This window comes from Rhododendron vialii, chromosome 8a, assembly GCF_030253575.1.
Source record: "Rhododendron vialii isolate Sample 1 chromosome 8a, ASM3025357v1".
NCBI classification, from domain to species: domain Eukaryota; kingdom Viridiplantae; phylum Streptophyta; class Magnoliopsida; order Ericales; family Ericaceae; genus Rhododendron; species Rhododendron vialii.
In genome coordinates this window covers 1,369,352-1,438,015 of record NC_080564.1, presented here as the reverse complement: position 1 = coordinate 1,438,015, position 68,664 = coordinate 1,369,352, and the positions used below count along the sequence as shown (strand labels likewise).

General features: G+C 38.9%; 9 protein-coding genes across 16 annotated transcripts in view; 5 read left to right on the top strand and 4 right to left on the bottom strand.

The window, feature by feature from the left end:
• Positions 1 to 280, top strand: part of LOC131298233 (serine/threonine-protein kinase SAPK1-like) — a 3,246-nt gene extending 2,966 nt beyond the window's left edge. Inside the window, exon 9 of the mRNA XM_058323588.1 lies at positions 1 to 280. This exon is cut by the window's left edge and continues 216 nt beyond it. Within this exon, the coding sequence (XP_058179571.1) occupies positions 1 to 63 (63 nt within the window). The 3' untranslated portion in view covers positions 64 to 280.
• A 6,548-nt stretch (positions 281 to 6,828) lies between these two features.
• On the bottom strand, positions 6,829 to 11,445 carry LOC131298231 (phospho-2-dehydro-3-deoxyheptonate aldolase 2, chloroplastic-like). Its single transcript, XM_058323587.1, has 5 exons — positions 11,035 to 11,445; positions 9,113 to 9,390; positions 8,592 to 8,868; positions 7,928 to 8,173; positions 6,829 to 7,209 (listed from the first exon to the last, which is right to left on the bottom strand). The coding sequence occupies exons 1-5, from the start codon at positions 11,413 to 11,415 to the stop codon at positions 6,955 to 6,957; spliced, it is 1,437 nt and encodes a 478-aa protein (XP_058179570.1). The 5' UTR covers positions 11,416 to 11,445; the 3' UTR covers positions 6,829 to 6,954.
• A 3,064-nt stretch (positions 11,446 to 14,509) lies between these two features.
• Positions 14,510 to 19,447, bottom strand: LOC131298230 (phospho-2-dehydro-3-deoxyheptonate aldolase 2, chloroplastic-like). Its single transcript, XM_058323586.1, has 5 exons — positions 18,876 to 19,447; positions 17,941 to 18,218; positions 17,318 to 17,594; positions 15,934 to 16,179; positions 14,510 to 15,158 (listed from the first exon to the last, which is right to left on the bottom strand). The coding sequence occupies exons 1-5, from the start codon at positions 19,389 to 19,391 to the stop codon at positions 14,895 to 14,897; spliced, it is 1,581 nt and encodes a 526-aa protein (XP_058179569.1). The 5' UTR covers positions 19,392 to 19,447; the 3' UTR covers positions 14,510 to 14,894.
• Positions 19,448 to 21,840: 2,393 nt separating this feature from the next.
• LOC131298229 (uncharacterized) lies at positions 21,841 to 25,771 on the top strand. The gene is made up of 3 exons (XM_058323585.1): positions 21,841 to 22,662; positions 24,489 to 24,599; positions 25,162 to 25,771. Exons 1-3 carry the CDS (start codon positions 22,048 to 22,050, stop codon positions 25,357 to 25,359), a joined length of 924 nt encoding a protein of 307 aa, XP_058179568.1. The 5' UTR covers positions 21,841 to 22,047; the 3' UTR covers positions 25,360 to 25,771.
• A 1,180-nt stretch (positions 25,772 to 26,951) lies between these two features.
• On the top strand, positions 26,952 to 34,437 carry LOC131298228 (uncharacterized). 5 transcript variants are annotated; one of them, XR_009190473.1, is made up of 15 exons: positions 26,952 to 27,499; positions 28,103 to 28,168; positions 28,255 to 28,303; positions 28,621 to 28,730; positions 29,967 to 30,068; positions 30,482 to 30,556; positions 30,636 to 30,739; positions 30,837 to 30,918; positions 32,090 to 32,182; positions 32,605 to 32,680; positions 33,081 to 33,093; positions 33,200 to 33,280; positions 33,365 to 33,403; positions 33,825 to 33,933; positions 34,053 to 34,099. XR_009190473.1 is itself a non-coding variant. In XM_058323584.1 (14 exons), the coding sequence occupies exons 1-13, from the start codon at positions 27,362 to 27,364 to the stop codon at positions 33,377 to 33,379; spliced, it is 993 nt and encodes a 330-aa protein (XP_058179567.1). In that variant the 5' UTR covers positions 26,962 to 27,361; the 3' UTR covers positions 33,380 to 33,403; positions 33,825 to 33,934. The 5 variants fall into 5 exon arrangements, 3 of the variants coding, with proteins under 3 accessions (XP_058179567.1, XP_058179566.1, XP_058179565.1); XM_058323584.1 differs by lacking the exon at positions 34,053 to 34,099 and having other exon boundaries at positions 26,962 to 27,499; positions 32,616 to 32,680; positions 33,825 to 33,934; XR_009190474.1 differs by lacking the exon at positions 33,365 to 33,403 and having other exon boundaries at positions 26,967 to 27,499.
• Positions 34,438 to 44,982: 10,545 nt separating this feature from the next.
• On the top strand, positions 44,983 to 47,523 carry LOC131298227 (EPIDERMAL PATTERNING FACTOR-like protein 1). Its single transcript, XM_058323581.1, has 2 exons — positions 44,983 to 45,521; positions 46,819 to 47,523. The coding sequence occupies exons 1-2, from the start codon at positions 45,378 to 45,380 to the stop codon at positions 47,071 to 47,073; spliced, it is 399 nt and encodes a 132-aa protein (XP_058179564.1). The 5' UTR covers positions 44,983 to 45,377; the 3' UTR covers positions 47,074 to 47,523.
• A 2,701-nt stretch (positions 47,524 to 50,224) lies between these two features.
• On the top strand, positions 50,225 to 58,037 carry LOC131298226 (haloacid dehalogenase-like hydrolase domain-containing protein At4g39970). Of its 3 annotated transcripts, none has more exons than XR_009190472.1 (12): positions 50,225 to 50,640; positions 51,268 to 51,361; positions 51,769 to 51,813; positions 51,930 to 51,980; positions 52,168 to 52,242; positions 52,328 to 52,361; positions 53,185 to 53,240; positions 53,331 to 53,390; positions 54,293 to 54,352; positions 54,439 to 54,485; positions 54,576 to 54,692; positions 57,152 to 58,037. XR_009190472.1 is itself a non-coding variant. In XM_058323579.1 (11 exons), exons 1-11 carry the CDS (start codon positions 50,291 to 50,293, stop codon positions 54,622 to 54,624), a joined length of 921 nt encoding a protein of 306 aa, XP_058179562.1. In that variant the 5' UTR covers positions 50,225 to 50,290; the 3' UTR covers positions 54,625 to 54,904. The 3 variants fall into 3 exon arrangements, 1 of the variants encoding a protein (XP_058179562.1); XR_009190471.1 differs by lacking the exon at positions 57,152 to 58,037 and adding an exon at positions 56,689 to 57,093; XM_058323579.1 differs by lacking the exon at positions 57,152 to 58,037 and having other exon boundaries at positions 54,576 to 54,904.
• On the bottom strand, positions 55,182 to 57,726 carry LOC131298225 (7-deoxyloganetin glucosyltransferase-like). 2 transcript variants are annotated; one of them, XM_058323577.1, is made up of 4 exons: positions 57,216 to 57,726; positions 56,685 to 56,936; positions 55,400 to 56,084; positions 55,182 to 55,334 (listed from the first exon to the last, which is right to left on the bottom strand). In XM_058323577.1, exons 1-3 carry the CDS (start codon positions 57,724 to 57,726, stop codon positions 55,405 to 55,407), a joined length of 1,443 nt encoding a protein of 480 aa, XP_058179560.1. In that variant the 3' UTR covers positions 55,182 to 55,334; positions 55,400 to 55,404. The 2 variants fall into 2 exon arrangements, with proteins under 2 accessions (XP_058179560.1, XP_058179561.1); XM_058323578.1 differs by lacking the exon at positions 56,685 to 56,936.
• Positions 58,038 to 59,006: 969 nt separating the features above from the next.
• On the bottom strand, positions 59,007 to 61,753 carry LOC131298222 (linamarin synthase 2-like). Its single transcript, XM_058323575.1, has 2 exons — positions 61,073 to 61,753; positions 59,007 to 60,221 (listed from the first exon to the last, which is right to left on the bottom strand). Exons 1-2 carry the CDS (start codon positions 61,575 to 61,577, stop codon positions 59,290 to 59,292), a joined length of 1,437 nt encoding a protein of 478 aa, XP_058179558.1. The 5' UTR covers positions 61,578 to 61,753; the 3' UTR covers positions 59,007 to 59,289.
• Between the last annotated feature and the right edge of the window lie 6,911 nt (positions 61,754 to 68,664).

Below are 68,664 nucleotides of genomic sequence, written 5' to 3'. Positions count from 1 at the left end.
GATTTCGATGATATAATTGACGACGATACCGAGACAAGCGGAGACTTTGTTTCTGCATTGTGATTCCGGCCAAAAAACCAACCTGTATTATTAGCTCTGAAAAGTTCCACATTGTTTGTTTTAGTTTGCACACTGTGTGTTTTGCTGGTAAGCAAATGAGGAATATGCAGTCTTCTGCACTTTTTGATTGTGTAATTTTTTTTTGTAGAATTTACAACAATAGAGCAGTTAGATAAATCAAGTTGCTCGAGCTTGACCCGGGGATGCTTGTTGGCGCTTATCCATTTGAAGCTTGGATGATTTTTTTTGACCTTGTTGATCGAGTGTGCAATGTGAACGATCCACTACTAAGCTCGGCTCAACAACAATTTTACGTATACATAACTAAATAAAGTCATAAACATATTCCGAAGTACCAAAAAAAGAGTCATAAATACATATCCAAACACATACTACTTCCAAGCGAATGCGGTGAGTCCCATAAAAGAGCTGTGGGATTCACCTAGGCCTTTTGTACACTTTCTCTTTTCTCAAATAATAAAATGATGGGAAGTTGGATAATCATGCGACGTTTTATAATCCACCGTCTTGCTATTATATATATGATGACACCACGTATTCCATGCAATTACGTAGATTGCTATTGCAGTGGTTGGATATTAATTTGAAATTATTTAAACATGCAGAGTTAGGGATTTGGATCTTTGCATTAGTCCTCATGGACGACGTATATTTTACATTAATCCCATAGTAATGTCAAGCATAAATAGATATCCTCTTAATTAGTGGACGTACGGCTTTGAATATAATCCAAAGCATCCAATCTCTAATCTCCTTGTTGGGTAATTTCTCTTGCATGTGTTCCAATACTAACTAGTTTTCCACTTTCAATTTCTTTAACACCTTAATTCCCAAGTGTGTATGTTAGGCCATGGGAAGAGATTTTTCGAGTTTTCCCTTCTTTTTTCTCCTCCTAACTAGCGTGACAATGGATTTGGGCGTTTGCTAGTTGATAGTGGAATTGGTTTCCTAGGATTAATCGAGGTGCGCGTAATCTTTCCCGAACACTTGATTCATAAAATAGAAAAGAAAAGAAAAACATTATAGAATAGAAGTAAATATTGTTGATGATCTGTTCAGCAATAATACGGTAGTACTTGCTCGCCGAATATGATTAGACATCCCTAGCCTCTCGTTAATTAGCTTGAAAGTATTGGCTGAAACATGTCACATGTATATATATCCTCACCTCTCATGATGGAGTAGTAGTCTTTGTTGCAGTAGAGTTCCACACTGCATTGCGAGAGGAGACGAATACATACTGCAGGTTCCGTGTGATATCTCTCCTAATTAGTATCATGAACTAATTTGCATACGCAGCAGCAGCGTGTGGGTGGGTGTCTTGTACTTCGAAATCTGTCTTATAGATACGAGGTGTATACATAATCATATACGGAGCACTACATAGTTGACATGCATAGTAAGAGAGAGGAAGAGGGATGGGGACTAATACTAAATTTCTATTACTTGGGATTAACTACATTATTTATGACAGATTCTTTAGAATTAATATGTCTTCATGGATATATAGTGAATGATGATATTGTGAACTTAATTATAAAATGTTATCAAAGTACGTACGTAGAAGAGGAGAATTAACAATATGAAATGTTATCATGGGGTTGTTACAACTTACAATAATGGAGAGTGTGTTGTATCAATTGATGAAAGCTTCCAAATTTGGTGTCGTAGAAGGTGTCGAGTCCATATTTGACATGAACAAGTCCATCCATTGTCGTTTGGGATGTCAAAATTGTAATTTGGTAATTTTTAGGCAAAATTTAAGTCTGCTACTTTATATATATATTGAAAAAGTCAATTCATTTCATCATCCGAAGGGAAAGATTTTATCACAAATACAAGGAAAGAACCAAAAACTACCAAATTGCTACTTGATATTGAAATATGACAATTCTATCTTTGATATCACAGATGTGCACATCTTGACTATTTTCTCTCCGGTCCGATCAAAGGTAGATCATCTACACCAAGTTTAAGAAATTCACAAAAAATTACTTTCTTATAGCCTAACCCAAGAAAGTACATTTAAATTGGACGATGGAAAAAATTTCAAAACGTAAGCCAGCCCTGTTGAAGATGGTTAAACAGTATCAGGCCAAAAAGGCCAGATAAACAAAGGGAAAATGACTGCCAATGACGTGTTTTGATAATTAATACCTGCCAAGGTCATGCTGAGAAAATGTCATTGGTGGGTATTAATTATCATAACACGTCTTGGACTGCCATTTTCCCATAAACGGAAGAAGCCTAAGCCCAAGATCATTGAGGATCAAAACAAAAAAGCCCAAGATGGTCCAATCACAAACGACATCTTTTTTGGATTTTCCCGGGACAACAATCGATTTGCAACTTTGCATAGGGGTGCTGCAAATTTGCTATATGTAGCTAATTCATAAAAGGAAATTTTTGAATTCCTCCTTATAAATTGACTACATTTAATAAATTTACAGTTTCGACCCCGGTAACAAAGAAGAAATCCATAAAAACTGTATTTAGCTGGGCCTTGCATAGAGAGCACTCAGAGCAGATCAAAAAAAGGAACTTTGCATCGAGAGAGAAAACAGGGGGCAGGGGAGGGAAAAAGACAGGAGAGAGAGAAAGTGGTGGCAGAATAGGAACACTCGGTGTACGGAAGAGGAGTCCCGCGGACGAAGGTGTGGAAATGGAAGACACCCAAAAGGTTCTCTCTCTCTCTCTCTCTCTCTCTCTACGTATATGTAAACGGACACATATTTATCTACGTTTTGAACTTTGAAGTGTAGAATGTAGATAAATGTATATGTGGATGGAAGAGATAAAACACGCTGGAGGATAACGATTTGAAAAAGCTTAATATTTCGGAAATGGGATTATTGCAGGAACTTCGTGAGCTGAAGAAACGGTTGGATAGGATGGAAGACAAAGCCGCTGCTCAAGGTTTGAAGTGCTTGTTTTTTGGCCCTCTTCTATTTCGTTCCTTGAGTGATCTCTTGCACTTCTTATGGCTTCAGGCGTTGAACATTTTTGTAGGCTTGGGTTTTAATGTTGCTGACGTGAAAACAAACCATGTGGGTTTTCCCGTTTTTTGTCCATAAACCCTCTTGAGGGCAGTGGGGGACTCCTTAATCTTTCTATGGAGACGTGCATGATAGATTATCACCATCGTGTTACAAAACTATGAACTTAGGAGTACTACGGGATGGCTTTTTTATTTTTATTTTTATTATTATTCCACCTTGAAAGATGCAATGCAAATATAGTTCCTCATTTTGGGTAATATAGTTCCTCACCTATTCTACAACTTCCATTCGAGATTCCCACTCTATGTTGTAAAAATCCGCTAAAAGGGCTTCCATCCCGATCCAAAATGAAGCCTTTTCCTAATGGTTCTGTGTGCAGTTGTTAAGGGCGAGAGGCACACCGAGGCGGTGAGGTGCAAAGTTCTATTGGGTCTAGGCGCAAGGCAAGGTGCAGGTCTTTTTGAACCGGGGCGCACTAAGTTGAAAAAAATAGCAAAATAGTATACACCGATACTTCAAATAGTACACTAAGCCAATGAATTTTAGAAAGCGTACCCTCCAAAGGGTTGATAAAGAAGGAGAAAATCACAAAACAAAAGAAGAAAACTAGAAAAACAGTAGAGAAATAAGTATTAAAGAAAAAGGAGGAGGAGGAGAAGTCCGTTGATTGCTAGGGTTTCGTCTACCTAAAACCACCACGATTCCAATTGTAGGCGGCAATACTCTAAGGGTCCTACAACCCATCAAGTAATCAACCAATTGGGTAAGCAATGACTAGGCTCACCGGCAAAGAACAAGTTTGCCAATCAACCAAATGCAAGCAACACCCCAAGCTTGCAAACTAGCACACAAGAGGCGTAAAAATTTACTTTCGATTCATCAGATTTCTTTTAATCCATCTAAGCAATGATTGTCTCCAAACTATTCTCTAATCAGAAATTGTCTTTTCAACCAATAATAATACATGGCATTTGAACAACTAAGAAAAAGAATCATTTTAATCTATTATGAAGATTGTTCTCTCTCATCATTTCAATCAGATATCATTTCAATTCATTGCTTAACCAATCAAACTTACTCACACTAGCTGCCTGAAACTGAGCAAAATTCACTATATTTACCTAGTCTACTGATTAGGCTATTGTGTCTGTCGTTCAATAATTCCATCTTACACAGGACATGTAAGTAGGCGCACTCCACTTAGTTAAACTATGTTATGCTGCATAAACTGAGTACCATTCATAAGGAAAAATGCAATAATCCTAAGCTATGTCAATTAAGATATTATTTGCGCAATTTAAATGGTTGGGGTGTTACAGAGCATGTGGAGCAGCGGGCTGCTCTATGGGGCGTTCTCTATGGCGCTGGGTGGTGTGCTGCTTTGAAATCAGCCAATGTTCCTGCTAACTCTCCTCTTTTCATAAATAATATCAAATACCCGTGGAGAGAGTCTGCTGTTGCTGCTGTCCAGAACCAGCTTCCTGGGGTCTATCTTCTTTCTGGAAGACCATGCCCGCTAGATGGTGCGAGGCTGGAAAAATTAGGTCAAACGATCAAGGACGTGAAAATTAGGTCAAATAGTGTTGTATGTACAGAACATCATGCTAAAAATTTTGTTGCTAGTTTGAAGGATCGGCTGGGGCAGGAATTGAGTACAGATTGTTTTGGTATTCGAGTCTGTAAAAATAATTTTTCCTGCCTGATTTACCTGAAATGGTTTAAGGAAACTGCAGATTAATGAATTCGGCAGGAATTATTTTTGCGAATTAGTTGCTCACAAAAAGCATTAAAATAAACCTCCTGAAATTACAGGAAGTTTGAGGTTAAGGTCTTGCAATTACACCTTTATCACTGTTGGTGTCAAGCGCTTTTCTCCCTATATAGTTAATTGGTGTCTGCCCTACCTGATGCTAAGACTTGTGTAACCGTTTCAGAGACCTCGATTTGTACATAAACATATGTTATCCACTGTACACTTCTTTATTTTTTTTCAGGATTTCTGACCATGTGTGCTGTGAGTATAATAGGCTTGATGAGTTTCAAGCATTGGCACAGTGATTAACTTTGTGTTTAACCTTGTTCAGATATTTAAGATGGATTTTTTCTTCTTTTGTGATTTACCTGGGGTGTGGTTGCGATACTTCTTATCCACAAGTCAGATGGTTTTTTTTTATGCCTTACTATGGTCGCAGGGTAGCTGGAATGGTAACATGTACCTCGAATGAGGAAGGAAGTTGTTCTGGTTTCAAATAAGTCCTCGTTTAGATAGAGGAAATATGTAACCTTTGTTTGAGACTCAGAGGGAAAAATGGATTTTGATTTGACCTCGCTGAACATGTTTTAAATTTCTTAGAAAACATGATCATTTGCCAACTGGATTGTTTTGCGATTGCTTGGCATATTGCAGGTTGAAAAAAAAAAATGCACCCCTGAGAAGTTCAGCAACATTTCCACTCATGTTGCTGAATCTACGGGTTTGCCAACATTATTTCAAGAACGTATCAAAATTGCCATATCGAACTTTTGAACCGATGTTTCCATGAAGCGATGTGTCCATAGCATCTTTGTTGGAGGCGCGGTGGCCCAGAATCCATCTCTGCAATGAAAGGTAGACATGCGCCCAACGCTCATTGCGGCTTGAAGTTCAACACTGAAAGTTGGTTCCTGTCTTACCCACATCTAAAACTAGAAGAACGTGGCCCACTAACTGTTCTGCTGTGCTCATTATTCTTGTATCCGTGTTGGTTGGCCCATTAAGGACCTGCTTGTCCGAAAATGACACATTTTTTCGTAGTAGACCAACAATATGGGTTGGATTGAGTGCTAAAGATCACGATAATCCACCTGCTGTAGCATTCTGGATTGTGTAGTGCGTTCTAAAGTTCCGCACGTTAAATTGCAGATTTCCACATGATCATTCATACCAGAAATGGAGGGGATTCAAATCGGTTAATGGGTTTTGAGCTGTGAACTAACCTGTCATAATCAGTTACATGAGCTTCCAACTTGACATACAACTTGAACTCGTATTACATCAAGTTGCAATATTGCCTGATTGAGTGGATCTATGGCCAGTTCAAGTAGTGACAGAACAGGACCACCTACTCGTCCAATTCCACTTAACCTAATGCTACTGAAAATGGTTTGTTCTTTTTGCAAAGAATTCAACTCTAACATACAAAATCCAGTCTCTCCTGAAAAGATGACGGTAAGATTGTCTCCCAACTGCTTATTTTGAGACACAACCCAATGGAGTCTTGTGTGCACTAGTTACTGTATTTATATGTTAGACGAGTTTCTTTTGAGCTCTTGGCATGGCTGAAAATGTTAAAGAGTACCTGACACTTATACAACTACATGATTCCCGAACTAATAACCATACTCAAGTTATCCCCACTTGCTACGAACAAGGACCGGAGAAGATACAAGACAGACTTAACTTCTGAAAATATATGCACGAAGTGGTTGGTCTCAAAAAGTTTGACCGCTAGCCCCCTTCACCTTCGAAAGCGAACATTATGCTCTGCCAACAGCCAATTGGAAGTGGAACCCAAAAAGCCTTATGGGTAGATTTTCTAGTTTTTACCATGTTTGAAGACGACAAAACCCAGAAAGGGAAAGAGGGAGGTAGGCTATAAGAATACCCCATACCATACCATGTCAGAGCAATATCTACCTCTGAATTATTATCCCTAAGAAGCAGAAGTGACATGCCTCCAGAAAAATCTGAATGGGTCCAAAAAATCAATGCGAATTTCGAACAGGTTGTGAGCAAATTAATTGCAGCGGCAGAGTAGGTAATCAGAAATAGTCTTTTCAACCAATAAACAATACATGGCATTTGAACAATTAAGAAAAAGAATCATTTCTCAATCTAACTAAGCTTGTGTTGAGTTCCAATCCTCCTTTTTCTTAGCCGCTCAGCAACAATATAAGCCAGCTCAAGAGAGTGAGAAGCATTGAGCCTTGGGTCGCAATGGGTATGATAGCGTGAGCTGAGATCGTCAAAAGTCACAGTTCGGGAGCCACCAATGCATTCTGTCACATTCTGCCCTGTCATCTCAAGATGAATTCCTCCGGGGTGGCTCCCTTCTTGCTCGTGCACATCAAAGAAGGCTCTAACCTCAGCCTGCCAATATAGGTATTACAAAGACGATCCTATAAACATTTGAACTCATGCATCAAAGAGGACGAGAGACTCTTTAACTTCTCCATCCTAATGGACCGCCAACTACACGAACGACATACTCGTTTGATTTTGAACAGTTTCTTACTCACAGAGACCTTGATTTTTACTTTCAAACAAATTCAATGTGAAATACATGCGCCATTTACCAGAACTATGCAGGCAGTGCACACGATTGGATTGGCATCTTAAAGGCCAATGTCTGACCACTTATTCAATGATTCAGCTTTTTACCCTCATCTGAAATGTCAATTTCTGGTCCTAACTAAGCTTGTTCACCTGCCTAAACATGTTGGTTGGAGAATTCAGTCAAAATAAGTAAGAAATTTTGAACCATATGAAAACAAACTTCACCCATTGTGCCCAAGAAATAGTTTTCAACATCATTTCATTGCAATTCTCCCTCTTTTACCTATATGCGCATCAATTCAAAATTTAATTCGTACTAAATATTAATGACTTTATCCTACCTTGGGATATAGTTTAATTTCTTGCTTGGTGATTCCATTAACATTCCAACAATAGTTGATCCCATAACATAGGTATCATAAATGAAAAGTTTCGTTTCACATGGTTGCTGGATAAGTTAAAATTGCAACGAGGCAGGCTATTGTTAGGTTAAAGCACATCAAGGAAGTTGATATGAGTGACAGAATTGTACCAAGATTGCATCAAAAGGCCGTGTTTTGAGTCCACAAGGTGCCTTTATGGTGTTTCCATGCATTGGATCACAAACCCAAGTCACAATTTGTCCCGCACTACGAACAGCCCTAACCAAATGCGGCAGCTTGATTCTCATGTTCTCAGCACCCATTCTTGCAATTATAGTTATTCTTCCTGGCTTGTTAACTGGATTTAGGATGTCAATGAGATTAACTAGCTGATTGGGATCCATCTTATCGCTCACCTGCATCATAACATATACTTTAGCGACCACATACCGGCCACTAGAGGTATAAGATACCACCAACATGCAATTGGCAGTTCTGCTTCCAGTGCCAGAAGAGTACGTAGGGTGGGATATAAGGGTAGTTTCAGAGTTCGAGATGTATTAATGGACATCAAATAGAAGGGAGAAAAAATGCATATACTGTCACCACATCTTGGTCATTGTGACAATCCAGAATCTTAAAGATTGTCCAAAACTCATACATGAATAGTTTGCCAATACCTTACACACTAATTTGAGCGGTTGCATATATTGCTGCCTTAGTCAAGTTCTCCTATGAAGTCATAGATTAATTGAACAAAATATACTTAGTATACAAGCCTATATCACCGATGGGTTACGCACAAACTAAAAGATAGTGACCCATTGCACATACCTTGATGCCAAGGGGATTGCCAACTCCTCTTAGAAACTCGACATGGGCGCCGTCCAACTGTCGGGTGCGCTCCCCAACCCATACGAAGTGAGCAGAGCAATCATAGAAAAGGCCAGAGGTCGAATCCTGTCTGGTAAGTGCTTGTTCATAAGGTAAAAGCATACACTCATGAGATGTCCAGAACTCAGTTGTGGTCATGATAGGATGCTCAACTGTGAGTCCTGCTGCAGCCATGAATCCTAAGGCCTCATCAACCCTATGAGCTAGTTCCTGATACCTGTTGAAGCATCAAAAATATTCCAACCATTACAGGTAAAAGAACAAACAATAATAAAAGAAATCAAAATGTGTTAGAATTGATAAAACCAAATCAAACGAGAAGAGTAGATTTTCCAAATAATCCAACAGAAAGAACGCCTAGGAAGTACTTGAACATGGGTAGGGAAATGCCCGAGTAAAATTTAGCTACATTGTCAAATTGAAATGTGGCCACATTATGAAATCTCAGAAAAGGTATATACCTATCTCCTTGCTCGCTATTCTGCGCAAAGTCAAGATTCCAGTGGGTAATCCTCTGCATTGCAGCATACCCTCCTGTTGCAAAAGCTCTAAGAAGGTTCAGGGTCGCGGTAGATTGGCAATAAGCCCTTATCATCCTCTCTGGATCTGGAATTCTCGACTTCTCATTGAAAGCATGACCATTTATGATGTCCCCTTTGTAAATTGGCAACTTCACACCATTTATCTCCTCATATTGTGTAGATCTTGGTTTTGCAAATTGACCAGCTATTCTGCCCACCTACATTGCAAATTCCAGGATACCAAATCAATTAAATCAGTTCCAAAATATAATTATTCAGATTATTAACAAATCACGCCCGCAATCTTTGTTGGAAATGAGAGTTTGATTGCTAGGAATCCTATAGCTGGTACTCAAGTAGTACAGTCCTTACATAATCAAAGTCAACTATTTGCATAACTCCTAAATCATATGCAGGAAAACTGTCATACAATATCCTTTTTTGAATGGATTGGATCAAGAATGTATGAGTGTCATGGATAGGGTGGGATTCAATTCCTCCATTACTCTCAAGATTCCTCCAGTTATGCAAAACGAGCAAATTTTATCATTATGGAATAAGAAATCACTTGAGGGACCTCTCCACTACTTGTTATCAATTGGTTTTGGCTTGGACATAAAGTTTTTAAAGTTCCAAACAGTATCAAAGTGGCGGGCTCATTCCATCCCAAATTAAAATTGAAAAAGCCTACACTCCACAATGAAAAAAAATAAAAATAAAACATGTCAGACCATAATGTAGATGCACGTGACGGGCGTTAGAGAATTGTCCCACTATGCTTTGGGCATGGCAATGGGGCAGATCGGATGCGGATATTGACATATCTGAATCCGAATCCGAACCTTCCACCCGACCTCTAAATCTGCTCCGATCGGATATATTTTCGGTCCTCCATCCCCGCCCCGAACGGACAACGGAGATCCGATCGGAGATTTGGATATCCAAATTTGAAAATAAAAAACCAGATTTTTTATCAGAAAGAGTGTTTGAGGACAGATCGGAGGCGGATTTTTGATAAAAATAAATAGATTTTCGGATATTCGGGGATGGAGATCAAATTCGGGGCGGGGACAAACTTACCTCCGAATCCGATCCGATCTCTGAATTTTTTTTGAAAAATAAATCCGAATCCGCCCCGATATCCGGAAAATCCGATCCGTTTGAAACAGATAACGGATCTGGTATAGACGGATCGGCCGAGATGGCCATCCCTAGGCTTTGGGTATGAAATGGTAGATCAAGTTATAACATGAGGGACCTCTCCACTTATTTTCTATTAGTTTTGGGTTAGCTATAAAGTTTACACATGCACATCATTCAAAATAATTGAATTGCACTACATAAAAAAACAAAAAACAAACCATCTATTCTATATTTTAAAGGGTGAGCAACTTTTGGTGTGTACAAAGAATTGAGGCTGGCTCACATTTTCACCTTCACAAATTGGACAAACTAAATTCTTAAATTCATGAACTCTATCACAGCCCATTAAATAACCGTATGTCTAATTTAGGTTTTAAAAAAAAAAAACTAACTTTATAACTTCCACCCTCGTTCCCCTTCTTTGCTCTCTCTCTCTGGTCCCCCCTCTCTTCAAGTATGTACAAGTACTTTGTTTGAAAATACTCCTACTCATTTTCCATTTGGAGCTGATTCATGTTTTATTGTTTTATTTGATCACAAAATAAAGACATATTTTCCAGAATCCAGTGATGAGTGAATGTGATGAGAGAAAATTGAATAGCTTTGAAAGGAGTTAAGTTGAAATTGTTCTTAGGTTTCTTACTCATCACTTGCACACGCATTGCGTCTGTTCAAAGGCTAGTAACTTAATAAGCACAATGAGACTTGAAGTTTGTCACCTTGATCACAGGCATTTGGCCACCAAACATGAGAACAATCCCCATCTGAAGCAAAACCATGAAAGTATCCCTTATGTTATTAGCACTAAACTCCTTGAAACTCTCAGCGCAATCACCTCCTTGCAAAAGAAAAGCTTTCCCCATTGCCGCCTCTGCTAGCCGCTCCTCCAACGTCCTCGCCTCTCCGGCGAACACAATAGGAGGAAACAACTCGATGGTTTTGAGCACCGTTTCAAGATCATCTTCATTTGGGTACTCTGGAAGTTGCAAGGCCTTCTTCGATTTCCAGCTGTCTGGGCTCCACCGCCCTGGTGCCGCCATGGACGGCGGAGATGGAATTGGAGTGGTGGCGACGAGGGTTTTGGATATTGATAGAGCCATTGTTGGTTGAGAGAGAGAGAGAGAGAGAGTGTGTGTGTGTGTGTGTGTGACTGTGTGTGTGTTTGGTACGGTCAATTGAAATGGTGGTTTGAGAGAGAGAGAGAGAGAGAGAGAGAGAGAGAGAGAGAGAGAGAGATTGGTACGGTCAACTGAAATGGTGGTTGACGACTTGACGGGCGGTTCGGAAGACAGGGGGAGGGGCATTTGCATAAGTTGGATATGCAGCAGGGTTAGTTTGGGACCCATAAACATGCATTTTACGTTCTTTTTCCGTCTTACCTTCGGACCGCTACTGGCGGCGCTCGCGTCACCTTGTCTGGCACCTTCCATATGGTTGACGGTGGTGAGGTTACAAATTGCTTTGCTGGCTTTCGGTTGGAGTTCAAATCTTTTTGTACACGATGACACGGTTTGGACCGCCCTCGATATTATGATCTGCAAGCAAGAGCTAAGATACGTGTTGGCGCCAATGAACAGTACTTGATACTTAAGTCAGTTGAATTGCAGGTATGAATTGTCGAAAGAACTCTAGCAGGGGTTTAGCAAGAGTCAGCTGGTACTTGTAAAGGCATTATGGAGTGTGTTTATACTGGCAAAAGATATAGAATCCCAGATTTATGCAGTGTGTTTATATAGACACGAGATATAATTCCATTATGATTAGGTCCGTGGGTTGTGTTGGCATTCAAAGTGCCCAATGACCTTATTGCTTTAGGGTTCCTAATTATCCACATAGGGATTTGAGGTGGTGCAAGAGAGTCCTCACATGCCTTAACTTTTTCGGGACGCTGGGCCCATCACCTGTTATGAATCCCTGCTCGGCCATGTATAGGTCCGAGCAGGTACTTGTCTGAGTAGAGTGTACTTGTCTGTTGTCGATTCTTCACCTATCAGTATCAAAATTATCATTTGACTACGTATCTCACATTTGGCCCCACCTTACGTGCCCGACTGGCCCCGACGCTCATTGTGGCCTGAAGTTCAACACTGAAAGTTGGTTCCCATCTAAACCACCTCTAACTCTAGCGTGGCCCACTAACTGTTCTGCATCGCAATTGGCTGCCATGCTCTCCAATAAAAATTTCCCTATGGCCATGCATGTCTACCTCTTGTTCTTGACAGAGAAATGAGTAGTGATATTGGGAGCTTTTGCATGATTAGTTCACTGCAGTTTAGTGGAGTAATTTAGTGTTCCGAGTCTCACAAGGGAATGAGACTCGTGCTCATTATTCCCGTATCCCTATGTCACCTGGCCCCTTTAGAACCCGCTTCTCCAGAAATTACACGTCTTTTGCTAGTGGACCAACAATATTAGTCGGATAGAGTGCTAAAGATCACGATAACCCACCTGTAGTAGCATTCTGGATTGTGTTTTGCGTTCGAAAGTTGCGCACGTTGAATTGCAGATTTCACATGGTCATTCATGCCAGAAATGGAGGCGATTCAAATCGGTTAATGGGTTTTGAGCTGTGAAATAGTTACCAGTCATAATCAGTTAGATGAGCTTCCAACTTGACATACAACTTGAACTCGTATTATGTCAAGTTGCAATTCATATGAAGGTTCTAGGGGTTCTTTCAAGCCGATACTATTTTGTCACTACCAAACCGTCCAAGCCTATCGCGTGTCAAGCCCATCCCGCATAAGTCCCATTTTAAGTAAACTGTCGAAAATACCCCGTCTCATCCACAATCTTGGTGTGAATTCTTGGGAGCATGAATTCTGTGGGTATGAATTCTGCAAAAGGGTGTGAAATCTTGGAGGTGTGAATTCTGCAAAGAGGTGTAGTGGGACCGAATTCACTCCCAAGAATTCACACCCCCAAAAATTCTGCAAAAGAGCAAATTAGTAAAAGCATCTTTGAAAAAGAAGTTGCACGGAATAGGGTGACAAAAGAAAGTTTGCATGGAACCCCAAGCAAAAAATTGGGACTGGCTAGGAATTTCTTCGAAGGTTCCACCGTTATACGGAGTAACACATGCACGCCTGATTGAGTGGACCTATGCAATGGATTCACCATGTGACTGTTGTCTGTGTCTGTCCACTTCAAGTAGTGAGAGAACAGGACCACCTGCTAGTCCAATTCCACTTAAGGTAATGCTACTGAAAATGGTTTGTTTTTTTCTTTTTTGCGAAGAATTCAACTCGAATGGACAAGTTTGACCTTGAGCTTTGCAAATTTACGGAAACGTTAGATTACACGAATTTAGAGGCCGATGTGAGGCATGGTTTACAAGTTCGAGTCGCATGAATCAACCTGCCTACTCGCTACTGAGAAAACCCGGCGCCATTCCATTTCGAGTTAAAAAATTCAGTCTCTCTTCAAAAGACGACGGTAAGGTTTGTCTCCCAACTATTTTTTTTCAAACACAACTTGATGGAGCCTGGTGTGCACTAGTTACTGCATTTATATGTTAGACGAGTTTCTTTTGAGCTCTTGGCAAGGCCGAAAATTTTAAAGAGTACCCGACACTTATACAACTACACGATTCATGAACTAATTGTATCACCAATAACCATACTCAAGTAATCCCCACTCGCTACGAACATGGACCAGAAGAAGATTCAAGACAGACTTAACCTTTGAAAATATATACACGAAATGGTTGATTTCAAAAAGTTTGACCGCTGTCCCCCAACAACTTCGAAAGCGAACATTATGCTCTACCAGCAACCAATTGGAAGTGGAACCCAACAAGCCTTATGGTAGATTTTCTATTTTTACCATGTTTGAAGACAACAAAACCAAGAAAGGGAAAGAGGGAGGTTGGCTATAAGGATACCCCATACCATACCCTGTCAGAGCTATAATCTACCTCTGAATTATTATCCCTAAGAAGCAGAAGTGACATCCAAAAAAATCTGAATGGATCCACAAAATCAATGCGAATATTCCAACAGGTTTTGTAGCTTGATTTTATGACCTCATCAAGCTACAAATCCTACTTTTCCGGCTTAAGTTTTTGAGTTGGATATATAACTTCTACAAAAACGGGAAAAAAATAATGAAAGATGTTGATTTCCAATAGGAACAATTCACATCAACGTTTGAGAATGCTGTGTTGGTGTTTGGTTCAAATATTGAAGCCAGGACTATCTTGAATGACATGCATACTTAGGTTCATAAATATTAACTTCCAATCCACAAAACCAATAGAACATTATTACAAGGCAATCCATATTGTCCAGCTATTTGCAGCTTACAGTCATACACTACAATATTAAGGATTCAAATCATGGTAGGGCACATCCGCTCCATGCTCAAAAGATAACCTGAACACTAAAGAATAACTTACCATTAACAGCTTCACACGGCTTCAAAGTCGAAATTGGGGGTTTTCGCCAGAGTTTCCTTCGCCCAATAAAAAGCAATCCGTATTCATGCAGTACCCTGGAACCTGGTACCCGCAAAGGAAGCTCTGGTGGATGGCTTGAATTTAAGGCACAAACTAGAGAAATTGAAGGACTTGCGAATACATCTAAAGACTCAAAGAAAGCTTGTGTTGAGTTCCAATCCTCCTTTTTCTTAGCCGCTCGGCAATAATAAAAGCCAGCTCAAGAGATTGAGAAGCATTGAGCCTTGGGTCGCAATGGGTATGATAGCGTGAGCTGAGATCGTCAAAAGTCACAGTTCGGGAGCCACCAATGCATTCTGTCACATTCTGCCCTGTCATCTCAAGATGAATACCTCCGGGGTGGCTCCCTTCTTGCTCGTGCACATCAAAGAAGGCTCTAACCTCAGCCTGCCAATATAGGTAGTACAAAGACGATGCTTTAAAGATTTGAACTCATGCATGAATGAGGACGAGAAACTCCTTAACTTCTACATCCTAACGGACCACCAACTACCCAAATGATGTACTCGTCTGATTTTGAACAGTTTCTTACTCACAGAGATCTTGATTTTTACTTTCAAACAAATTTCAGCCAATGTGAAATACATGCGCCATTTACCAGAACTATGCGAGCAGTGCACACGATTGAATTGGCATCTCAAAGGCCAATGTCTGACCACTTATTCAATGATTCAACTTTTTACCGTCATCTGAAATGTCAATTTTTGGTCCTAACTAAGCTTGTTCCCCTGCCTAAACATGTTGGTTGGAGAATTCAGTCCAAATAAGTAAGAGATTTTGAACCACATGAAAACAAACTTCACCCATTTTACCTATCAAAAAAAAAAAAAAAAAATCACCCATTTTGCCCAAGAAATAGTTTTCAACATCATTTCATTGCAATTCTCCGTCTTTTACCTATATGTGCATCACTTCAAAATTCAATTCGTATTAAATATTAAGGACTCTATCCTACCTTGGGATATAGTTTAATTTCTTTCTTAGTGATTCCATTTACCTTCCAACAATAGTTGATCCCATCACATATGTATCATAAATGAAAATTTTCGTTTCACATGGTTGCTGGATGAATTAAAATTGCAACGAGGCAGGATATTGTTAGGTTAAAGCAAATCAAGGAAGTTGATAAAAAAAAAAAAAAACATGGGTGACAGAATTGTACCAAGATTGCATCAAAAGGCCGTGTTTTGAGTCCACAAGGTGCCTTTATAGTGTTTCCATGCATTGGATCACAAACCCAAGTCACAATATGTCCCGCACTACGAACAGCCCTAATCAGATGCGGCAGCTTGATTCGCATGTTCTCAGCACCCATTCTTGCAATTATAGTTATTCTTCCTGGCTTGTTAACGGGATTTAGGATGTCAATGAGATTAACTAGCTGATTGGGATCCATCTTATCGCTCACCTGCATCATTACATATACTTTAGCCACCACATACCAGCCACTAGAGGTATAAGATACCACCCAACATGCACTTAGCATAGTAAAGAGAAAAGCAAAATGTTTTGTAGATGAATTAAGTGCGATAAGTACTCAAAAGAAAGCAACTGCCATTAACAATAATCAACTCAAAGCTAGGATTAGCACATTCAGGGCTTGATCGTTTGGTATACCTTGCTTGTTTCGAAGCTACCGGAGTGCTTGTTGACGGTTAATGCAAGACAACAACTACAACAAGCAATTGGTAGCCATAACTTTTTGTTTATTCTGGAATTTTTGTCATCAGATATAGGCAGCAATAACCCATAAGCAAGTTACCTAAAGGGGCCCTTAGTGGAACACACAGGTAACAAGTACTGGACTATTTTCTAGTGAATGAGGGACTGACGTAGACGGGGTAACAAGTACTGGACAATTTTCTAGTGAATGAGGGACTGACGTAGACGGGGCACATGCGCAGGCACATGGAACGACCCAACCTGTTTTGTCTATTGGCAAAAAGAACAACCTTGCTTAATTCATCTGTTGACCTCTTACTACATTTGCAAAATGGAAACCAGTAAAACCTGATAAGATTTAAATAGAAAATATCTATTTTTTGATCTATTCTACTAATGAATATTTGTGAGGTTTCACAGGTCAGGAATATCACGAACAGTATGTGGCTTCTAAACAATTACTGGTAAAGATCTTTGGTCCAACCCATTCACTATCACCTACACCTAATTGTGAGCATGAAACAGATATGACCGTCTTCCTGTCCTGTCTATCTCCTTTGGTTTAGGCATTTCTGCTTCCAGTGGCTGAAGAGTTTCAAAGTTTGAGGTTTATTAGACATTAACCAGAAAGGAGAAAAAATGCATGTCACCACATCTTGGTGATAGGGACAATCCAGAATCTTAAAGATTGTCCAAATCTCATACATGAACAGCTTGCCAATACTTTACACACTAATTTGAGCGGTTGCATATATTGATGCCGTATCTACTAAAGTTCTCCTATGAAGTCATAGATTGATTGAACAAAATAAACTAAGTATACAAGCCTATATCACCGATGGGTGACGCAAAAACTAAAAGATAGAGTGACTCATTGCACATACCTTGATGCCAAGGGGATTGGCAACTCCTCGTAGAAACTCGACATGGGCACCGTCCAACTGTCGGGTACGCTCCCCAACCCATATGAAGTGAGCAGAGCAATCATAGAAAAGGCCAGAAGTCGAATCCTGTCTGGTAAGTGCTTGTTCATAAGGTAAAAGCAAGCATTCATGAGATGTCCAGAACTCAGTTGTGGTCATGATAGGGTGCTCAACTGTGAGTCCTGCTGCAGCCATGAATCCTAAGGCCTCATCAACCCTGTGAGCTAGTTCCTGATACCTGTTAAACCATAAAAAAATGTAAGATTGGTCGGAAAATGGGAAAAGACTTAAATTGAAGCTCCATCTAGCTTAATATGAGATTGAATGACCGCATAAGCCAACAAAAAAATATTCCAACCATTACAGCCTTTACAGGTAAAAGAACAAACAATAATCAAAGAAATCAAAATGGTTTAGAATTGATAAGACAAAATCAAATGAGACGAGTAAATATTCCAAATAATCCAACGGAAAGAACGCCTAGGAAGTTCTTGAACATGGGCAGGGAAATGCGAGAGTAAAATTTTGCTACATTGTCAAATTGAAATGTGGCCACATCATGAAAGCTCAGAAAAGGTATATACCTATCTCCTTGCTCGCTATTCTGTGCAAAGTCAAGATTCCAGTGGGTAACCCTCTGCATTGCAGCATACCCTCCGGTTGCAAAAGCTCTAAGAAGGTTTAGGGTCGCGGCAGATTGGCAATAAGCCCTTATCATCCTCTCTGGATCTGGAGTTCTCGACTTCTCATTGAAAGCATCACCATTTATGTTGTCCCCTTTGTAACTTGCCAACTTCACACCATTTATCTCCTCATATGGTGTAGATCTTGGTTTTGCAAATTGACCAGCCATTCTGCCCACCTACATTGCAAATTCCAGGATACCAAATCAATTAAATCAGTTCCAAAATATAATTATTCTGATTATTAACATATCACGCCTGTAATCTTTGGTGTTAGATACATGTCAGAACTTAATGTGGATGCACGTGACGGGTGTTAGAGAATTGTTCCACAATGGTAGATCACATTATAACATGAGGGATCTCTCCACTTATTTCCTATTGGTTTTGGATTAGATATAAAGTTTACACGTGCACATCATCTATTCTAATATATAAAGAGAGAGCATTCTTTGGTGTCACCCAATTTTGAGGCTGTGTGGACTTTTGAATAATCCAATACTACCCTCACCAAAATCACTTAATTCCATTTATCGGTCCTCTGTTTGATTTGTGGATTGTCTTTGACAAGTTCGATAAAATGCTTCAGTGAGTATGTTGACTACTAATGGACAACACTAGAGGTCGGGGCACACACGATTCCTGCGCAAGTCAGATTTGGACAATTAAAACTTGTGAAAAATCGATCAAACATTAAACGGGAAGCTATTGTGCAAATTTTGACAAAATCCGACTTGCACACGCGGCCCTGGCCTCTAGTTCAAAATAATTGAGTTGCACTACATAAATAAAACAACAATAACTTAATAAGCACAATGAGACTTGAAGTTTATCACCTTGATCACAGGCACTTGGCCACCAAACATAAGAACAACCCCCATCTGAAGCAAAACCCTGAAAGTATCCCTTATGTTATTAGCACTAAACTCCTTGAAACTCTCAGCGCAATCACCTCCTTGCAAAAGAAAAGCTTTCCCCATCGCCGCCTCCGCCAGCCGCTCCTCCAACGTCCTCGCCTCTCCGGCGAACACAATGGGAGGAAACGACTCGATGGTTTTGAGCACCGTTTCAAGATCATCTTCATTTGGGTACTCTGGAAGTTGCAAGGCCTTCTTCGATTTCCAGCTGTCTGGGCTCCACCGCCCTGGCGTCGCCATGGACGGCGGAGATGGAATTGGGGTGGTGGCGACAGGGGTTTTGGATGGCTGGTCGGCGTGGACTGCGGAGATGGGGTGGCGGGATTTTTTGGGGAGGAGACAGAAAGTGGGGTGGTGGGTTTGGGAAGAAGGGAAGGGTGGTTGGGATTGTAGGAGGGGTTTGGGAGAGAGTGATGTGGTGTTTGATAGAGCCATTGTTGGTTTTGAGAGAGAGAGAGAGAGGGTCTGGGTGAGGAGAAGAGTTATTAGATGGGTTTCTTTATATAAGCAAATTGGCCAGTAACGAAATTTCGAAACAGTGAAACACAACTTCGTACACAACTATAAACGGGATGGTTCATTGTATGTGAGGTTATATGCATCTAACGGTTATGAACACAATTGTATTATTGTGGGCGAGTGATGTGGTGTTTGATAGAGCCATTATTGGTTTTTTTTTGTGTGCATGAAAGAGAGTGAGGGAGACAGGGGAGGAGAAGAGTTACTCCTATCAAATGGGAACAATGATTGAGGAAAAAAGAACGTGCTTCATGCATAGAGAGAGAGTGAGAGAGTGAGAGTTGGATATTATGCCGCAGGGGTTAGTTTGGGACACAAAAACATGCATTTTCTTTTTCCGTCTCACCTACCAACCGTTACTGCTGGCGCTCGCGCCACCGTGTCTGGCACTTTCCATATGGTTGACGGTGGTGAGGTTGCAAATTGCTTTGCAAAAATTCACCCCTTTGTTCATTTTCGGTGAAAGTATACTCATTCCGTATCTCACTTTTATAATCGAAGCCGTTTAGTTTATCCAAATTCATTTTCTAAAAAACTCAGCTGAATCAAATATCGATAAGTGCTTCTTCATCTATGAATTTATTTATTTTCTTTAAAATTCTTGACCGAAAAATTGAAGTTTTAGATCAAACACTTACCAATCTCCTATTAAGATAAATTTTTGCATAGTCTCCTAACAAATGAATTTAGACAACATGAACGGTTCTGATTATGGTAGTGAAACACGGAATGAGCATACTCTCACGAGGGTAAACAAAATTGCTCTCGCTGGCTTTTGGTTGGAGTAATTATTCAATAATCTGAGAGTGCTGCCACATGATACTCTGAACCACTTTACAACCGCACGTTTCTGTGGGATCTACACATTTAATGGTAAACCCTACAAGAATGTGTGGTTATAAAATAATTCGGAGTAACAAATGGCAATTTTTCCCGAACTATTGTATAATTTTACAAACTAAACAACCAACATATCACGTGGCAATTTTTTGGGAAACTTCATTTCATTGTTTTCCTTATCATCTTTGGATATATTTGCCGCAATAAATGCACCTGCAATAATATCCTTTTAAATGAATCTCAGCAAAAAAAAAAACAGTTACCGTGAGGGAGGTGGTTATTTTATGCGGGCACAGAGGGTAGATACCGTTGATAAACAAGTTGAATGAGCCAGGCAATTGATTGTTGAAGTTTGGTTTAAAATTGTAAGGAGCTTCAAGAAAATATTCAAGATTAATTCGTTTACTAAAAATTCGATCTCAAACGAGCTCTAATTGAGCCAAACATAACCTCAATCTCGAGTTGTTTAAATTTTTTTATACATCATAAGTTGAACTAGCCGAGTAGTGATTCGTCCGAGCTTGATTGAAAAGGCAAACGAGTCTTAAGAAAATGTTAAAGGTTGATATACTTGTGCAATGAGCCGAATCAACCAATCTTGAATGATATTTTGACGAACGAACATGTACTCAAACTCGAGTGCTTGGTTTGTTTATCAGCGCCACAAAATCGTGGGTTGATGCGGACAAAACTTGAACCTATTCGAGGAAAAGGCTGGCTTCTACCAGTGGGCCGGATGGCCTCCGGTAGCAGTGGAGCCCAAAGTACTCAACACAACCTTTAATGGGCCTCGGCTCATCCTAATGGCAAAGACTAAGAACCCGTTCCAGAAAACAAATAAGAACTTATTTTTTGTTCAATAATAAGGATTGTTCCAAAAAAATAAGAAGGTGGTACTTATTTTTTCAGAATTTACATAGGTACCAATGGGCGCCGGGAAGGGAAATCATACCGACGGCCGCGCCAGGCCATCTCCGGCCATCGGACGGCCAATCCGAGCCGTCCAAAAATTCTAAAAAAAAAAATCGAGGGGGCCCTTCGCGGGAATTAACGACATCCAAGGTGTGTAGGATATTTGATCCGAGCACCCTTTTTCCGTGTAGGGTGCTTGATCATATATACACGAAAAAGGGATGCTCGGATCAAGCACCCTACACACCTCGGATGCCGTTGATTCCCGCGTTAGCCCCCTTGTTTGTTTTTTTTAGAATTTTTGGACTGCTCGGATCGGCCGTCCGGTGACCCGAGACGGCCCGGTGCGGCCGCCAGTACGATTTCCCTCCGCCGGCGCCCATTGAGATCATGTGTTTACGCAAATAATTTTCCTACTACTATGGATCTTATTTGATAGATCTCATTGAAATCTTTAATACGGTATTTTTCATTTACATTATTTTTGAGTTTGAAAATGTGAAAGGAATTTTTTATTTGAGTTTTGTGAAATGACCCTTCTTATTTTTAAATGAAAAATGACAAAATAAATACTTATTTTTTATTTAAGAAGATTTTCGGAACTGAGCCTAACATGCACAGGATATACCGTTGAACGGTTGAAGTATCCCTTGGAAGTATCGTATCTCTCTCTCTCTCTCCTAACTGCTCAGAACAAACCCAGTTGACCGTCCCTCTCCTGAGAAACAAAGAACCCTTAGAACCATGTCTTCAACACTGCGCATTCAAATCAAAACCCTAACCCACTGATTAAAACCACTTTCAATTTTCCAATTTGACAATGTCCCGCCTTTATTCCCACTTCATCTCTCTCAAATCCCCAAATTACCCCCTCTCATTACCCCCAAAACACTTCTCAAACCCTCTGCATTTCTGTGCCCTAAAACCCAAATCACCGAACCCTAGAAATTCCCTTTCTTGGAGTAATACCAGTAATACCCTCCATTGGCCTGTCAGAGCTTTCCAATCGGATATAACAGTACAGAAATCAGACGGTGCTGATAATGTTATAAATCTCGATTCTTTTCTCTCAATTGTTGAGATTCTATGCCTGGCTTCGTCGGCCGTGATTTCGGTTGGGTATGTTGTGGTTTCGAGCTCGAAAAAACTGATTTTCGAGTGGTTAGGGAATAGGGTTTTAGTGTGGCAATTTGTGCTGTTGGCGGGTGCGGTGGCGATTGGCGCGTCGATACGGAGGCGGCAGTGGAGGAGGGTGTGCGCGGGCGTGGCGAAGGTGGAGGGGGGTTCTGGTGTGGATTTTGTTGGGAGGATTGAGAAATTGGAGGAGGATCTTAGGAGTTCTGCTACTATCATTAGGGTTTTGTCGAGGCAGCTTGAGAAGTTGGGGATTCGATTTAGGGTTACAAGGAGGGCTTTGAAAGACCCTATTGCTGAGGTATTGTTGTCTTTTCCATTGTTCAGTCATTCTATTGTTGTTTTTCTTTGCATTATGTTGTAAAAAGGAACAATAAGAGATGAAAAACATCAACATTGATTAAGAACTCTGAGTGTTGGGAAATTAATTCTGTATTTGGCTGCAGGGATTAGAAATTGCATTGGAACAGTAAAACTTTGGAAGTGTAATTCCTGGGATTGGATTATCATAAAATCAAAAAACTACTCTTTGGTCCAGCTTCTGAATTCACGAGGGTTACGTGATGATTTCCCTCCCGAAACCCCTTTACTGTGATTAAGAACCATGCATGCCAGAATGGGCCTCCAATGCCAATCGCAAGCTTTTGAGCGGACTCTACATGTCCGTTTGGCATTTGGCAACACATTCCAGTTATTCCACCCATTGGTATTGGTAATTGAAGGCCACCTTAGTGGAAATTTGTCAAAATTGAGTTCTTGGGTCTTCGTGTTTGGGTTGTGTAATTCCTTGCTCAGTTGTTTGAGAAATTGGGAGCGCTAGCCTACGCTTGTTTGCATTCATCATCCATATGATGTCCTTGTCCTTGCCTGGTCTTCATACTGGTTAGGATTCTCTATCCTTCTCCTTGCCCTCATTGACTGCAATGAAGTTACAACCTCACTTCATAGATTTTCCGGGGATTATGAGATGGAATTTTCATGAGATTCATAATATTTTGCGACCCAATATGTTTGCAGTTTTGACTCGTACGTTTTGGAATTGATTGGTTTAGATTGTTCATATGGGTTAGTGCCTTTGGTGTAATGCAGCTAATACCCCTAGGATTGTCTGGGTCTGAGGGGCTTGGGTTAAAATTGAGCCGGAACCAATCAAGAAAGCAAAATCGACTGTTACAATCTCAGGGTTTGAGCCAAAGGGTCATGAAGTCACCAACACATTGGTTCTAATGCACGTTGTTGACGCAATGCCCAAGGAAATAGACTAGAAAGTACATACGGGCGTTTTAGCGTATGGAGCCCAGCTCATTATGTGACCTTATTGGAATTAAGGTCACACTTTGGTATCACTAAGTTCAAGGTATGAAGCCCTGCGGGTGAGACCAGCACTCGTGACCGATTGAGATGACTGCAAGTGAGCTAGATGGCTACAGCTCAGGGAGGGGTGGTAATTGGTATTGTAAGTTGAACATGTTTCATCAAATGGCCTTCCCAGGTTTATTAGCCCCCTCTCAACAAAAATAAGTATATGACTTACTTATGAATATAGTGGACTAAAAACAAAAATGAAAATAGGAAAAGATACACAACCATGTATATGGATTGACAATAACTTCCAAATGTTGGACATTCAGGCGTGAAGATAAACCATGTTCTAAGTTGGCTTATTGAATCCGGAAACCAAGAATTGAAGGAACAGTTCCTAAAGGCACGTTATATCTACTTATCAAAAAAGAAAAAAAGGGACATTAGATATACTTGTCAAGAAAGAAAAAGAGACCTTAGATATTGCTCCATTAGGTGATCAAACAAGAATGATGAGTAAGAGGACCTATATGTTACATGGAAGACTTGGACTTGAGATGATGTGACTTGTGGGTTAAAGGTACTTGTTGGAAATGACATGAGTATGGTTAGACTGCATTGAAGCTCCCATGATAAAAGGAAATGGAACTTTTAGCAGGTCGAGAAAATGGAGTTGGATTCTCATTGCTTTTTACATAACAATTGGGATCAGTCACTGTGCATGATTATTTAGGTGCGCTGACTTCGGGAAGAAGTTCTATTAGTTAGTACCTTATGTGCAAGTCTCTTGTTTTCTGTAGCTTCTAAAATTTTTCCCTTCTAAAGGCTGCAGCTTTGGCTCAAAAGAATTCAGAGGCCACTCGAGCATTAGCGGTGCAAGAAGACATTCTGGAAAAGGAGCTTTCTGAAATTCAAACGGTGCTGCTTGCAATGCAGGTAAATCTGACACCATGATTTTCGTTAGCTGTTCACTTCAGTTCATTCGTTTATTGTAGGAGCAAAATTATATTTTCTTAGCAGTTAGCACTGTTAAGTTGCAAAGAATTTCCTATTAGAGGTTCATGATAGAGGCACCAGTGTCAGACTAAGCTATGCCAACTTGCATTGCCAGAAATTATTGGAAGGTTTCAACAGTTTGGATTGAGCACTATGTCAGTCACCAGAATATGAGTGGGCGTTTAATACACAGGAAGACATTTGTTTGAATTAAGAAAAGAAAGAGAAATAGATGCTTCTATTATGACCTGACTTCGTAGTTTGTAGTTTGTAATTGTATAGTTGGGACAAGGGAGAATGTTATCCCTCTCTTGATCAATTTTTGAATTGGTTTGAGCTTTTCATTTCAAATGGTGGTGAATAGGGCCCTTTTGTTCTATGGCCTTTTTTTGTATATGGGCGGCATTCCCTTAATGGCTTCTTTCTAATATAATTATTTACTTAATCGGAAAAAAAAATGGACCTGACTTCAAATTTGTTTGTTCTCGAGTATTTTCTGTAGGAGCAGCAGCAAAAGCAGCTTGATCTGATTCTTGCAATTGCGAAGAGTGGAAATCTATTTGACAAAAAGCAGGTACCTGTTCAAAAGACGGAAGCAGTTGAAAAACGTCATTCAGCTGAGAAGGTGGTGAAACAGACGGGAACCCCCCAAATCCAAGCTTTGGCTTCACAAAAAGAAACCAACAAAGAAGCAGCATAGCCAGATCAAAAAATAAGGAAAAAGCATCAGCATATGATTTTGTTGTAGGGAATCCAAATGCTGTTTAATCATCTTCTTAGCTGCTGAAGGAAGAATAGTTGATCTTGTTTCATCTGAGGCGTTTGCATCTCAGCCATATTGTTGGAATCATCACCCCAGACGGATCAATACTTCTTTTGAGTCTCTGAAGTTTTCCTTATTATTGGGGCGAGTGTAAGACAGCGAAACGAAAAGAAAGGGAAGAGAGAATTTCAAAAGCTTTTTGTTGTCTCTGGCTATTGCTGAGAATTGTACCAATAAGAATGCCATTGTTGTTTGTAATTGTCGGTTTGTGGTACTTCTACATTAGTTGTACTGCAGAGGATTTGGCAGTGGTGAATTTGATGCAATGAGAGTGTGAGTTTGTGCAGCATTTTTAGGACTACAAAGCAGGGAACTAATTGGAAGGTCAATGAGCCTTGCAGTGGCATCATGGACTAATACCCTTTTTTTTTTTGGCACAAAAGGACTAATACCTGTCAATGATGAAGGGATAGAGCTGATCAAGCATTGTACACGCAATCATGTGTCTACCTGCAAATCTAGCTTTTCTTCCCTCTCTATTAAGGGATGCGCTTCGAGGACTCTTAACTTTCAAATCGTGCTTGCATCATGGACACTTATTTTCAGAATTGTGATTGCATCACAGAGTCTGTAAGTTTCAACAGGTACGAATTCTTTGTGAGCCACTATAAAACAGCCCAACCTTGCGGGTAAGGCTATATACCTCCATATTTCAGACTCTATGGGCGTGTTTGATAGGAGGTTTGGGAGGGGGGATTAGATTAATAATCCTATGGGGCTCCTAATATCTTGTTTGGTAAGGTTTTTGTGGATGGGACTAGTTATCCCATGGGATTGTTAATCCCCCCAAAATGGGGTATTAGCAATACCATAGGGGGTGTTACTACGAATCCCATCCCCATGGGGTTGAGCAAAATCAGTGTAAAAATTCACATCAATCTCAATTACAATTCTAATCCTAGCCAAAACAAACATGTTATTTACAATCCTACAATCGAATCCTGTGCAAAACAAACATGAATAAATGATTCATCCCCTCATTAATAATCTCACCTCATTCTCAATCCCAATTCTAATCCCACGTCATTACGAATCCCCCCAAAACAAAATCTACAATCAAACACGCCCTATAGTAGTAGGTGTTGCGTGCATTAGTGGTCTTTTACTTGATATGTGGTGTGGATGTGTTTGTATGCTTACAGTCTGTTTAGATTTTGATTTTCCTTAAATTGGTGCTAATCAATCAGTAGCCAGTAGGAGGTGACAAGGGGAAGTAAAAGCAGCAGGTGCGAAAGATCCTCTTTTCTTTTCTTTTCTTTTCTTTTCTTTTTTAATTGGAAAGATTAAACTTCACAGATAACTAGAACCCAGTACAATAATTCAAGAACCTTAAAACACAAGTAAATAAAGCTACAGAATATATACACTATAAAAGTAAGCAAGAGGAATACCCCAACAATCAGACCCCTTTAAAGCATATAAATTATGTGTTTGTTCACTTGAATGCGTACTTATAATTTTTGTGTTTGTATATTATCGCAAGGCTCAGTTTGGACGACAACAATTGAGAATCAGGAATGAATATTCAATTCCGAGCGATGTGATTTCCAGTGATTCATGAGTAATATCATTCAAGCGCGTTTTCCTTGTACTTACGTTGCTTGAATATTTGTCGACGATGGCAGACCTTCAAGGAAATCCTGGCCCAGGGTCGGACTTGTATTTGAATGTCACTGCCTAATAAGCCCAAAAATCTTACGGGCTGGCCATTGGTTGATTGGACTGGGCCATCTCTCGCTCGCTCGCTCGTTCTCTCTCTCTCTCTCCGGTAAAACAGAGATGCATTAATAATCTCTCCCTCTCTCTCTCTGAAAGGTGTGCATCGAAGTGTTGTGGTAAAAATACTCTTGGGCGTATACGTTCAACAAGCTGCGTAGAAATGGAAGGACTTAGAAAGCTCGAAGAAGTACAGAGGACTATACTACTGATGCAATCGGAAGGGTTTATGTCTTGTTCTAACAACAGCAGCAACGATCCCGACTCCGATCGCTTCCTCTCCAATTTCATCCTCCTTTTGGTACGAATCACTCGTCTTTCAACACAACTTAATGCTTTATCCGTTCAGTTTTTTTCAAATATATGAAAATGGGATTTTGAAAAACGTGTTTAAACAAGACGACAAAAGCTTAGAGTAACTTTAATGAAGAATCGGGGAATTAGCTCTTTATCCGTTCTAGACTTCTAGTTAGGGTGGGTTTAGACGAAATTAATTGTTCTATCAACTATTTGGTATAATTGCTATTTAGTGGATTATTTCAGCTTTTTGTTAATTTTTTGGAAATAATTATTCGTCATTATAGAAATTGAAAGAAAATAAAAATATAGAGCAAAGTTGTTTGAAGTTTTGAAAAACGGAAAATCAAAGTTTTGAACTTTTTCCCTCTAATAATTTTTTTTCCTTTTGATCATAATTGTGTACGTTTTAGACGAATGATTGATTCAAAATATTTGACGTGAATCTGAGTCCAACTAAAATTTAGAAGGACGACTGAAATGCACTGAGGCTCTTACCCATTTTCTATCTTTGTATGGGTGTTTTGGGAGTAAAATCTCTTCTATCTTGGAACTCCATTTCAGTTAACCTAGCTGATTCTTTCTGTTTTGATATGAAATGTTGAAGATACAACCATGTGGTGGACTTGATGTGGAGAAGAAGTGCCAATTGATATACGCGAACTTGCCCAAAGTAAGCATGACTTTTTTGTTTTGAAATTATTTCTCTAGGAATCAGATAAAGGAAAGTGTAGCTTATGTGGTTTGTTTGCTTGGCAGATATCGGCTGTGTTTGCTGAAGAAGCTATGCCCTGCCTTAATGAGGAAGGTAACTTTATGTTTATATTACAGCCCCTTTGGATTGAGTGATTAAAGGCATTGTTAAGGTAGCCATCATCATGTAATTCATCTTTTGGACATCTTGCTTCAGGTTGTCTGTGGTGAACTTTTATCTACCTATCCTTTTGCTTGTTGGTATGTATGCATGCAAGGGGCACTTCGTTGTGCTAAAAATAAAATAACACGATAGATACGCAGTCACTGGAGATGCTCTTAAACCATTGAGCTACCCTGGCAAGTGAGAAGACGTTATTTCAAATGCATTTCTCTACTCACTAATGTACACGTATCAACACTTTCTTTCAGGAAATTGTGAGAACAAATCGGATTTTGGTGCATTGCAGACTGATTATGAAGACATGGCTATGGTTGGGCTGGGAGCAATGCAAGATGCAAACTCTACACTAGAAGATTTCGTAAGCAATACTTCTCATTTACAGACAGATGTCACTATTTGATTGAATAGTGAATCTTAGAAGAAAGGGTAATACACTGATCATTACGTTTGTGGCCTAACATATTGCCACACTCTTGCATTTTTTAGTGTTCCTTTGTGAATTACTGGGAAAATTACTTTATACTTGAAGAGTGATAGTTGGCGGTATTTATGTTCAGAGTCACCTAATCAGACAGGTTCACTTGTTATGGAATTTGTTCTAGTTGATATCATCAGTTAGCTAATGTACAGGCATTTGTTAGAGAAATCTCACGTGAAAGCAGTTCTTTGAATCTTTGATCAACTGAAACTTCTATAGGCATATCTGCCCCGTGTGAAATTGTGGTGATTAATCAAACATTCTTCCAAAGAAGTTTGTCATCATCATTTTCCAAACATCTAACTGCACTTGTCTTTGTTCCTTTATGCATTTCCAAAGCAACACCATTTAACCAAACCAAACAAAACCGAGCTTGTGTCCCAATCAAATGGGGTCGGCTACATGAATCCTATTTTTCTATTGAGCTCTGTCTAGGCCCTAGGGCTACCTCTTCACTTAGATCTAGTAACCCCAAGTCCTTCCGTATCACGGTATCCAAAGTTAGTTTAGGTCTTCCTCTTCCCCTTGCCTGACTATCCACTACTATCATGTCATGTCACTCTTCTTGACTACTGCGTCTGCAGGTCTACGGTAAATATGTCCAAACCACCTTAATCTAGTTTCTCTCAACTTATCATTTATAGGTACAACTCCTACCGTCTCATGAATAGTTTCGTATCTAATTTTATCACTCCTAGTCTTACCACACATCCTCCTCAACATCCTCATTTCAGCTACACTCATCTTACTCACTTGTTGCTTCTTGATAGGCCAACATTCTATCCCGTATAACATCGCTGGTCGGATAGCAGTTCTGTAAAATTTCCCTTTTAATTTGTTAGGTATCCTTTGATCACATAATACACCAAAAGCGGCTCTCCACTTGAGCCACCCAACTTGGATCCTATGAGTTACATCGTCCGTAATCTCTCCATCCTTGCTAAAAATTGAACTTAAATACCTAAAATGCTCACTTTTTAGTATCTCCCGATCCTGAATCTTCCCTTGACTTCTATGATTGCTAAACTTATAGTGCATATACTCAGTTTTACTCCTACTTATCCTAAATCCTTTAGATTCCAATGCTTCTCTCTAACTTTTAGTGATTGTCAACAGTGCAGATCATATTTTATGTTCCACGACATGGATGTTAATAAACCACAATCAATCTTTAGATATTTACCAATGCTCTCATTCACAGAAAGCTACATTTATCAGGTGACAATCTCTTCAAGACTATCATTTTATGCTATCTTGTTCCTACCTTGATTGATTAAATTTTTTGAAGTCTGTTGGAGTCTCCAAAACAAAAACCTTGCAGGCTTTGGTTTGTCAATCGATGTTGCGGCATTCCATATCTGTGCTTCCATATTTTAGGATGTGTTGCCTTTTACATAATGAAATTGTCATGGCCAGACTATATTTCTCCACCATTCTTTCTTTGCTAACCTCGAGTAGAAGAAGGATCCATTCCTTGAGCAATCAAAAGAACTATGTAATCATGCTTCTGAGTCTATGCAATTGTGATTTGAGTGTTGCAACTTTCAGGGAATATGATATCATGGACCGTGTGGTGTTAGATCTATTTCTGGTTCCTAGCACTCAATATTCTGATGGTTTTGGTGATGCAGTTGGATCGGTTAAATGAGAAACTAGTCAAATTACCAACCGAAGGAGTTAAAGGTTTAGAACAAGGGTTTCATGTGGTAATCCTGAAACTTCTGTGCACAAGTTCCAATGTGGTTCATCAACTCTTACTTGTCCCCCTGATTCGACTGGATGCAGGGAGCTAATCAGAGCCGGGTTATTAAGTTCATAGAACTGTTCAAAACCAACCCATTAAAACCTCTTATTCTTCTACTTGAGCATCATGGACTTTTCACTGAGCGGTATGAGATTTTAGCTTACGTTTGAAATTTTATATAAGGAATCTGGTGGTGGGTTATGCATTGGGGACGTTTTTTATATTTTGCTTTGTATGTTCAGGATAAGAGAAGAGTTTAGGTGCGGAGAAGAATACTGGAGACTAGAAAGAAAGCTCTGTGGTGCGTTAACAAGCAACAAGAAGGTATGAAAGTGATGCACCAATACATGTCTAATTTTCTCTTTAAGGGAAAGGGACATGTCTATGTTGTTCTAAATTATCATTGGAAAGAACTTGGGAGATATCAGTAATAAATCTCCTCTTAGAGGTACAAATGTTAACGAGCTAAGAAATTAGCAAACAAAAGCATTCTTCCATGATTTCAAGTGTAACATCATTTTGTAGTTTAAACTTAAAGATCCGTATTGCTGTGGTACATAAATTTCCATAGAGAACCAGGGTCTGTGTTGGAGTCTTTTACAGTTTTCAGATGATGTTAAATAAGATTCCAACTTATCAACGTGATTGAAATAAACAAATGCCCAGCACTTCTGGAACCCTTGGTTGACAATCGATAGGAATACTTCTCGGATCATATATTGGCACTGAGCATCATCTAACACTCTTGGAATTCAGATGAGACTCATTGAAGTGTATGGACTTCGTAAACAGAGGAAAAACTTTACATGTAACTCTACTGCCACGATTCAAGCATGTCTTATAACAAGGAGAAGAGTAAAATGATGAACAAACGGTGTAATTAGTTGTCGGTAGTAGTTTGTGATGATGATGGAAAGTGGAAACTAAATTGTTGGGCTTAGTCATATCTTTACTGTGATATGAATATAAAACAAGAAAGATGGAGCTCAAAATGCAATATCAAGAGGCACAGAATCTACTTGCTGCCGTTCTGTTGATTTACTGGCAGTTAAAAAGAACTTGGGGGACCAGAGAAGAATATCAGTTTTACGCTTCTGCCAGTAACAGTGGGATGAATCCATGCGGTGAGTGTGGCACATAGGGGCCCTTCCACTGGGCCAACACTGACATTCGATAGAGAAATAGAGTTATGGTCAGAATCATGTAGAACTTGGAATGAGCTAGCAGAAATCTTCTCAAGGTTAAATCTGCATGCCCTTGTATTATTTTCTGAAGTTACAGTAAAGCTTGACTATGCAACTCAAGGGCATGTTGTATTCTTCAAAATCACTGTGATAGTTCTAATTTAGGGAAGGCATGAGCTAGTTGTTTTAAACCTGTCTTTTAGGAGTCTGGAGTCCTGTTCAGATTAAGATTCCTTTTCAGAACCATACGCATTGCACAAATGTGCTTTTGATATTGTGCTTTCCTGATTGTGGTGGAAGATGATATACAGATTGAAGTTGAAGATGTGATGAGGGCGGTTCATCTGAAATCATTTGATTATCGGGTGCTGAATCTTCTTTTGTACCAGTTACGAAGTGTAAAGGTATATTCCTCTGTCTACTTTGTTAATAGATTACATATGTTGTTTTTCATGTTGTGATCTCAGAGTTGTAGTTAAATCATCTTTCTTTTGGAGCTTTACTCAAAAGCATATTTGGTTGTTTTATGAATACTGATGGCATGAATCAACCATTAGTCAATTACAGATTTTCCTGCTGTTGAATGCTGTGGGTTCAACTCTTTCTAGCTACGGAAACATAAAGCAAAGGGTTAAATTTCTGTAATCCATTCCATTTGATAGCACAGTAGCATGCTGGAAACATGATTTTAACTTTTGCAGATATTCTTGTTTTAATTTGGTGTCAATCTTATGTTAATTTTTGGATTCTATTCGTCTAAGGAGTGTCAAATATCCATGCCATTTGGAAGTACTGTATTTCACGAGATTAATGTATCCTTTTGAAGCTGTTGCAAAGGTTGATGAAGTGCACATGGAATTCTTATCAGTCTCAGAGTTCCTTGTGGAGCTGTCTGATGATTTGTAAGTTTTTCACTTTCCAGCTTCCAGTTGGTTGTCTCTACTTCGGATTTCCTGTGGAGGAATATTAGTTTGCCCCGTAATAGTTCTCTTTTGCTACGTTATGTGTGATCAAAGAAATGGATTAGAACTATATGCAAATGGTTTGCCTTGGTGCCTCTGTGCGTTTTTCTAGCATCCTATTTGTTGATATTTGTCTTGCTGGAGTACGTGCAGTATGTGCTCGCATGTCTTCATTCATGTTCATGTATTGTTGTCACGTACTGCTTTGGGGCATTATGTATTGACCTCTTTTTTTTATATTGGTGTTTGACTTAATTCTCCTCTCTTTTTTTCATGATTTTAATGTGTGGAAGCGTATGACAGATGTACTCTGTAACGAGATGTTCTCTTAATGCTGTAGGTTTGATTATGAGGTGAGTCCTTTAATAGTGGGGTATTTTTCTCAGTTTGCATTCAGCTTACTTTTTCTTTGAAATGGTAATAGATAATATTTTAAACAATTGTCTCTTCTTCGTGTAGGATGATGTTTTGGAGAATAATTTTAATGTTCTGCGAATGTTTGTTAGAATTCATGGAGCTTCAGAAGCGCCAACTATGCTGGTGGGTATTTGCGGACTCACTAATTGAACATTGTCATATACGCTCTCACCAGACCTTGCCTTAATATTGCCTATGAATTTCTAGGGTTTTCCCACTTGAGGTCGTGATCATATCCTTAACTCTGTAAGGATTTTTGAAATTCTTTGTTGACTGGAAATTCCCAAGAACTTGCCTTTTAGCTAGATGTTCTTAGTTTGGTAGTCACCATTTTGATTGTTGTGCTCCGAAGTTGGTGTTATGAGTTATGCAAAAACTGTCATTATCTCCTAATTGTTCATACTGGTATACGGGGGTTGATATGCCTAGATGGTAACTGTGGAGTTATCTATTATGATCTGTTGTTTTGGCCGGTATATTTTACTGTCATTTTGTCTATAGGACTGCGTAAAGGGTATTCAACGAAAGTCATGAATCAGTTTCTAATCCATTTGCATAAACCAACATGCAACGTGGTGTTTCGATCATCAGAGGGCCTTGATTTGGATTTTATAATGGTATTGCAATAACTTTTTGCCTGTTATTGTTTATCTATTTTCTTCACAAGGCAAAATGCATTAGTGATGCTGAAAAGAAGTATGATCGTTTATTAAAAGCTTTGGATCCCAATCTCTCCTCAAATTATCAGGAAAGATGTGAAGAAGCCACTAAAGAAGGTAACTCTTTAGTCCGTTTCTTCCGAATCAGATTAGCTAAAACTTCTCGCTCGTTACTTGCGTTTTTTGACATAGATTTCTTTTTGCTTTGGGTCCGATTCTAATTTGGCTTCTTGTAGGAGGGAAGACATCAGGACCTTCTCTTGGCACATGGAGCATACCTCCAGTAATTGAAGACGAGGATTTCTATCGGTCGAAAACCCTAAATTCCAATTGACCAGGCTTACACTTACTACTCCCAGCAGTTCTGCAACCAAATGGATAAGAGCATTATGATTGCTGCTCTTTAAACCAGAACTGGAGTTCTTCATTTTCAAGTGTGCCATATTTTTTGTCAAGTAGTTGAGAAGACTACTTCGGTACTTTGGTTTGGAAGAGAAATTTATAAACTGGTCCGACGATGATCCTTAATTGTTTTGAGCCTTTGTTGGATTATGTTGAGCGCATTGAATATCATAAAATAGCATTGGGGTAATGGATGATTTGTCTGGTCGTTAACTTTAATTATCAGAAATAGTTGATATGCGCGTAAATTGACTAGGAGGTATGGTTATTGAATAAAAAATAGTATACAAGTTATGATGAATGTGTGATTATCATACCTTTATAAGAGAGTATAAGAGAGTGTCAACGCATGCATACACGGACATGCAAATTTTACATATGCTTGTGGAGAGAGAGAGAGAGAGAGAGAGTGTTTCCGGAGATGTTGAAGCACGCAGCCTCGACCAGGCTCCTAGCTTAGTTACTCATCCGCAAAAGTAAGGCCAAGCCACCTGTCAAAATTCGAACCCACGTCTCTGTACAGAGGAGGGTAGTTAACAATAAAGCAGCACACATTCTCATCTGATCTTCATGAATTCCATTTTTGCTTTGAGTCAATGTTATTTTTCCTTCTCCTAATACTATTCCCATGATCAGAATTTTTAATGAAAAATGTCAAAAAAGTATCAAAGATCTCAGAAGCGTCAAAACTCGAGAGAAACTTTCTTCTTTCTCTCCCCTTTTCGTCGTCACTGTAAAAAGACGTTACGATGGAAACGTCAGCGTCACTACTCTCTCTCTCTCTCTCTCTCATACATATCTGTGATCTGTATGTATATATTACTATCTCTATCTATCTACAGTATTTATGAATGACTGAGACTGTGAGGTTCTCTGCCATCTCTCACTGCCAAATTTCTGGCTGCTTGACCAAATTGCGTTCTGTTAAAAAAAAACAGAGCAACGAATCACAAAACAAAACAGTAGAAAAAGTGGGAAATCATAAAGAGATAAACAAGGACGAGTTATCCTATGAATGAATGCACGCCATTAGATTTGTTACCTACTAAAGTACTGTTTTTAAACTGCTACATGTACTGTCCACATAAACATGCTTGGGGATTTTCAAGGGCACGAAAATTTTCTAAAAATAGATTTTAATTTCTTAAAAGTTATTGTGGGTGTTTGTCAAAAATATTTAGGAAATTGATATTCACACTCTTTTTTTTGCTAAAAGGACAAAAAATAGAGTATGAATAATAAAAAAAGAGTGAATATCAATTTTGAAATAATTATCAATTACCTTCGTAATTCTAAAGGATTCTTAAAAGCCAACAAACAGTCTAAAATCTGATTATAGAAAACGGGTTAATAAGTTGTTGCATGGATTTTCGTACCGGAACGTGCTGCACACCTAGTGCACAACACGGTATTGTGCGATCCTACCTGTCCAAAAGTGTTATTGATGGTTCAGATTTTAACTTTTCACTATTTTCCGAAAAAGTTTCATTTTTATCCGAATCATTTATTACTAAGACGGACGGTCCAGATGGTGCACATCACAATGCATAGCACAGTCCCACGTCCATGAATTTACACTTCTGTACAAGGATTTGCAGTGTTGCTATCTCCATGGAGTTCTAACAAACAAAATGTGAGTAATGATTCTCTACCTCTGTTGAAAAACAAAGGAGGGAGTGTACTTGTTTCGCCCATTTTCTGGGTATATATAGAGTATAAACTGAATTCACAACCACCTTCGTTCAAATATCTCTCTCTCTCTCTGTATTGCTACTAGTCTAGTATAACTGAGTGTCCGGGCCAGTTTATGGGGGACCAATAGACCAATTTCACCGCTCATTTGCGGGGCCTTCAATTAAAGCAAGAGTAAAACTCTGTATAAACTAACCTCAAAAAAGTTCACAACAATTAAAAGATGGATAGTGATTTTGCCACACCCTTTTTTGATAATGTCACACCCTGTAAGTGTGTTTTTTGGTGTAAAAATACACTTGCAGGGTGTGACATTATCAAAAAATGGTGTGGCAAAATCATTTTCCTAAAAGATTTCGAATTCATGAAAACTTAGGCGAGAGCAAATTTTTAAGTTTCAGGAATTGAAGACGCTCTGTTGAGCTGGCTTGAATGCGTGCAATGGTTCCTTACCGTATTCATTGAATAATTCATCATTTCTTTGTCCTTTAATAAAGCCCCCCAAGCTCATGATCATGTACGTACCTACGTTTTAAATTCAGGACGGGCCGGGGCTTTCAATACGGTTGGTGGCTCTGGTCTATCCACAGTCGACGCATGCATACTGCCTGTCTTTTTGTTTTGTTTTTTTATCCGGCTTCTCCATAATTGAACGGCTAAGATTATCCAGTTGTAGAGAAGCTTTTGCATTTGCGCTCGGTAATCTAAGGTTAAGAGTCGGGAAGTGTTTGGCCCAACGGTATCAGGAGTGCACTTAAGTGCTAGGAGAAAAAATGTCAGGAGTTCAAATCATCTTTCAAAGTTAATCTAATTATTCCAACGATACTGACTTAATTTCACTGATTAAAAAAAAAAAGGTTTAGGTTTTAGAAACGAGTCTCCCCAATGAGAATAAAGGGCGAATCTTTTAAGAAATCTGAACTATTAAAAATATTTTTGGACATTTGGGATCCTACGAGCTGCTCTCTGCAGTTTCAACCTAACTTTTTTTCGTCTATAGTGTCTACAGGTATAAATGAACCGAGCAGCTCGCGAGCTCGGCTCGTTAACGCTCGGCGTGACTCGTTAAATGAGTCTAGCTCAAGTTTTCGGCTTGTTTGGTAAATGAGCCAAGTGGAGCTCGGTTCGTTAGACAAAAGCTCTGCTCGTTACGGGCTCGAGCCGAGCTTGAGCTCAAGTTTTTGGCTCGTTTAATAAATGAGCCGAGCTCAAGCTCAACCAGCACGGCTCGTTTACAACCCTAAATTGGTGTCCAAATTTACAAAGTAGTCAATCAATGCAAGATGTGGGTCGATAAGAGGGAGGTCTGGGGTTCGTGTTTATGGAGTGACATTGAACCCCTATTAGTTGTTAACCCGCTATAATTTCCCACCAATGTCTACAATATTGGCCGGGGAAAAAATGGGGAAGGACAGTTTTCATATACTACATATCGATAATAGTCTGTTACAGCTGCTCGATCTTCGTTCACTTCTTAAATGGGAATTTACTGTCTCACTTTTTCGGGGCTTGAAATTCTCTACGTGAGAATTCCACAACGGATATAAGAGTAGTGCTTGAAGACTACACTCTTCCAAAGTCAAAAAACTCAAGTACGAATATATAAGTAAATTAAAGCTTGGTACTACTTAGTATGCTCATGTCTTAAAAGGTTGGAATCATGATCTGATATGAATGAGTAAATTAAAGCTTGGTACTAGTATTTGCTCCTATTTCGGGCAATTAAAAGGACAAATCTGGTATTAGCATTTACTACTATTGACACAATTTATAGCTGGGTCTTCTTTTGAATGCTGCTTTTGAATGCTGCATTCCCAACTATCCCCATCACTGTGTAAGTTTCGGCAAATGGCTGACAGTTTCCAACGCCAAAAAACTCAAGTATTTCACTTTCACTGTTTCGCCATCACCATTCATCGTAGCCATAGGTGACAGTTACTTCACAAAGAGAGAGAGAAAAAGGAAAGGAAAAAAAAAAGAGTAATTATTTTTGCACTTATTTTTTTAATAAATTGAACAAAATGAACGAAGCAGATCACTTTTTAGACCCATAATGAAACTATATTTGGGTTACAGTAGGGTCTGCTCAGCTTGAGGCACAACAAACACAGCAGAACCTAATAACTCGTTTAGCAGCCGAATAAGGTTTGGGGGATATATAAGAAATAAGGGTTGACAAGGAGTGGATGTGTTAGAGCATCCACAATGGTAATAATCAAAATCAATAATCAAAATGTGGCACGTCAGCATTTGATTATTCATTTAGTCCATAATCAAACTTAACAACCTCTACATTCACATTGGTTATTTTTGCATTCCTAACCAAAAAATTCCCCACAATATACAATGCGCATCTATCCAATCGCAAACGAGTTCCAATTACGCACCCGACACCAAATTATTCGTCTTGATGAGATGATTCCAATGTGAGTTGTTTTTGAGTTGTTGAGTTTGGTTATTGAGTTTTGATTATTGGTAAAAGTTGTTTAGTTTGGTTATGGAATGAGTGGAATTTGGTTATTTGCTAAAAGACTTTTAACTTAGTTTACTACAATGTGAGGTGTTTTTTTAACATTGTTCTTAAATTTGTTTATCCACACCCATTTGCTTATTACAATAGGGATGCTTTTATAGAAGAAATTAGTTAAGAATGAGGAATTAAATAGGAAACAGTTTGTGTGGTAGTTGAAATAGATAAATAAGAGTGAGTGAACGTAGAAATAATATGAAAGTTTACTTACTTGTCCCGATAATACAAAAAGGATATCAAAAGGTTGGAAAGGCACTATGGTAATTACACCCACTCGGACAAGGTTATCTTGGTGGGGGTATCGCTAAGACGTACCCCTAGTGTGTCAGCCGGATAAGCAGTCCAGATGCAAATGAAGAAACCAAACACGTGATAAGAGTGATCATGAACTTATCTTCCTAAGTCCTCTATCCCTCTCTTTTCTCCGCCCACCAAACGGGTTGTAAGTTGTTTATTTAGTTATGATCTTTACTTAAAAATATTCATGGGAAAATTACCCATGTGTGAGGTACGTATGGAAGTATAGGTAGGAATAATTTGATTACATATAAATTAAAGATGTGAAAAATGCAAATGGATAAAAAAGAGTGCAAAAATTAAAATCGAACACTTAATGTTATTTGTTATTTGATTAAATATAAATTAACGCAGAGGTTGTGACGTTAATGTTATTTGTTGAGAATGTTTCTTTATTTTTTGTCATTCGTTAAATCTAATTCACCCTATTCTAGGAGACTTGGGAAGGGGGATGAACGCTTATAGGAATCGAACTCTGTCTATGTGTACAGAAATATGAGGAAAGCACTAACTGCACTTGCTTTGAGAATGTTTAACGATGATGATATTACAAATCACAAGAGTGTATAGTGCAAATCATAAGCTACTGGATTTTCCGATGGGGACCAAACCTATGAAATTGGGCCAAACCTATGAAATTCAGGAGTGTAGTTCTAGCTGGGGAGGTTTAAATGCTTTGAATCCTGTCTGTAGACCAGATTTGACCATTTTTTTTGTAATTATTTTGTTTGTGTGATTGTCCTAAGTGAAAGCCTGTATATCGCACGTGACTGGTTGGATCCAAGGATCCTGTAGGCACAACACTACTGGTAAAATACTAAAAAAAAATTGTTAGTAAAAATGAGATGGTAAAATGTGTTAAATTTTTAATATTTTTTGTTAGTGGAAATGAGATCTTATACAGTCACGTACATAAGGTCCCGTTTTCACTAACAAAAAGTTGTTAACAAACACTATTTTTGTTACAGTAATTCTACTCACAAACTATCAACAACTTATTCGCGATCGGAAACAATTTGACATTTATCAAGAACTTATTCACTATCTAAACACCTAATAACTTTTCGACCAAAAATAAAAATCTACAGATTTTTCACTACTGAAAACACCCTCAATACTCATATGGTCACATATATGTATTGCCACCAAGTGTGGGATATTGAATACACAAGAGTGTATCATTAATACATTTATGTGAATATACAGTGAGAGTTTTTATTCGGACATACACGGATGATGCGGTCGCATCGGGCTCTCAGTTCTTGCTTTTAGGGTCCCCTAGATATATATGCCCTTGTATTATGTATGTATATGGTTAAAAAAATAGTAGAAAAATACTAGCCCCAATTTTAATAGAAGTTGAATACAGAAGGCCCAAAAAATAATGGTAAAAAAAGAAAATTTTATAGTTTGTGGGCTTAGTTTTGTAATAAGAATAGTATTCTTGTCATAACATCTTTCAAGAATACAAATCCTAACCCTTAGTTTTTCTTTTTTACACTGTTTCCAAGGATCCAAGCCTTAGCCTCACCCTTGATTTGAATCGACAAACAATCGCAAGGCGTAAAAAAATTTGAAGTTGACTATACCAGTATCAATTGCGTCCGGAGAAAGAAGCTTTTCAAAGTTAATTGATCAAATCTTACCTTCAGTTAGCTAGGTTGCAAGAAATGTTGAATAAATTAACTATAGTTTTCATTGAAAAAGATTTGGGGGGTAAATTTGATTATGAAAGCTTAATTACTACTTTGCCGCGAAAAATGCTCGAAAAGTGATGTTTAAGTACTCCATCCGTCTTTTTTTAAATGTTATGTATTCTATTTTGAGTTGTTCCTAAATAAGTGTTCTGTTGTAAAGTTAGAGGGTAAAAATTAGTACATTTTCTATTTTATGCCTAAAAGTAGATTCCCTTTTAAAAGTTGATGAACAAAAGTGTAATGATAATATCTCCATAAAGGGTAAGTATGAAAAGTAATATTTTGGAAGTACAATTATGCTAACTCCTAAAATTGCGTGAAAGTCAAGGGAAAGTCTACAATACACACCCCTTAAAAGGGTGTACCATATGCACCTATTTTAAGGTTCATTCATAACATTTTAGTGTGTTTCGTAACTTTTGTTCTAGAATTCATAACCTTTCAACAATACGATTCGTAACATTTTTATTTTGATTCATAATATTTTAGTGTATCTTGTAACCTTTATACGCTTCGTAACTTTTTAGTAATACGATTCGTAACATTTTCTCTACAATTCATAACATTTTGGATGGTGCATATGATACACATCCAAATGAGAGGTGTGTATTGTAGTCTTTCCCAAAATGGTCAAACATGAACACTTAAAAATAGACGAAGGGAAGTAATAGAATACTTATCTAGCTTTTAGTTATTTTGGTTTTGAACACTTGTAGCGTTTTCTTTAAATTCTTTTTAAAAAAAATTATTTGTAAATTATATAAAGGATCTCATTTGAAAAAGTTCACGTCGGGCCTGGAAAACAAGCCCCAGAAAATTCAGAGCGAGCCCTGTATTCAATACAATTATACACTAATCTCTTACTAAACTCCCTTTGACAAAAATTTTATAACTAAAATTAATGCGATTTGCCCAGACACGAGAGAGAGAGAGAGAGAGAGAGAGAGAGAGCCTTTTGTGGAGCCATTTTTCATGCCTAGGAGAAATCAGAGGCAGACACGATGAAGATTAGACATGCAGTAGAAACAATCTCACTCCCCGTCTTCCTCTGTTAAACTTAATTGAAACTTTCAATCAATCGCAGTCCAAGGCCATGTTCTGCTGCTGAAACCAGGAAACCAGAAAAATGTGGCTGTCTGCCTTAGAAAACGACATTTTCAATGTCATCCCTATCCTTCATCAATAAAAAAAAGTGGGTATTAATCACGGAAAATGGGAGATGCTGATGCGATTAGTTCGATGTACAAGAACTCTATTAGTATCATGTTTTGTATGCCTTATACGGATCGGGTAATTTCAGACACATTTCTCTATCAGGATTTGTGCACGTATATTGGGTACTGATCAGACCATCTCTAATGTGTAGAGGTGCCATGAAACAGCATGTGCTGGGAAATCACCTTTATTTTGTATGAAACTGCAAATTAAATAAACTGTGAAGATGAGCACCGAATATAATTACTTCACACCAATTGCCATGTATGTTTTCATGTGGAGTACTTGTTGTATAAACCAAATTACGCAAGCTCAACACAGCTCAGCTCGTTGAATTTATTGGAAATTGACTTGTAACATATATACGCAAATCAACATGCTTTCAATCAACTTTCAAGAAAAATACTCCCTCCGTTCTATTTTTATTGTCCATTTTCATTTTTTGTGTTGTTCTTTCAACGCTTATATCTTCTAATATGAATCTCTAAATATATGCAATATGGATCTTGTTTGATAGTTCTCAATTAGATCTATAATACAAAGTTTTCAAAATTATGAAAAACATTATAAATTGGGAGATATAAGTGTTGAAAGAACGACACAAAAAACGAAAATGAACAATAAAAATGGGACAGAGGGAGTAAGTTTTTTGGGGTGCGTTTCCTCTATATTATTGAACTACAAGTTAATGACGATAATTAAGTTATTTCCGTTAAATGGTACTCCCTTCGTTTTAATTTGTTTGTCCAGTTTGGAAAATACAGTTTTTTTAAAGAACACAATCATTGCACCTATAAATGCTCAACTTTTCAAAAATTGTCCTCCTAACTTTTTGAAAAAGAGCACAGGGGCAAAAAAAAAAAAATCTTTTTTACCTTTTAGAAATACTAGGGACAAAAAAAATTTATCCCGAAAGTACCCCGAAAACAGCAATTAATGGTTGAGCTTCATTTTGATGTGTGTGACCCAATCATCAAAATGATTCTCAATCATTGATTGCTGTTTTCGGGGTACTTTCGAGGTAAGTTTTCTTTGTACGTAGCATTCCCTTTTACCTTTTGGTCCCTTAGTCTTCCAAAGTGAACAAACACTTTGAGACAAGTAAAAGTCAAAAAGTAGACAAACAAATTGGGACATAAAGAGTATTTTGGTTGATGTATGTGAAGAGAATGACCTACATAGAAATTCATGAAAACACCATTTTACGTATCCACTTATTCCGTGCTCACTAGACATTCTCATAGCACCATTTTACGTATCAAAATTCTCTTATGTAATGATTCCTAGTGTGACATAAAATGAGATCTAGGAGTAGTTCATTTTGTAGGTCTTGATATGTTTATCTTTCATGTTAAAAATTACTTGGATTGAATATTGGAAAATGTGTTGAATCATGTTTGTTTAAAGAGAAATGAATGGTTAGAGTCAAACATACCATTTCTCTCGTGATAGATGTCCGATGTGTTTCATTCAAACGAAGAGCGATGTCTAGAGATGGCAATCGGACCCGCCCCACCCTGAACAGGGCGGATTAATTTTCCACCATCTTTTCGAGGATTGGGTCAGGGTAAAAATACTAAAACCCAGCCGGGTTCAAGGTGATAGTATCCCGCCCCTAAAACCTACCTTGATACTACCCGCCCCGAAATGTATTTATTTTATAAAATTATACTTTTATCCTAATATAATTATCATTAATACTTCAAATTTTATATTTTTATCATAATATTATTATCATTATACTAAAAAACTCTTATATTTTTACCTTATATTTTCACAACTATACTAAACTAACACTTTATTTATACTTTTTTTCTTTTTCTTTTTTGCTTTAAGATTACCAATTTTTAAAATTTTTTACGAAGCGGGGCGGGTAAACCCGTTTCCCGATTGGGGCGGGAATGAGAGTACCCAAAAAATATCCGGCCGGGGTTGGGGTACCCAAAAACCCGCCCCACCCCGTTGCCATTCCTACCGATGTCCGATCAACATAATTGTTTGCATGAATGATAAGCATATCAAGGTCTAAAATGAATAGCTAGCTTGAATTATCAAATGAGATCTTGATGAACCATATTTATGTTGAGATGATCTCGATTCATTTAAACCCCTAATTTATTTATTTTAGTGAATCAATGAAGGAATGTTAGAGTAAGGATCCACCGCGTGAGACCAACCCTAATGAAAGCAAGATGGAATGCATCAGATTGTGTGGAACGAATCTTGGATTCCATACAAATAATTTGAACGTCATTTTGTTTAAAGGGTTTTGTTAATATGTGCCTCTAAGGCAAATGATAAATCACTTGATAAGGTTCATTAAACCCCACTATTGTAGAAAGTAGTGAAAGTAGTTAAAATATTGGATAAAGAGAAAAATTTATTTTGGAGACCAAACTACCCCTTAATTTTTTTTTTACACTCCATTTCATTTGTTTTCTCCAAACTGGTGGGATTTGTCCCACATCAGTTAATTTTCTCCTCCAAAACTAGTATATGAGTCTGGGAGGCATCTCCACTCTTTGCCAATTAGTTTGGAGTTGGATGCTTTAACATAGTATCAGAGCTAGGCTTTCGGAGGCTTTTCCTATTTGTTTGTGCCATAGTTGCACTTTGTTTCATTGTGATCCATGTGTTCCGAATCTTTCGTTGACCTCTCCATGTGCGAATCAGGGGTCGCACGGGCGAGGATTGAGATTTGTCCCACATCGGTTAATTATCTCCTCAAAAACTAGTATATGAGTCTGGGAGGCCTCTCCACTCTTTGTCAATTAATTTGGAGTTGGATTCTGATCCTTCGTTGACCTCTCCACGTGCGAATCAGGGTCGCACGGGCGAGGATTGAGATTTGTCCCACATCGGTTAATTATCTCCTCAAAACCTAGTATATGAGCATGGGAGGCCTCTCCACTCTTTGCCAATTAATTTGGAGTTGGATTCTTTAACACGAACTACCCATATAGTTTTATTGTTAAAATTAAAATTAACCTTCGTCAAATTTACTCCACTAGGGCCATACAAAATTGCCGGGAGAAGTTTTTCGGCATCGGGTGGGTATATTTTATTTGGTGCTAGCTAATGCATTCAAACTGTTTAAAAGTGTTTTGGACGGTTCATATTTTAAAAAAACATTTTCCAAGGAAGAGTTTAACTTTTCCGGAGAATTTTTTTTTCAAAATCCAAACCATCCAAAATTCTTTTGGACGGTTTAGATGAGTCGAACAAACACCATGTGGTACCCACCCAATTGCCAGTGTATAGGACACAGTCCTCTCACTTTTTTTTTCTTTTTTTTCTTTTGGGTACGTCGGAAATTCACAGTCCTCTCACTTTCGGCACAGCTACTACTAGCCAAAAGTCTTATAGGCCATTAGGGGTAGAAGAACCACTGTGACCCCTCAACGTTCGTTCCCCCTTCCCCCACCATCTGATTTCCTTCCCAATAGTTTCATTTTTTTTTTTGTTTTCTTCTCCCGACTGGTTCTTTTCACACACTCACTCTCTCTCTCTCTCTCTCTCTCTCTCTCTCTCTCTCTCCAGTATTTCAAGCCAGACCCCTACCTCCTTCCTTTTTATCCCACAAAATAGAAAAAACTGAAGACATTTTACATCCAACAGTGTTGTTAACTAGCTAGCTAGCTCATAGCCAATCAGCAAGCAAATGGGATTCGTTCCATCTTTGAATTTGTTAACGGCCTGTGAGAATATATAGGAGATAAGATGCTTCAATGGCCATGAATATTTCAGCACTTCAATTGTCTCTCTTACGTACCACTAGTACCCTTATTATTACACTTGTTATCATCATCCATCTTCTCCCTCCAGTCACTTGCTTCACTTCTCCAATACAACCTCCTGCAGACACTTCTCGGGTAACTCTCTCTCTCTCTCTCTCTCTCTCTCTCTCTCTCTCTCTCTCTCTATATATATATATATATATATATATATATATATATATATGTATGTATGTATAGAGTACTGTATTATCACGTGTTTGTATTATCAGCACAATAAAAGTACATTCAAATGGATTTACTGGAGCTTTCACAAAAATATTGGTTGACACACAAAATCAGCATATATGGTGCTAGCTATCTCGTATTTTCCCTACTCCTTTCGTTCTATATTCTTTTTTAACGCCATAAAAATAACAACGGTATTCATGTAATCCGGAACCGAAGAGGTATATGAACACGAGAGGAGTGAAACAGATCTAATCTTTGGTAATATATGCACGGAATGTCATGTTCTGAAATTTTACCACTGAATTAGCAGTCCTTGTACCTTTGTTCTTTTTGTAAGATTATTCTTTAAAAATTTAAAAATAACGGGTGTTCATATAAATTTGTAATCGTTTTGTCCAATTTAAAGAATTTATTGAGATATTTACATTAGTACAAATTTTTAAAAAACACTCGCGAAAAATCTTACAGTAATTTTTATGTCGAAAGGTGCTGTCTCCGTTATGAATCTTGTCCCTCTTGAAGATTTTAACTGATTGAAGGGGCGAAAATATAATTTAATTACCTTTTATTTATTTATTTACCTTTGAAATGTTTCACTCTGTTATTTGAAAGTGTAAAAAAGAATACTGTAGTCACTGATTTTTGTCATTGACTTTTCAAGAAGTACGTGTACACATCTTTTAAGAACAACAGAAAGCGGAAATATAAACCAATAAATGAAGGCTAATGAATATTTTTAACAGAGTATCATTTTGTTAAGGGTAGTGAATTCCACTCTCCAATTTTTCTTTTGACAAATGCTCTATTTTTTTAGTAAAAAAAAAGACAAGCTCAGTGCATTTATAAAAAAGGGGAGTGAAATTAATTTTCCTGTTAAAAAAAAGAAACTATACGAGAGAGAGAGAGAGAGAGAGAGAGAGAGAGAGAGAGAGAGAGAGAGAGAGAGAGTCTTTTTTTTTTGGGTAGTTAGTTTAAAAAAATTATAGTCCAGCGGGAATGGTCATGAAACTTGTGCAGTCACAAGATTATGTAGATTCTATAGACTTTATTGCGACAAGATATTTTTGTGGATTGTAAAGGACCACTTGAAATTATTTTGGAAACATTAATTGCAAGTAGGAATGCTCAAATTATCTTATGCACATCTTGCTACCGGTAGACGATTGAGTTGAGTTAATCGTGTTGGTTAATAACGTGTGCACAGGGTTCGTTACTTGAAGGGAAGACCAGATTGGGTTCAACCCCGCCCAGTTGCCACAACAAGTGCAACCAGTGCCACCCTTGCTTTGCAGTTCAAGTACCAACCATGCCGAGTCACGACCGGTTCCAACCAGGCCTCACCCCCACGGAGTTCTCCGACGACTCATCTCCATCGTCTTCGTCTTTCACCAACAAGTACACCAATTACAAGCCTCTTGGCTGGAAATGCAGATGCCGCGACCACTTCTTCAACCCTTAATTATTCTACTAGAAAATCCCAATTTTCCAGCCTTAATTAAAATTCCTTAAGTAGTACTGCTTCTACTTAATGTACTACTATATATATATATATGTGTGTGTGTGAGTTTGTTTGTTTGGAGACGATTTCTCTGTCGTGGGCTGATTAATCTACACTTGTACAGTCCGGCCGATCGGGATCCTCTACAAGGATTCTCTCCGTGAGGATGGTGGCTCCGACCGCATATTGGTGGTACTTATAGTCCGTTCTCTTCTTGAATAGGGCGTTGTTCGTTCCATCAGTGACTGATTATTTTTTTTCCCTAGAGACAAGACATAATGAATGGGGGGGTTGTGTGTACGTAAGCAATGAGTGTACATTGAGATGTCAAACAGATTTGTACAGAAGTTGTAACAGACTTTCCCAGTCTCGTTTTGGTAATGGTGCTGCTGCTGCTAATGCTTTTTCGTATTTGGTAATTTACTCGGTGTGCGCAGTGCACCACCCCAAAACTTAACTCCAGAAGCTAGTATTCGTATTTGTTTGGTTTTGGTCAGTTTCGTTATCCTCTCGGGATCCTCAAAAGTGCCATTTGAATTCAAGCCAAATTCAATAATAAACGTGAATTGAGCGAGGATTGATACTGAGAGTAGAAATTGAAAACGAAAGTAGAAATTGAGACCAAGAACGAAGACAATTGCAAAATTTTTACGTGACTATGGTAGGAACTCATGGCGGGGGCAAGAATTTCAAAATTGGGGGTTTGAATGTTTAGAGCAATATTACTGTTTGTCTTTGTATTGGGCAATTTTTTACTATCAGTGCATGAGACTTAGATGTGTAAAATATTACTAGTAGTAATTAGTGAAAATTACATGTAATTTGAGAGATTTTCCTACTTAGTGGGGTCGCTTGACCTGACTTTTTAACACCTCCCTCCGCTCTTGGGGGCACTGGGTGATTTTTAACATGGTTGAACTTGTAAAAAACGGATTGCAACACTTGACTGGAACTCAGGTAATTTCAGATTAATGTATTTTGCGATTTCTGACATGGTTTATGTATGTACTCAATAAGAACAATTTGAATCATCAAAGTGAGTCCGGAAAAGACCCAAAATGATACTCCTACTAGCTAGGGTGTCCAATTCTTCTGGAACGGGGAAGAAGGATCCAAATCCTATGCTCTATCTAGCAATAATGGAGACAATAGTATGCGATACGGCTTGAGGGCATGTTTGGTCTGGTTGATAGGCCTTGTCCCTTTCTACCAGTAGGAGCTTTTGTCCTGAGATGGGATCGCCAAGTTCCAATATTGGTTATGTAGGGTAAGCAAAACTATGGTACCGCAACTCTTGCTTCATGTCTATGGCCGCTGGGCCTAGTGGGATCACCCCATGCTCATTAATCAACCTTCATATTCGGTCTTGCTAACCTCCTCCACCTAAACAGAGGATAATATGTCAATAATTCCAAACAAATTCGGATGATTTTTTTTAGGAAAAACAAAATAACCCAAAGTGATTAAACCCTAACCTAGTTAACAAAGTGTGATTAATTTTTTTAACTAAAAATTAAATAAACATTGACAAAAGAAAACAATTAAGCTATCACGACAAAGTATGGAGATTACCTGTTGAGAAAAGCAACTAAGGTTTTGGAATCCATACCCACAAATATATGATTTTTTGCTTTTATTTTTGCACAATGATTTAGAGGCTAATTAATCTTAACCACCATAGATAATATGTCGTTAAGGCCTTTTTATATATGAAAATTCTAAAACCAGCCTAATGGACTAACAATAGTGAGTGTGTGAATGTGTATTAAAGGGTATAAAAAATACACAAAAATACGTATTTTTTTTTGTCTTCTAGTGTGCTTATCGTCAACCCAGTGGGCTGACAATAACAAGACCGTTTTATATATAACAAAAAATGTTCCTCCTCTGCTTCAAGACTTAAGCCAAAATTATTATAGTAAATATCTTATATTTAAATATTAACTTTGATAAACCAAGTCGATCATTCGATTCGACTAATAGGTTGATATCCAAATCAGGGAAAAAACCCCTCCACTTGTTATATATGTCTGCCCAGCTCATAAAGAAAACAAATCCCCTCTAGCTCTAAACTCTCCTTTTTGGTCATTAAAATCTATGAAGAGGTTGTCTTGCCTAATTGATTTGCTATATATCTAATACTACCATTCAAACTAAAATTCCTTTGTGCCCAATTGGCTTACAACTCTAGCCAATGGGGCCATGTGTCATCCGTAGCTCTAGACATGACCAGGACCATTCTCCACTCCAATGAATTCGATATTTTGCATTCGGTCTTGATTTTCCATGCTTTCTCGTAATGATGGGCTCACCACTTGAATTAATTTGATCACGGGCTTTGATCTGATACCGAGTAAAATTTGACTTCACGCTCTTTGAATCCAAAGGCCGAGATATAAGTTGTTTAGGCGCAGTTAGGAACTAACATGTTATATGGGACTTCAACGTGTCAATAGTTTGCTCTCATCAATATCTCATGGATATTAATACACTTTTATAAGTATCAAATACACTTTTCTCGAATATTAATTCACCTTTTACCTATATATTATCCTACACACCTTTTGGGAGGATGTTAGAATAATCCTTATAGCAATCACTTTTAAGAATTTTTAAAAATTTAATACTTTGTTTGGAACACTTTTTAAATTTTTTTTTTAAAAAATAGTAGGAGTAATAAGTGAAGAGAAATATAAAGAGAAATAATTAGAAGTAAGGAGGATCGTTTGAAAAATACTTTTAAAAAGAAGAAGCAAACACAGTATAATTCTGATGAAAAAGCAAAAGCTGCTACAAACACACTACACAACTTACGAGGAATCAAGATTGAGAACAACAATATCGATTCCTATGCGGATCAACGTGTTCTTTCCACACGCTGATCCAAATAGAAAAATACATAACAATCAGCAAAAAGGTCCACAAAACCCATTATGGGCCTCAATTATTGTGTCAAAAATGTTTTAGGCCCATGGATGTGGGCTGGACAGTTCATAAGGTGCACTTCACTTGGGCTGGGCTAAAACATTTTTGAACTGTTAACATTTTTGCCCCCCCCGTCAGAACAAAGCTAACGGCCGTCAGAACAAAGCTAACGGCCGTTGAATTCCGTTACAACCGAACAGACAACTTCTCCCACCACACAAACGATACCCGCCAGAACTCCCACACTTCATTCATGGCCTCCACTAGCACAACTCTCCTCGTCCCTCTCACTCCCTCTCTCTCTCCTCGCTTCTCTCTCCTCACCTCCTCTCTCTCTCCTCTCCGAACCACCGCCACAAGAACCACCAGGATTAAACCACTGTCAGTGTCGGTTTCCTCGCGGTCACTGCAAGCTCTGATATTCGACTGCGACGGCGTGATACTGGAGTCCGAGCACTTGCATCGACAGGCTTACAACGACGCTTTCTCTCGCTTCGACGTCCGTTGCCCCTCCTCCGCCACGTCTCAGCCCCTCAACTGGGACTCCGACTTCTACGACGAGCTCCAGAATCGAATCGGCGGCGGAAAACCTAAGATGCGATGGTCTCTCTCTCTCTCTCTAGATTTCTCGAATTTCGCACATCTGCATGTTTCATATACAAGCGCGTTACGAAAAGAAAAACTGTTTTTTTTTTTTTAAATATTTTTTTGGGTAAGTAAAACTGTCATTTTTAATGATAGTTATCTCTCGTCGATGCACGATTTAAAGACAAAGTTTGAATTGAAGGGAAAACAAATTGAGGGAGAGACCGAGAGAATGTTAGCGGCTGAGGTAGATAGATTTTTGTGGGATTTTTTTTTTTGGAAAAAGGAGAGCATGCCGTGTGCCATACACCGATACACGTGCTTACTGCTTAGTATATTGTACTTAGTCTGTTCCAAAATCTTGTTCGGCAAAACGATAACTTAAAAATAATACAAAATTTTCATGAAAAATTCAAACTTTTTTCAGTAATTTATTGGAGACCATTGGGTTCTTTTAATTTATGAAAAAAGTTTCAATTTTTTTCTTTTTGAAGAAAATGTATCATTTTAAAATTTTTGTTTTACGGGCTGGACAAACATTTTGGAATGGAGGTAGTAACATGATATTGAAAGTTAGATAGAAGTATAGATAGATAGGTAGGTTGGCAACAAATTACTATTGTGATTGGAATTTGAATGGTTTAGGTACTTTAAGGAGCACGGTTGGCCGTCTTCTTCTATATTTGAGAAACCTCCAGAGGATGATGCTGCCAGAGCGAAGTTGATTGATACTATTCAGGTAGGCCGGCTTGAAGTATATTTCTATGGGCAAAAAGATTGACACAGAAGATTCATTATTGCTGGACATGTGGGAATGACAAGTCGCACATTGGATAAACAGAATAATGGTCGCATCTTAGCATATGAATGAACTCAGATCACTTTAAAGGTTAAGCCGTGATTTTCATAACACGGCTGAGGGGCTTGGGCCCGGGACCCCCATTTTTCTGTTGTGCTGCTTGCAATACGTTATAATTGTAATTTGGGCTGAATCTGAGACCAATTGAGGACTTATTTGGCTTTGTGATAAGGTTTCATATGTTCTCATTTTTTAGTTTTTCTTCCCTTGTTTCAAAAGATTGATGAGGTTTTAAACTCATACCATCTACTCTTTGGTTGTACTAATTATTTGAGGGTTATCTATAGGATTGGAAGACTGAAAGGTACAAAGAGATTATCAAATCTGGAACTGTAAGGAGAGACATGTATCTCAGTATTTTACGATCACATGGTAACTCGTCTTTGGGACAAAAAATGTTGTCCATGAACGATTGTGGAGAAAATGATTTCTTGTTGTTAATGAGCAGGTGGAGCCTAGACCTGGAGTTTTGAGACTGATGGATGAGGCAAAGGCTGCGGTAAGATTTACTACCTTTTAAATGCAATTACCCTTTTATCATTCTACCGTCCAACCTTTTTGCATCTGTTAGCCAGAATGTATTTGGGTTAGGGAAGAATTTCTTGTGTACATGATGGATTCTTTTTTGGTGTATGCTATAATCTTTCATCTCAATTTTGAATAAACGGTTGTGGTTATGGTTATAGGGTAAACAACTAGCAGTTTGCTCTGCTGCAACAAAAAGTTCTGTCATACTATGCCTAGAAAACCTTATTGGAATGGTAAGTCCAGAGTAAATTCTTAGACAACTAGACCTAGTTCCTTTGTTCTCTCCATTTATGTTTTATTGTTTTTCTTTTTTTATAGGACCGGTTCCAGAGTCTTGATTGCTTCCTTGCAGGTAAGTTCATATAAGCTTCGGAAGTGATTTTTTTGTACTTGTTCTCGCCTTGTGATCAAGTACTTGTTGAGGTCCTTGAGGATTTGCGTGCCTAAATTTCACGGTAGCAATTGATTCTTCTATGCCCAAATCAGTACCAATCGTATTTGGGGGTTGTGCGTGTGCGTGTGTGTGTGCACGCTTGGGTCCATTTCCTAACAACTTAATCTTTTGGAACCATTGGCGACCGAAGAATATAACGTACCTTCAACAGTCATGGGTATTACATAATGACACAACATGACTTCAGTTCGAGCTAAAGAGGATATAGCACATTATGTTTAATTCTGTTACTTACGTCTTTTGACACCATGGTATCTGTTGCTCCGTGATATAGTTTGGTACAGCTAAAAAATATGGGTTTGTGCTGGTAGCAATTCTGAAGATAATAGTGACAGTGGAAGTACTGGTCTTGGTATTTTTTTGACTTTTAAGAATGTAACCAATGTTTAGGTTGCAAAATTTTTCCTGCATAATGAGTTCAATAATTCCCAAAGCAACCAATGTAATTGGAAATTACAGGAATCAAGCAGGAATGCGCATTCAGTCTCTATAGATGCATTCTTACCTTGATTAACCAAACTTCTTGGAACATGATTCATTGACCATATAGTACTTTCACCCAGTGCATCAACTTAGTTGAAGGAGACCAAAATGGAAAACGACCTTGAATTTAAGCTACATTAGATAGACAATGAACTCGTTGCAAGTATCATTCATTATCTTTCCCTTTTGTTCTACTTTTTGGAGAAGTTTTATTTCCAGTTCTATTTTATTTTTGTAGGCGATGATGTGAAAGAAAAGAAGCCTGATCCTTCAATTTATTTGACAGCTGCTACGGTAAGCCGGTGTGTGGGATTTTGTGCATATATGTCTAAGATGATGATTTATTTGGTGTTTGTCATAATTATGATCTCTTACACCTTGCAGAAGCTGGGTGTTTCAGGGAAAGAATGTTTGGTGGTGGAGGATTCTGTTATTGGGCTACAGGTTAAGCTCATACTTTATGATGACGCTTAAATCTACGAGTTAATGTTTTCAAAACATAAATGCTCGTACATCAAGGAATGAAGTTGTGGGGTTACAAATTTGATTTATCTGTTACAATGCCTTCATGTTCACGCCATCTATATATTCTGTTTGGTATTTTGATCCTGAACTACCTTTATATGGCTTGGCTTCGCAATTGCTCCCTGGTTCCTCATGGTCGTTTAGTTTAGTATGGCCGCAAAGAATTACTATTGGCCACAAAGTTTTACTTGTGGTCGCAAAGAATTACTACTGGTCGCAAAGAATTACTCTTGGCCGCAAAGAATTATACTTGGCCGCAAAGAATTGCTCTTGGCCACAAAAAATTACTTCTGACCGCAAAGAATTACTCCTGGCCGCATCTTGGGGCTGGTGAACCAGCCCCCACGCAACCCATACCAAGATTTGTAACGTGGTTTGGCCAAATGCCCGCTCCATGGAGAGACACACTATTTTTTACTCAATTGCAAATAATGGAGTACAAACATGAACTCTCTCTCTCAAGCACTCTGGTCTCTCTATGTCCTCTACCACTCTCTCTATTTCACCCTACACATATATACACACACAGAGAAGGAAGAAGAACACAAAAGGCCATTGATGGCCGGCAATGCATGCAAGAAAAACACAGCGTCGAAGGGCGCACGAAAAGCAGCTGTCGGCAGCTGATCTGGTTCGGGGACCACTCTCTCCATGGCCTCTTTCTTGCAGGGGAACCAGTCAACAAAAACTTCTATCATTCTTCCATCATATGTCCTTGATCGGTCCGACTTTGCCCCAGAGGCCTCCTTCTTGTTCCAACTATCAGGAAATTGCTTCATGGTTATTGAACCCAGGATACTAATTTAGTTTAACCAATGCAGGCTGCCACAAGTGCTGGGATGTCATGTGTTATTACATATACTCCATCTACAGCTAATCAGGTGAGAGAGCCATAAGGTATTTTACTGGGATGGTGTTTGTTATATTTAAAATGTCTGTTGCAACCTAATGTCTTCAATTACTATAGGATTTTGAAGACGCAATAGGAATCTACCCTGACTTGAATAGTGTAAGGTATAGTACTTATTCAGTTTCTAAAGAAGGGTATTTTGTTCTGTGTGTTCACATCCTCTTCATATACTGTTGTTCATATGACCCCTGCAGATTGAAGGACTTAGAGTTGTTGCTTCAAGATGATGTTGCTGCGACTTAGGGAACTAACAGATTCCGTTGCTCATAGCTCGTCTGCTCTGGTTGTTACTTGCTTTTAACAGATTGCAGGTATCTTTGGTTTCTCATCATCACAATGCGGTTACCAACTTTTTCTTATTCCACAAAGTAATATTTGGTAACCATAATTTTTGTTTTGATAAAGAAAAATCCTAAATTTGAATGGTTCTTTGTTTTGCATTCATTGACTGTTTCTATTTCAAGGTTTATATTTGTAAATATTCAACGATTACTATGCAATAAAGGCCTCTCTCTTTCTGTCCTGTGTGTTTGGTAACTATCAATAAATCTTGCCAGAGTAATGCTGTACGAAGAAACCAATTTTAGAACATATTAATTTGAGGTGGCAGTTCAGCTGTTCTTATGGCGTTATTTTCTATGGGGTTCATTTCAAATTCCAAAACTTTATTAATGCAGTCTAATGACTATGAATTAGAGGAGTTAGTGAGATATCATGTAACAATTTCCATTTCAGAAGTCCGTCATCACTTCTTTCTATTGTTTGTCATGACTCATGATGACTAGTTAGTACAACTGATATAAAATACTTGGTAGAACCGGTATAAAAATTATAGTAAGTAAAATATTACACACAAGTGTGTATTGAAGCAGGCTTTCATTGCAAAATAGGTAGTGCTGAGGTGTGGTGTCAATAAGCATTCGACAAGGGCTTCGAGCACTAAACTAGTAAACCTTCCTACTCCCTATGTAAGTGTTCGACAAGGGCTTCGAGCACTAAACAGTCTAAACCTGTAAACCTTCACTACTCACTATAATGAAGAGCTTCTTTGATGAACCTATCAAAGTTCTTGTAAGATGAACCTCCAACAGCTGTGGCCTCGTCTGCTTTCTTCTTCCATTCCAGAGCCTTTCTCCTCATTTGTTTCCCTTTGTTGCCTTCCATCATTTCATTAACAAATTCTTCAATTTCTCCGCGCTTCACATCCTCATTAAACTCCATTCCAACCCCCCACTCGGTGCAAATATATCGACAATTCGTCTGTTGCTCGGCAAAGAAAGGCCAGCACATCATGGGTACTCCTCCACATATGCTTTCCAATGTAGAGTTCCAGCCACAGTGTGTTAGAAAAACACCAATTGATGGGTGGGAAAGCACTTGTACCTGTGGGCACCAACTTGCTACCATTCCTCGATCTTTAGTCTCCTCAAGAAAGCCTTGGGGCAATATTGCAGAATCACCCATTACAACATCTGGTCGAACAATCCACAGAAATGGCCGCTTGCTATTTGCAAGCCCCCATGCAAATTCCTTCAGATGCTGATCCGTCATTACAGTCAAGCATCCATAGTTTACGTACACAACTGACTTTGATTCTCTTTGATCCAGCCATTTGAGACATTCTCTGTCTTCCTTCCATAAACTTGAATTTAGCAACTTGGCTTTGTCACCGATGACATTCCATGCTAACAAGGATACTGGCCCTGTAACGTGTAAGGAATGATATAGTTACCCAATATTTACAAAAAAAAATTATATGGACTTGTCAAATCATTTCGTATTGATCATCTATGAAGCACCAACTGTCAGACACACCCGGAAAATTGTGGGATACGTATGGAAGGTGCCATTTCCAATTAATTAACTTTCTTGAATTATACAAAGGGTGCAGCCCTGCAGGTATACGTTATGCAAGTCGTAGTATTGAAGTTGTAAAAGTATGAATTACAAGTAATAGTAAAAGTTGTTTCTGCACATGGGTATTCATATGAAAAACAGCTAAAAAGATGCAAGATATTTGTGCATATTCTGTCATGTCCCTAACCTTGCCATGCGTGTGTCCCTATTAACAAGGAATTGTCACTTCCTGGACTAGAACTATCCACTCCTGCTCTCAATTCTCGGTCCACACTCCACCTCTCACGAGTTTTAGTAGTTCAGGATGTTTTTGAAATGTGATTTGACGCTCTCGCTCCCGCTTTCGCTCACACTCACACACGTGTTTTATGTGACTTAAGTCCCTTATCAGCCTCAACGCTTCTTTGTTGATTATTCATAGAGTTTTTCTGTTTGTAATGGATTACCCAGAGTGTAAATGTGAGGGAACTTCGAAGAGATAGCTTGCAACACTTCATCCTCCAATGCGTCGAAAGTGTTGAAGATGATTGCAGATGATTTTAAGCAATTTTGCGCTTCCTCTTTTAAGTAATTGAGCAAGATGTCTTCAGGATCTGTGGTTCTGATGAAGGATGGGATGTCCTTCAGTCGGATGTTTCTCATGCCTGGGATCCAATCTATTCGTGTATCAAGGGAGCCATCACTTGTGAAACTCTCATCTGGCAAAACATGAAGGATATAAATTAGCTTAGATCACCTTATACGTTCCAAAAAATTGAAGGGACAAATTAAGAATGCAGTACATTATAAGTGAGCAAATGTTGAAATTTTATGGCATAATGTTTCGATTTTAGCTATGTTACACAGATTCTGGTATGGGTCAGGTGCAGATATGTATCAAGGTATCAAATTCGTTTGTTGCTTACTATGACAGATACTGGAACACAGCTAGTTTCCAGGTGACACGCTTAGGAGCGCTCAAGGGAATTATTAAGTACCTTTGAATGGGACAATTCCTTTTTCGATAAGTTCAGGGTATTGAAGATATCCCATGAGTCCACAAGCTGAGGCAGTCCAAAACTGAACCTCCGGAATCCCCAATTCTTCTGCAGCTTCTCTCCCGAAGCCCATGACTCCATCAGAAACCACATACGAAACCTGAGGCATTCCTGCTGATGAATTGAGCTCGGTCAATAAAGCCCGAAACGGCCCCAAACAATTTGTTCGGAGTGAAGCGCAGAGCGCCACAGGGTCTTGAGTCGCATCACGATCGGATGGCGGAAGCCCGTCTGGAATTGTCTTGAACTGGAAACCGACATAGCCCTCGACGTACTCTGGTCCTCTAGACCGGACCAAGCGTTTGTGGTTGAATTCTGTGTTGACATAGGTGATGAAGAAGCCTATTGAGTGCAGAAGTTGGGCTAGTTTCATCATGGGGGTTACATGCCCTTGTGCCGGAAAAGGTACACAAACTGCATGGGGCTTTCTTTCTGATGTTTCGGTACTCATAGTTACAGTGACTAAAAGCCTCTGTTGAAGCAAAGCTAACTATATGTGGTTCTTAAATAACCAAAAATCTCTCGAGCATGTCCTGTCCAATTGTGCCTCTGTTCTCCAGGTCCAACTCCCATCTCTTCAGATTAGTTTTGGCCGGAAATATTTTTTGTAGGGAAAAGTAAGAACCAAGAACGTGGCTTAAGTGGGTTGCTTGATCAAGTAAGACAAAAGTGGCCTCGTCAGGGTTGAGTAAACTACAATTTATTTGGTGGAAAACCATTTCAATAAAGTCCACCGAAACCATCGGAAACCTATATTATACTCCGTACTGTACTAAATAATTGTTGAGCCGAGAGAGTTCTAGGGGGAGAGAGAAAGTCTTGGGCAGGGGTGGAGCTAGCTGGTGGGGGTGTGCCACATGCCACCACTTGTTTCAGAAATACCCAAATAAAAAATAAAAAAATTACACGAAAACCGTTAAATCAAAATCGTAGGTGAAGTGTACAACGAGTACTCTTGGTTAGGGTCTCCACCATAGATTTGATTCACTCCTTTCCTTTTATATTGTTAACTATGGTTTAATTGCACAATGGTTAAAGACGAGACAAGATGTAAGGTGATAGTAGCGACCAATAAGGAGATACGAATGTTCAACCACTTTTTAGGTGGGTGAACAAAATCGTACTTGGCTTTATTGGTCAAACCATGAATGGAGAAGGGTTTTGTACTTTAAATTCTTTTCTTTGGCAGTTTTACGAAAACTCATGTACTCCAGTTATTTAAAATCACATCTTTCTTTCGATGCCAAGGATCGCATTTGATTAGTATCAAGTACCATTGATGCAAACCTAATAGCAAATCGGTACTTGGACTGCTTTGAGCGGGGAAAATAATGGAAGCGCGACCTGATATTTAATTTCTAGTCATAGTCTAATTAGTGCCTATTTAATTGATCATAGTCTTTAAAGTCATTTCGTAAATCCAAGAGTCGTTGAATCTATTTAATTGTTTGGTCATAGTCTTTGAAGTCATTTTGTAAATTAAAGAGTCATTGAGTTAATCAAAGAGTCATTTATCAAAAGGTTGATTTTAGGGTATTTGTGTCTTGGGAATATCAAGAGTTGAGTCTAGTCTAGTATTAATACGTATGCAAGTCTTATGCAAAGCAGTTGATTCAATATATTGAGTTTGAGAGAGAGAATCTCTTGTATCTTCCAAATTTTTGATATTCTGCGGAATCAACAAATTAAGTATTTGATGCCTTTATTCTTGAGTATTCTAAGAATCAAAAGGTATAAAGAGGGATTTAAATTTCGGATATTCGTGCGCGAATCAACGGATTTTAACTCGTGCTAATTTTGTGTTTCCTTACAATTGTGCTGCATCAACCATATACAACTCCTTTTACATAGACACATGGAGTAATAGTATGGAAAGCTCTATGGTTCAAGATAAACAGATCGAGAAAAATGCCCAGAAATCACAATTAAGGGATGGACTCATTGGATTTCGGGCAGTTATTGAGGGGAGCATTTTTCTTGGACTGCAGCAGTACTTCTCCAATTATTATCTGATTTACTCTTTATGTAGAAGAGCTTCCTTTATGAACCTATCAAAGTTATTGTAAGATGATCCCCCAACGTCTACAGCTTCTTCTGCTTTCTTCTTCCACTCCTTGGCTTTGCTTCTCATTTTCTTCCCCCCTTCCCCTTCCATCATTTCCCTAACAAGAGCTTCAACCTCGTCGCGCTTCACATCGTAGTTCACCTCTACTCCCATGCCCCAGTGCGTGCATGCATATCGACAATTCGTTTGTTGATCTGCGAAGAAAGGCCAGCAAATCACCGGCTTGCCTCCGCACACTGCTTCTGTCATGGAATTCCACCCACAGTGCATCAGGAATGCCCCCACAGACGGGTGACCCAGCACTTGTTCTTGAGCGCACCAACTCACTAGCAATCCTCTATCCTTGGTCTCCTCTAAGAAATCTTCAGGCAGTTTTGCTGAATCACCCATGACAACATCAGGCCTAACAACCCACAAAAATGGGTGGTTGCTGTTTGCAAGCCCCCATGCAAATTCCTTCAAGTGTTCCCCACTCATCACTGTGACACTTCCATAATTCACATACACAACTGAGTTAGGCTCCTTTTGGTCTAGCCATTCAATACATTTTGGGTCCTCTTTCCATAGACTTGAATTCAGTGAATTGACTTGGCTATCACTCACTTGCTTGCACAGCAAGCTAAGTGGTCCGATGGTGTAAATGTTGGGAAATCTTGAAGAGATTGCCTCCAACACTTCCTGTTCGAATCCATCAAAGGTGTTGAAGATTATCGCTGGAGATTTCAAGCAATTTTGTGCTTCCTCTCCCTGGAAATCAAACATGATATCATTGGGGTCGGTGGTTCTCAGAAAGCTCGGGAGGTCCTTGAGTTGGATGTTCCTCATGCCCGGTATCCAATCAATGGGAGTATCAAGAGTACCATCGCTCATGAAGTTCTCATCTGTAAACGTCAAAGTTGAATTTGAGTTCTTACGAAAATCTTGATGGCAATAAAATTGAGAGCAAAGAGAGCATTGTTAAAATAAAACATGTGTGGACGTTGATTTTGACGCTCCACTTTTGTACGTAGGTGCTCTTCTTTTAACATGAAGTGACTGGTAATTTCATGTACAAAATAGAGCGTCTGCGTACAAAAATGGAATACGAAAATCAATTTCCAACATGAATAACACTTTGTTAATTTGGTTCCCATCTCAGTAATATTCTCTTCAAAATTTTTGATTGTTTCACCATTCATGTTTTTTCGTTTTTAGTGATTTTTTAATAAAATTTTCTACTTATTTTTCTACTTTTTTTTGATTTATATACTACGCCATATAGCGTACTTCTATTCAAAAAGTCAAAAAATTTATTAAAATGTTAAAAATTTGACTAAAGATGTAAAAAATACTCAAACCTATAAGCATTTTTATCTCAAAAATATATCTCAAAATTAAATGGACACACAGACAAAAAAAACTTATAAGTTATACCTTTCTTTTTTACTTTATCCGCTTTCAAGTGAGCATTTTTAGTTTTTGTTAAATTTTTTGGGGCTTCTGTCATTGAATGAATAGAAACGATATACGAGTAGAGTTTTAATCTATTTTTTGTTTTTTATTATGATTCTTTTCTTTTCTACTAAGACTTTGTCAAAACTTTTTACTTTTTGAATTCTTTTCATCTTCTGTATAAATAAAGAATTGGAACTAAAGTTTAGAAAAAAGGCATAAATAAGCTGTTTAATTGCATTTAGAAAATACAAACACATAATTACTGATAAATAATTGGAACCAAAACACATATGTGTACCTTTCAATGGGAAAATGCCTCTTTTAATGAGCTCTCGAAAATGGAGGTACCCCATGAACGAACAAGCCGAAGCAGTCCAGAACTGAACCTCTGGAACTCCAACCTCTTTGGCTGCTTCAATACCAAAGCTCATAAGCCCATCGGAAACCACGCACGTAACCGGAGGCACCCCCGGCGTCGAATTCAGCCTGTGCAACAGCTCCACAAACGGAACAAGACAGTTCTTCCGGGTCGAGTCGCACAGCGGCTGCACCTCCTGTGTCGCGTCCCGGTCGGACGGCGGAAGCCCGTCCGGGATGGTCTCGAAGCGGAAGTCGGTCAGTCCCTTGACCGACTCCGGTCCTCGAGACCTGATCAGACGTCTGTGGTTGAACTCGGTGTTGACGAAGGTGACGTGGAAGCCTCTGGAGTGGAGGAGCTTGGATAGTTGCATCATGGGGGAGACATGGCCTTGCGCTGGAAATGGGACAATAACTACGTGAGGTTTTGGCGTTTCAGAGCCCATTTTCTACCTAGCAAGTTGATCTCGATCTGAGCAACACGGCCGGGTTGTATTTAGTATTGGAATTCAGAAAATTGGAGAAAAGGAGGCCTTATTCTTTGTCGTTGCATATGGTGGGTATGGATGTACAGTAATAGTTATTATTGGAGAGATAATGTAAGAGTGGCCTATGCTTTATTAGAGAAGGCCATATCAGTTTGTCTAATTCTGGAGAAATTTTTGGGTGCCGAGCACGTGGTACTCCGATCCCAAAAATCCATCGATCGGAGTGCAATATTATATGTGACTTGGATCTAAAAATTAATAGAGAACTAGCATAATCTACGGGCACTCTCTTCAAGATTGTCTCGTTAATCAACTTGTTTCATGATTTGTCATTAATTTTCTCCATTGTGTTCTTATGAACTTAACTTAAATTTAATTTAAATTTGAGAATTTTGTTATTATTTGAATTTTTTTTCGCATTTGTTAGTTTTACACCAAATTTTTGTCTGCTATTGATTCGACAAGACGAATCGGAAAAGTAAAAAAAATTTCACTTTTACTCAAGTATTTTGAGAAATAACCATTTTTTTAGCGCAAAAAGTGACATTAGCGACATTTTGCGCTAAAAAGTGGTTATTTTTCAAAATACTTGGGTAAAAGTGAAATTTTTTTACTTTTCCGATTTCTCTCGTCGAGACGAATTAATAACCCACAAAAATTTGGTGCAAAACTAACAAATGCAAAAAAAAATTCAAAGAAGGACAATTTTCAAATTTAAATTAAATTCATGAGAACGCAACAAGACAATATGTAACGTTGGTCATCTCTTGGACTGATTATTAAGTAAATGCCAAATGAGGCAATATTTAGGCCATCAAACTGGGCCTAGATGGAATATTTTTTAAAGAAGATCGTTGTCATTGATACAAAAGAAGATCCAATGATCGAAATACAAAGATACAATATGTTGAAAAATACAGTGGGACTTGTACCCGACTTAACCTAATAGCCTCGTAAACAATTCTGAAAAGTCTACTAAAGCACACTTGACAACGACAGAAGCAATTGCCTAGATGGAATCATTGAAATGGTCTTTGTCAAACAGGGCCAGAAACCTCCAATCGTTGCTTCATTGTCTAGACTAGATGACAAGTCAATATAGTGTGCGGAGCAAATTCGTTGACTACATAAACATGAGGAGCTTCTATATGCACACCATTTTTTTTCTAATCTCCAGACAACCCTCCAATGTCCAATTTTTAATTATGCTTTGTGTAGCAGGCCGAGCCAACGGCTCAGGCCGTTTCAGGCAAGACACCAAACCATTGGTTGGCGGTTCACCTGAGTCCAAGCCTTTACTTTGTTCCGGTTTGGCAAACCGACGGTTTCACAGTAGAAGTTCTGCCAGAATCAATCAAAGCAATCAGTTTGGCCCACCGACCCTCTAACGGTCTGGTGCCACGTTCGGCCTTGAACGAACGTGGGGGCCACTACCCCAGCTCACCCACATGGGAACAGTAACCGCGGCCATGATAACGATCGTGACGTCATCCGAACGGTTATCAAGATAAGAACGGGAACACGTAAGGTGCCAACTCATTCTATAAACGGTTACAAAACCCTAGTGTGATGCAACGGAGACGTCAGTTGACGTGTGACAAGCACATGTGTAGTCTTGGAGACCAAGCAAAGGGATTCTCAATAAATACCCTATTATGCCTACCCTGAAGAGGTACATTCTCTAGCACTCTGAAATCCTAGTTCTTGACTTTCATCTCTCCTTGCAACTGTACTGATCCTTGCACCGGAGGGCCATTTCGGAGAACCTCCGGTGTGGTCTTTAGTTGTGCTTCTCTGTGCAGTCTAGTTGAAGATCAAGAGCCATTCTCTAACCACGGTAAAGAAGGAGTGAACCAAACTCATCGGAGCCCCACAATTTGTTTTTAAGAACATAACTTTTGAAAGTCAGAATAAGAAATATTCTCTCCACATTGACGGTCCCATCCCGTTGGCTAACGTGGCTGGCCGGTGCTTCTATCGTCTTCGGTCCTCCACTGCCACCGTTGCCTCTCCCATCGTCCCCTGTAATATATACTTCGACTCCCCAATATTCGCACAACTCTAAACATTGGAAGGTACGTGTTGAGTAAAGATGTTGTGCATTTAGAATCTCCCAATAACATGAAATTTGCGTCCAAACCTTATCCTTGAAAGGGGAGACCATAGGCGTTGAAACTTTTCCATTGATTTTTGAAGAATACTAGGTGATCTGCTCGTGCTAGCACGAGGAGTTTGTGCCTGGTTTTCTAAATTTAAGCTATTTATAGTAGAATATGATTTGGAGGTAGTCTGCATATATTTGCATGTACTTATAAGTCATAGTTGATTTAGTTACATAAGGAGAGAGTGCAGGAGTTTAAAAGCAAATCATGCAAACCCAAAAAATTTGTTTTCAAAGTTCTAGGATAGTGATTCTAACAATAGGCACGGTGGCAAATCATATAAACTAAAATAAGTTTGTAAAGACCAAGTTAACCTTCACTTTATATATATTGACTGAAATTTCATCAAAATAAACAGAAAGCAAGAGATGCATGCTACGCACAAGTTAAAGCTTTCTATACTGCCTTTTAGTATCGTCACCTGTGTCAAACGCAAAACAGCAATACCGAACGTTCATAACCATTCAAATATTCTTTCATTATCTTCTACTGCATCAAAACACCACAACCCTAACTTCATGGTTTGTCAACATTGCAACAAAGATAAAATCTGTCCATTCGAGCCGTAAGGCTTCAATAACCTCACCAAAGATAGGATAGTTGAGAGACATATATTATTATAACGAATGGTCCAGGTTCAGTTGTCCATTCTAATTGAAATTTCATCCAAGCTTAAATTATCAAGAACTGGAGAAAGTTTTCGAACAAATTCCTGCACGATAATGAATGGTAGCTTAAATTAGAAATTAATTATAACATAACTAATTTATCAATGTCTAATATTCAAGTAACAAAACACATTAACAAATTCTATTAACTCAGACCTTGGCATTAAAGATTTCTGATCGAAATTTTGACCGCCAAGAAACCCCCAACAGCTCTTTAGATCATCTGGAACCATCTACGCTTTAAGAGACAAAGAGAGAAACCAAAGATTTAAACGCATGCACGATATCAGCACATTATAACCGGAAAGATGAAATTACCCCGAATGGCATAACCAAAGGCTCTCCAATTAATTGAGGGGCATAATTGAAAAGATCGGAAAGATTGGCAAGCCACCAATTTCAGCTTCAACGTTCTTAGTTTTAAAGGTTTAGAAATGGCTCTTACTGTATAATATTGAAGCGCTAGATTCTTTACTACATATCCTTTTCAGTTTTCAGTTACGACAACTTTACCACCAAAAGAATATATTTTTCCGCTAGCATGAGGGAGTTGTTGAAATAAACAGTAAGCTTGATTTGGAACGTGTGAAACTATTGTTTTGGAGGCTTTGCCTAAGGTAAGTTGGTCAAATAAGCCTGCAAGAAGAACTATTGTTTTGGAGGCTATGATTGCCTAAGGTAAGTTGGTCAAATAAGCCTGCAAGAAGAGCAAGAACAAAAACGTGGGCATTGAATTTAAGCTTCCGTATTTCATTTGTGATCTTTGCAAAGTTATCTACTTGTCTGTTTAATTTGCCTATAAAAGAATGTATTCTGATTATGTAATATGTGTGAGTGGAGTAAGAGAATAAGAGAGTTACAGAGAGAGAAATTCCTCCTCTTTGTATGTTATTTTTCAGATTGAATGAGTTCAATATATGTGAGTGTGTTTGTGCAATTCTCTTGTGAGTTTCATACATTATAAGTGTGTGATCAATACTCCTCCACCCAACAAAGTGGTATCAGAGCTCTTAGGCTAATCCCGAAAAAAAAAAAAAAAAAAAATCTCTCTCACAAAACATACCTTCGCCCTGCTATTTTTTTCAAACAGACTCAAAATCAGTTTTTTTTTGGTGCTGCCCAGATTTTTGAGTGCGCCGAAAAAAAGTACCATCTGTTTTTTCCACCAGAAAAACAGAAGTGATCGACACTCAGTTTTTCGATTCCATAAACTGAATCGTCTCACGCCGACGAGTTCAGTCCCGGCAAGATCGAAGCCGTCCGACTGGAGGTGAAAGCGCAGCTATTCATCTTCCACAAGTCTGGTGAACCAAGCCGAATCATTGAGACGAAACCGGAGTGGTGTGCCCGAAGCCAGACGGACAGTGTGTCTCTGTAGTTCCAGATTGAAGAAGCAATTTTTTCTTCTTTGGTTCCATCGTCAAAATCAAAGAAGAAAGGAGCAGGTGTCTTTGTTTTTTAAAAAAACAAAAGATTACATTTAATTTCACCACCAGACAAGTTGTCTGATCCAATTCCTCCTACCAAGCTACTTTCCATAAAAGCTGGTCCACCGAAGGTTCAATTGCAGTCTAACTCCTGTACTTTTGAAGTTAATCTAGTCAAAGTTCAAAAGTTGCAAAGATTTCATTTTGACCCCAGTAAACTAGATTCCATCATTTCTAGTTTCGATGGCTAATGGAACATCCCAAGCTGTTATTCCAAAGCTCACCAAGGACAATTATGATAATTGGTCCATCCAAATGAGAGCACTGCTGGGTGCTCAAGATGTTATGGAGATGGTAGAAGAAGGTTACGATGAACCCGCCTCAAAAGAAGCTGAAACAGCTTTAAAGGAGGAACAGAAGACCACACTTCGTGCCGAGCGAAAGAAGGATTGCAAAGCCAAGTCCATCATCTATCAAGGACTTGACGAAGCCACATTCGAGATCATCGCTTCCGCCAAAACTTCCAAAGAAATTTGGGAGAAGCTGCAGAAGACCTACAGAGGTGCTGACAAAGTAAAGAGGATTCGCCTTCAAACACTACGAGGTGAATTCGAGTCTTTGCGAATGAAATCCTCAGAATCTATTTCTGAGTATTATGCTCGAATTATGGTGGTTTCAAATCAAATGAGGAGAAATGGCGAAACTCTCACCGACACGAGAGTTATAGAAAAGATCTTGCGATCTTTGGATCGCAAATTCGACTTCATCGTTGTTACATTAGAAGAACTTAAAGACGTTTCAACCATGTCTATTGAAGAGCTCGTGGGTTCGCTGCAAGCCCACGAACAGAAGTTGCACAGAGACGATGATAGAGCCCCGGAACAAGCTCTACAAATGAAGTTATCCCTCAATGAAGGAAGGTACGAGCAAGGGGGGACATCTCAGAGGGGACGAGGCTATGGTTCCCATGGAAGAGGCTCTAGAAATTCAAATTCCAGAGGCAGAGGTGGCAGAGGATTCTCCAGAGGAGGGAATCAAAATCATGCTCCAAGAGGAGGTGGTCGAGGACAACAAAATTATGCTCCAAGAGGAGGTGGACGAGGACAACAAGGTCATAATCCACGAGGAGGAGGACAAGGCAGAAGAGGCAGTTACAACAATCGTTCGAACGTTGACAAAAGTAACGTTCAGTGTTACAATTGCGAAAAGTATGGCCACTATAGCAATGAGTGCCGGGGAAGATCAGCATCAGATCAAGTTGGCGAAATAGCCAACTATGCAGACAAGGAGCCATCAGGAGGAGATTCAATGAGTCTCATGGCACACAGCCCAATCGAGCAGGATCAAGGTACATGGTTTCTTGATTCTGGAGCCAGTAATCATATGACTGGCTCAAGGCAGCTTTTTACTGAACTTGATGAAAAGGTTCAGGGAGATATTTCTTTTGGTGACCTCTCTAAAGTACCAGTTCGAGGGAGAGGTGATATTATAATCAAAAGGAAGAATGGAGATCATGCATTCATCTCTAACGTCTACTATGTTCCAGACATGAAGACTAATATTCTTAGTCTTGGACAATTCCTTGAGAAAGGCTATCAAATTAGCCTGAAGGATATGCAGCTGACGGTTGCGGATGCTCGAGGGAAGCTGATAACTCGAGTAATGATGGCGAAGAACAGGATGTTTCCGCTAACTGTTCTTCATGACACGCCAAAGTGCCTCAATGCCATTATCAATGACAAAGATTGGATATGGCATCTCAGATATGGGCACCTCAACTTTGAAAGCTTGAAGCTGTTGGCGAATAGGAAAATGGTTAAGGGCTTACCTCATATTCAACATCCAAATGAGGTATGCGAAAGCTGCATTCTTGGCAAACAACACCGCAATAACTTTGGAAAGCAAGTTGATTGGAAAGCATCTATGCCTCTCGAGCTAGTACACACAGATGTTTGTGGTCCATTAAAGCCAATCTCAAATGGTCAGAACAGATACTTCCTCACGTTTATCGACGACTATAGCAGAAAGACGTGGGTATACTTTCTGAAATTGAAGTCAGAAGTATTTGAACAGTTCAAAGAGTTCAAAGCTCTTGTTGAGAAAGGAAGCGGCTACCACATTAAGACATTGCGGTCAGACCAAGGAGGAGAGTACACTGGAGATCAATTTGAGGGATTCCTTAGGCAACAAGGAATCAGACACCAGTGCACACCTGCCTATACTCCTCAACTAAACGGTGTAGCTGAAAGGAAGAATCGCACCATTCTCAACATGGCTAGAAGCATGTTGAAAGATAAAGACATGCCCAAGAGATTTTGGGCCGAAGCAGTTCAGTGTGCAGTTTATCTACTGAACAGGTGTCCTACGAAGAATGTGCAGTCGAAGACACCACAAGAAGCATGGTCCACTCACAAGCCAGGTGTGGGTCATCTCAGAGTGTTTGGTTGTATTGCCTATGCTAAAGTTCCGGAGGCTAACAGAACCAAACTCGAAGACAAAGGAGTTAAGTGTATCCTTGTTGGATATGGTGACAGAACGATGGGATACAGGTTGTATAATCCCATCACTCAGAAAGTGATTTTCAGCAGAGATGTCATTTTCGAGGAAAATGAATCCTGGAGCTGGGGTCAAATAGAAGCTACCAAGAATATGGAGCTAACACTTGAAGATGAAGAACAGGTACAAACCAGAGATGTACCTGGTAGACCAGAAGATCAACCAGCATCTTCCCGTGGTTTCTCTTCACCACAACAAGGTGAACCATCCTCACCAGTTGAACGAGAAATTT

Coding starts and splice junctions, on each gene's coding strand:
- LOC131298231 (XM_058323587.1), bottom strand. CDS start 11,415: ATGGCTCTATCAATATCCAAAACCCTCGTCGCCACCACTCCAATTCCA. Junction 8,174..8,591: donor GCAATCCCCTTGGCATCAAG/GTATGTGCAATG, acceptor GTTATGATGCAG/GTGAGCGATAAGATGGATCC. Junction 7,210..7,927: donor GGCCTTTTGATGCAATCTTG/GTACAATTCTGT, acceptor CTATATTGGCAG/GCTGAGGTTAGAGCCTTCTT.
- LOC131298230 (XM_058323586.1), bottom strand. CDS start 19,391: ATGGCTCTATCAAACACCACATCACTCTCTCCCAAACCCCTCCTACAA. Junction 18,219..18,875: donor GCCAAGTGCCTGTGATCAAG/GTGATAAACTTC, acceptor TTTGCAATGTAG/GTGGGCAGAATGGCTGGTCA. Junction 15,159..15,933: donor GGCCTTTTGATGCAATCTTG/GTACAATTCTGT, acceptor CTATATTGGCAG/GCTGAGGTTAGAGCCTTCTT.
- LOC131298229 (XM_058323585.1), top strand. CDS start 22,048: ATGTCCCGCCTTTATTCCCACTTCATCTCTCTCAAATCCCCAAATTAC. Junction 22,663..24,488: donor TGAAAGACCCTATTGCTGAG/GTATTGTTGTCT, acceptor TCCCTTCTAAAG/GCTGCAGCTTTGGCTCAAAA. Junction 24,600..25,161: donor CGGTGCTGCTTGCAATGCAG/GTAAATCTGACA, acceptor TATTTTCTGTAG/GAGCAGCAGCAAAAGCAGCT.
- LOC131298228 (XM_058323582.1), top strand. CDS start 27,362: ATGGAAGGACTTAGAAAGCTCGAAGAAGTACAGAGGACTATACTACTG. Junction 28,169..28,254: donor TATACGCGAACTTGCCCAAA/GTAAGCATGACT, acceptor TTTGCTTGGCAG/ATATCGGCTGTGTTTGCTGA. Junction 28,304..28,620: donor GCCCTGCCTTAATGAGGAAG/GTAACTTTATGT, acceptor ACTTTCTTTCAG/GAAATTGTGAGAACAAATCG.
- LOC131298227 (XM_058323581.1), top strand. CDS start 45,378: ATGGCCATGAATATTTCAGCACTTCAATTGTCTCTCTTACGTACCACT. Junction 45,522..46,818: donor CTCCTGCAGACACTTCTCGG/GTAACTCTCTCT, acceptor ACGTGTGCACAG/GGTTCGTTACTTGAAGGGAA.
- LOC131298226 (XM_058323579.1), top strand. CDS start 50,291: ATGGCCTCCACTAGCACAACTCTCCTCGTCCCTCTCACTCCCTCTCTC. Junction 53,391..54,292: donor ATTCTGTTATTGGGCTACAG/GTTAAGCTCATA, acceptor TAACCAATGCAG/GCTGCCACAAGTGCTGGGAT. Junction 54,353..54,438: donor CTCCATCTACAGCTAATCAG/GTGAGAGAGCCA, acceptor CAATTACTATAG/GATTTTGAAGACGCAATAGG.
- LOC131298225 (XM_058323577.1), bottom strand. CDS start 57,726: ATGAGTACCGAAACATCAGAAAGAAAGCCCCATGCAGTTTGTGTACCT. Junction 56,937..57,215: donor AGGAATTGTCCCATTCAAAG/GTACTTAATAAT, acceptor ATGTTTTGCCAG/ATGAGAGTTTCACAAGTGAT. Junction 56,085..56,684: donor CCCTCACATTTACACTCTGG/GTAATCCATTAC, acceptor TACACGTTACAG/GGCCAGTATCCTTGTTAGCA.
- LOC131298222 (XM_058323575.1), bottom strand. CDS start 61,577: ATGGGCTCTGAAACGCCAAAACCTCACGTAGTTATTGTCCCATTTCCA. Junction 60,222..61,072: donor AGGCATTTTCCCATTGAAAG/GTACACATATGT, acceptor TGACGTTTACAG/ATGAGAACTTCATGAGCGAT.